Raw genomic sequence first — 72089 nt, forward strand, 5'->3', positions numbered from 1 at the left:
AGGTCTTCCTACTTCTTCCAGTTTGGCGGATATTTTTGTCAAGGAGATCTTCCGTCTACATGAGGTTCCACAAACCAACGTCTCTGATCGGGGATCACAATTTATATCCAGATTTGGGCATTCTTTCTCTCAAAAGATGGGCATTTCCTTACATTTCTCTTCCGGATATCACCCCAAAGCCAATGGCCAGACGGAGAGAACCAATCAAACCTTGGAGCAGTACCTGCGTTGTTTTGTCTCAGATACACAGGATAACTGGACAGATCTCCTCCCCTGGGCCGAATTTGCTCATAACTCACTACTGAGTCTCTTAGATCCGCAACTACTAGACAAAAGCTCCAGGCAGACCGCCACCGTCGCAGTATTCATGAGTTTAGTCCAAGAGACAGAGTGTGGCTATCTTCCAGGAACATATAGCTCAAAGTACCCACGCTCAAACTGGCACCCAGGTTTCTTGGCCCGTTTCCCATAGTGGAGAGGATCAATCCAGTGGCATATCGTCTACAACTTACTTCGTCGATGATGATTCCATCGGTGTTTCATGTGTCTTTACTTAAGCCTGTCTTCCTGAGCTCCTGTTTTCTGGATTCTTCTTCACCTCCAGCACCTCTTCTCGTACAGAGACAGCAGGAATAAGAGGTCCAGTCAATTGCGGACTCCAGAATTTCTAGAGGAGCCGTCCAGTACTTAGTGCACTGAAAGGGGTTTGGACTAGAAGAGCGGTCCTGGATCCCTCATCACCAACTCCATGTACCCGGACTCCATTAACGTTTCCATCTGAAGTATCCCCTCAAACCTTTTTGAAGTCACCCGGAGGTCGCTCCTGAAGGGGGGGGGGGTGTACTGTAAGGAACAAGTCACGCCGCCCTCGGTGCACTCCCGTCTTACCTTCTTCGTTCTCCGCACTCCCCGCCCCTGACGACACGTCCTCGGGACCCATGCTTCCTCCCCGCAGCGCTATGTGCAGGCGCGCACCCGGCTCTCGGCCGAAGACACTGGCGGAGGGTCCAGCCTCCGGTTTGCGCTCGCGCATCCACAGCGCGTGCGCAATGCACATGAGCTCCGCGTCAAGTGATAATCTTTTACATAGCCTACACCTGTCTCCTTCACCTCTGCCTATCCCTGCTCCCGCTGAGGACGTACCTCCGTTCCGCCTCTCCTCCTATTGGTTTCTTATATGCTCAGCTGTGCCTCTTGAATATCGGCTGAGCATAGTTATTGTTACTTTATTGTTCTCCTCATCTCGGCCTCCACAGTCTTGCCTTGCCTTGCTGAACCTTGTTTGTGTACCGACCCGGCTTGTTTCTTGGACGCCCCGCCTCCATACTCCTGACCCTGGCTGTTCCTGACCATCTGCATCTCTCCTACCATGACCTCGGCATTCGGACCACGACAACTCTCCATTCTCCAATCCTGACCACAGCTAATAGTACCTCCAACGATCTGGACCTCTCCTACCCTGACCCCGGCAAGTATAACGACGAACTGTACCTCTCCAACCCTGACCCGGCTACCTCAACCAAACTACACTCCAGATCCGCCCTTGTGGCTATGGGTGGCGTTTATACCCATTCCCACCTCAGCACCGGGGTCCCGCCTTGTTTGTGGTGAGCACAGCGTGCCACTCATCTCATTTTAGCTTAAGAAGATGATGAGACAACAGGTACCTATGGATTACAAATAAAGAAGATTGAAGAAAGAACATTAAAGAAAGAAGATTTTACCTGATGCTGAGGATGGCATCGCGGATGGAGAGTTTCCTGATACATCAGGAATCGGAGGGTAAATACATCTAAAGGTAAGAAAAACATTGAATGTATCAGGTTTTTTTAATTGTATTTTTTTTTTTAAATTGATTGCCCATTGACTACCAATGTATTTATCTGTGCCCCTTTAGGGTATAGATACAGTGACAGACAATGCATTTTTAGGCAAATGGTTGTTTTGAATTAATTTTTATGTTTTGTATTTCTGTTTATTGTTTTGAGTTAATTGTTATGTGTTTGTAGGGCTTTATTTTTCAATTTTTAGATTGTTTAGGCTTTTGATTTCTTTTATTGTTCTGGTGTTTAGGCTTTTGATTTATTTTATTCTTCTGGTGTTTAGGTGTTTGATTTATTTTATTCTTCTGATGTTTAGGTGTTTGATTCCTTTTATTCTTCTGGTGTTTGATTTCTTTTATTGTTCTGGTGTTTAGGTGCTTGGTTATTTTTTATTGTTGTGTCTTTTTGGTGCTGTTTTTTTTTTAGGTTGCCCATTGACTGCTATAGTGGCTTATAGTGCCAATATTATATGGGCATGATTTACCACTGTGCCAATCAATGGATAGAGGGTGGGGTTAGTTGTCCTGGGGTGGGTGTTTAAGCTTCTCCGGGTGAGTAGCGGGGAGGAGGTTAACCCCTCAATTACTTTAGCGGTTACTAACCACTAAGGTGATTAAGGGGTTAGGGGCCATTAGATTATATTTTTTATCGTTGTGTTCCTGCCAACGGAGGACAAGGACGCGGAGGAAGACGAGGACGGCCTTCATCCTGGCAGGGTAAGTAGAAATTGTATTTACTTTATGCTGGCTGGATAATGTTTTATTTTGAATGGGCAAATGAGCTATTATCCATATCTGGATAATAGTAATTTTGCCCATTAATGTACTGTATGTATTAGGGGGGTTGTTGGGGGTAGAGGAGGTGGGTAGTAGGGTTGTTGTGTTTTTTAATGTTTATTTGGGGTAGAGGGATTGGGTGGAGGGGGTAGTTGACCAAAGAGTGGGTGGTTAGCATGAAGAGTTCCACGTGGAGAGTAAGACGGAGCACAGCGAACGCCAAAAATGTCTGGGGCTAAGCAGAGCTGGTACTAAAATTAATCTTTATTATTGGTGAACAACATGGAGGAGTTGGATATGCCTCTAACGCGTTTCGCGCTATTATAGCGCTTTGTCAAAGAGTATCCTGAGTGGGTGGTTAGGCCTACTGGGTGGGTAGCGGGAGTGGTTAATAGTGGAGGGATTAATCACTCCTGCAACCTTCCCGGCAGGCCTAACCAGAGACGGCTCTCCCTGTGGAGCTCTGATTGCGATAAATTCGCATGGGGAGAACTTGGAAAAAATCTGAGATGACTTTGCTGTTTCGCCGAACGGTTTTGGCATTTTCCTACTACACGTTTAAGAGGGTTTCAGATTCTTTCTGAATACAGAGATAACACAAAGGAATAACCGTTCGACGGGAACATGCCAAACCTTGCGAGGTAGCACCAAACTCATCGAAGCTACTAGAATAGGCGTCTAAGTCTTTTTCTAGAGTTTATTTTACATATTGAGTGCTGGAAACCACAAACACATTAAATAATTATATTCACATTCATTCACAATAATGATCATTTCTGACATCTCCTGTTAAGCAAATGAGATGTGATGCAATTACCACCCCAATCCAGCGAAAGCATAAAGCATTCCTGTGGTCTAAATATTAATTGAGAAGGGGGGGGGGGGGAATGATCAAAATCTGCCAGTTGAAAAACTTTTTCAAGAATGTGCTGTGGTTTTTATGCATCTGATATGCAGTTGGGATATAACATTGTTGTGGTGATTTTATCAATTGTGAAGATTTTGATCCGCACTCTTGCTTCCTTGAGGACCTTGAAAATGGTCAGCTCTCCCCTGTTGCAGCTCTTGTGCGTGGAGGTATTCCCCTCCTCCACAGGTGTCCACCATGGGATGAATCCGTAGATAGACCAATTATAGAAAGAAGACAGCACAAGGCGCCCCTGCTGGCAGCAGATTACCGCAGAACTAGACACACACGGAGCCGGACAACAAGGAGAGCTACTCTTATTGGATTTTATTGGAGTGCAGATTTTTGACATGTAAGTTGATATTTCCATTTATCTGTTTTGTTTAATACATTTCTTTCACCTTTGGTGCACCTTGTGCGTTCTTCTTTCTGTGATTTTAGCAATCCTTTTATATTGTCTACTGTTCTTGACCAGTTAGGCTACGGCCCCAGTATTTACTCGTGCATGCACGCCTGGCGACTTGGCGTCGCGTGCACAGATAAAAGCTGCGGTCGGCGGTCTGTGGTGGAGCTATGGGAGGCGCTGCGGCGGGGCCATGATGGGGGGGGGTGCGACCATGACGGGGCATATCTACCCTTCCATTGGCTACCCGCCAACCACGTGATCGCGTCGCGGAATGGGAAAACAAAATTCTTATCTTCCCTGCCAATGTACGCGTCATCTCACTTTGCGCACCTATACACAGCCACTGGTGCCTGTCCCATAGCGGGCTGTACTGTGTGTGGTGTTTGGCGTGCACGCAGTAGCGCGCGCCACAGCGGCCACCGGGGACCAGGCCTTACTGTTTTTCAGAGACCTGGGCAAATTAGGACTATTTCAGATAATATAAGGCATACATTTAATATGCAATAAATTGAAAGCACTCAGACGTAATATACCATGCAAAACATTTAAATGCTTAATTCATAGTTTAAAATTAGCTTTTCAACTACAAAGTCCTAAACAGCACAGAATATACAGTATGCAATGATTGTTAGGGACAAGTTGTAGGTCATACAGTATCTACATAAAATAAAAATGCTGCATTTATTACAAAGTTAACTTGGATTCTGTTATAAGGCAGGGGTGCGCAAACTTTTTCCCCTGCACCCCCCTGCCAGCAGTCACTTCACCCCCTGCCCCCCCTCACCCCTACTGGCGCCGACTCCAGTGTCATGACATCCCGTTGCCATAGCAACGTGACATCACATGACCTTGCGGCGTCATTTGATGCCATGTTGCCATGGCGACACGTGTGGAGCCAAGGTAAGTAAAGGTTTACAGAGGCCCTGCAGCTCCCCTGGCACTTAATTTAAGTGCCTTCGGGAAGTGCGCAGGGCCTCTGTAAACCGCACGCACCCGCGCAGGCAGTCTGGCGCCCCCCCTGGGGGTCGCGCTCTCCAGTTTGCACACCGCTGTTATAAGGCATTTATTCACAATAGCAAATACCTATTTCACAGAAGTAGTTCTCTGAAACTGAAAACCACTGTGGGATTTGACAGTAAGCAATGAAGCACGTGAGTTGCTCAGTAAGTAAAGACACTAACTCTGAGTTACAACAGGGGACCTTGGTTCAATGCCACTTGCCAGCTCCTTGTGACCTTGGGTAAGTCACTTTATCTCCCTGTGCCTCAGGTACTAGAAACATAGTTTGTAAACTAATCTGGGCAGGGAGTGTGTCTGTAAAAATCCTGTATGCTGTGTACTGCGCACTATACTGTAATTGTAAAGCGCTTTGAGTCCCATTGGGAGAAAAGCGCTATATGAAATAATATTATTATTAATATATGTTGATGGTTATTTATCAATATTTTCCATGTGCAAAAGTGCAACACTATTCCAAAGAAATAATACACAATGTTTTCCCAAAAGGGCTTTCCTTTCCTCTATATATATATATATATATATATATATATATATATATATATATATATATACAATGAAGGTCTGCGCTCGTGTATGAATAGCCAGAAATATAGGATATCTATAAATAGACTGCTAGTAGATTATAAATATATAAACACAATATTAATGAATTGATATGATGATAAATAATACAATATAGCCTTAAATAATGAGATTAATTAATATACCAATAGTGCATAATAGATGTCTAATAAAAGCAACTAAAAAATACAATTTAAACAAAAAAATGTGTGGTGCTGTGAACTTTCCTTAATCTGCACAATGCAAATAGTCCTCTAGAGTCCAACAAATAAGTCCAATGATTGGGGAGTGACAGTAGCACTATTAGGACCAACAGGCAGCTTCTTTAAAAAGGGCACAACGACTTCCCTCTCCACCTGCATAGAAAGATATAAGAAAAAAAAGCGCCAAATCCTAGTGCATTACTGTGCAAAAATCGATATATTTAATTCCCAAAATCTCAATAAAAATGAACTCACAAACATAAAACATTTAAAAGCATTGTATGAGTAATACTCATGCTCCTAGGACCAGGAAACGCTGCTTTGCTGCTGTAGTCCCTCCGTGACTCCACTGGAACAGAATGCTGCCTCCGTTGTTCACTGCCTGCAGGAACTGACGTATCAGGCGCTCCACGATGGTCTCTCACCCGGTATACACCACCAGTTGATCTTTAGTTCCCACCGGGGACGGTAGATGCCGCGGACCAGCGGATGACGTCACGGAAATCGTCCAGGATACCGGACCGGTACAGATTGTCAGCAGTTCAATAGCAAGCGTTGGAAAGTCCACTGCACACCTTCCCTACGCGTTTCATCAGATTGACTGACTTCTTCAGGGGTGGACTCTGGGTGTGTGGTGTCTCATATTATATAACCCCCGAGTCCAATTAGCTTAATTAGTTGATAGGCAAAAAACAGTGTGTTGGCAATCTAAATTGTAAGTAGAACAAATTATGTACACATGTGAACAACCAATATTGCATCTACATTATTAAATACTTGCCTGCACACTGTGATATATATATAAAAAAAAATTTGAATGATAGTTATACTATAAAATTATTAAAACCAACTTGTAGTTGATGTCCTTGTCAATTTTTTCGTTATTGTGCGGTCTACAAGGGTATATCTAAAGATATCAAAAGGATATACTGTAATTGCCAACACATTAATATAAATGATATTAGCAACAGTTATACTTATCTATTGTAAAAACCAAATTTTAGTCAATGTCCTTATCTGTTTTAGTTACACTTACTATAAGGGTATATCTAAAGATATCCTAAATACTCCAATGAATCTATTGGTAAACAGAAGAGATAGGTATTATTTAACACAAAATAGGTGTGGCTTGAGGAGGGTGGATCAATTTATGAATAGGAAGAGTATAATGTTCTCTAGACAGTTGAATAACTTATATCTGAGTGTATTATCTCTATTTTTCTTTAATATTATTATGGATAAAGATTGAAACCATAATCCCTTATGGATGGTTCTACTCTTATTATTGTAGAACAATTTGAGAGATTTGTATATGTGACTATGAATATTAATTGGTATCCCATAAACTGGAGGTAAAAGTATCTTTTAGTATGGTTACAATTTGAACTATAAAATACGCTGGTTCTATTTTCAGACAATGCCCACCTCAGAGGGTATCCTCTGGGTGGGGGTAGATTCTCCCCCTCACCCCCTCAGTAGGGTGAGGGGCATTGGTCCACTCTAGCTCTGCTCACTCTCCAAACTTATAGGACCGTAGCCTCTCTCTTCTGGTCCCAGGGCAGAACTTCTCTCCTCCAATTCCCACATAACAAGCCCACGTCCTCACAGGAACTGGCTACTAAATAGAGTCAGCCCCACCCCTCATGATGTCAGCAGGACCTCCCCTCTGTCTCATGCCTGCAGCAGAGTCAGGGGCCTGCATCTATCACTCAAGGCAGGGCGTGAAGGGGGAAAACCCATGATTACTACTGGCGCCTGCCCTTAACAGGACTTACCACAGAAGGAGAAAGCCCGTTCTGTTTACAGGGGGCTACACTCTCCCTCTGGTGGAATCCAATGGTCCCCACTTGGACCTAACATTAGCAGTACCATCCTGCCGTGAACAAACATGGGAAACAAAACACATCATGGCAGTTGGTTAAGCATAACATATACCACATGAGGTAGTATCACGAAAACCCGGTTACTCCCAACAGGGAGAACCCTAATAGTAATGCTTCGGATCAGGTTTCCTTACTTTTCTTCCATTGTGGTCCGTAATGGTCACAAAGAAGGACTGTACCGACCCATGCTCTGGCCGATATATTACACTGTGCATGTATATGCACCGTCCTATACTCCAGATCCTGACCAACTCACTGATCCGGTCCTCATTATGGTAACCTGCCTTACCAAATTTTGTCCTCAAATATTCTTGTACGGCATTTCGGAGCCAACTGTCTCTTTGCTCCTCAATCTGCTGCATTATAGGCTCAGGCACATAGGGGTATTCGTACCCATGGGACTGCCTGTACCTAGCCACTATGGCTCTGTCTGCTCTGCTCAACTTTGTGAGTTTCTTATGGCGACCCGCCCTGCTTGGCAGTACCCAGAACTCTGGTTCTGTCGGGGCAATGTCATCGTACAAAATACTGGGCCCCTTGGGCAGAATTATCTTCTGCTCTATCTCCCGATACCTGTGGTCTATTTTGTCCGCCACCTCCTGAGGAGTATAGGCACCTGCCGCCCACCAATAATCAACTAAGTTGCTACGGATGAGTAAGAACCTGGTGCGGTCCATACCTTCATGGTACCCAGTGAATAAGGGTGCCCACCACTTGTCACGGTGCTCGTACTCTGATAAGTGGCTAGTGTTCTCTACCTCTGACTCTGCTTGGGATGAGACACCGGACGTCCCCGCTTCTGTAGAGTGCGAGCAATCTCTCCTCCCTTTGGCGTTGATATACACTGTAGGGTTCATCTTGTGAACCACCTCACTGACAGGCCCAGCCTCTGCTGGAGTGTGGGACCCTCGGGCCCTCCCTCTAGCTGTAGGAGAAAAAGGCACAGGGTTAGGCACACATATCACATTGGCATATGGTATTTCCCCATCAGACCCCTCATCGCTCAATTCCCAGTCCCACACATCTCTGGAATATTTGGGGTACTTGCTCAATTTATCCCCACTGGGTCCCGGTGACAACACTCGTGACGGGGCAGGGGCAGTGGCCGGGGCGATGGAGCTTGGGGTTGGGGCTGGGGCAATGTTCAAGTCAGTGTCCAGCAAGCGGGTAATACCGCGACCAGTGGGCGCTTTCTTGGTTGCTCTCTCCGCCATGCTTCGCGCTTCTCTGGATGGGCCTCGGCTCTTCAGGGTGGCCATTGCAGCTGCCATGGCTACTCTCCGTGGGGAGAACAGCGCTCCCGGGCCTCGTTTCCCGTCGGACCCTGAAGTGACATCGTCGCCGGTGCCCGCGGAATCTCCATCCGCTCCGTGGTCCCGCACCGGAAGTGCGTCGAAGCCGGAAGGGGCAGTGGTAGAGCATCCGGTTTGCGGACGGACAAGTAGGCCGCATGCCTCTCCTTCTCATCCTCTACAGGTGCCGTCTTCGCCTGGCGGAAGTAAGGGGGTGGTGGAGTCTCCTTACCGCTCCACTGCAGGCTGCTGTACTCAGGGTCCTCTCGGACGCCCTCTCCACCGCACTGGGAGTCACCACGGCCATGGGACTGCTACGGGCCTCCGGCCGCACCAGCGCTCGCCGTCGGAAGGTGTCTGGACTCGTCTGCTCCTCTTTATTACCGCGGGGATGGTTCGCCGGTAGGCGCATCGCCACCGATGGTACGCCAACCTCTTCCTCCGAGGATATTACTATCGGATCCTCCGCAAGGGAGTCACCGGGTTCTTGGGGGATACCGCCAGTGGGTATTGGTATGAAACGGGCTCGCTCCGGTACCTCCACTGCGGTCGCGCTCTTCTCCGCCGACGGTTCTCTCGGCTCTGTAGCTGGCTTGGCCTTGGTTCTTCCCGCATGGTTGAAACGGGGAACTAGGGCAGCCTTGTCTTTTGTCTCCGCCACCTCCGTTAGTGTTCCCAGAGAGGCACCCAGCGGGTCTCGATCAGTGGCCATGGCTCGTTAGGCCACAGGTAGTACGTGCCGCATTGAGGGCATTGTGCCTTAGTGCTTGGGACCGCTCCGGGTATCCCGCAGTGGACGCACAGACACCGGAGGTATTCGTGGCCCTCCACCTCCACTACCAGTAAGCCTCCTGGTAGCTGGTAGATCGTGGTGCTCAGTTCGGACATTTTTAGCTCAGGGGTGGAACAATTCAATGTTTCAGCTCCTTGCTCCTCGAATGTCAGGCAGAAGTGGAGCTCCTCGCTCTCGCTTCCTGTCCCTCCCTTTGCTGGGGAAGGCTCTCCTGATTGGCTCTCCTTGTGCCCCCTCCCTCTGGTGGAAACAAGAGGCGGGGCACTCCTTCTTTCAGTGTGACGTGGCCTGGTTTGTTGGCCAGTCACAGCACAGGTGGGTGGGCTTTCGGCTTTCGCGCCGCTCCGCTCCTCTGGCAGGGGATATGGGTTTGGCCCCAAACCCCTGCACATCTCCCGCCACATTTCTCGTACAGTCTCTTTGCACGATTCACGTGCGCGCTCCAGAATTGGCGGGAATCGCCATTTTAGTTCGGCTGCTAACTGCTGGGCCGTTGATGGCGCGTTTATCACCATTTTGGATTCTTCTTTGCTCCGCGGAGCACATGTAGTGACGGCCACCATCTTCGCCCACCACATGTAAATGTGCAATATTCTCAGTGTCTATGGTGTAACACGTTCCTAGACACTGACGGACCTCCACTTGCTCCTTAACACTCCCGGATGCTCTCTGCATGTTTTCTGACTGTGCCCACTGATATGATGTGGCATACCGCAGGCGAGGCAGAACTCCTTCTCTGTGCACTGTACTCGGTGACTGTTCCTGCAAGTTCTCTGTGGTGCGTTTTATGTGGGTGCTGGCTAGTGTACCGGGCATTTCACTAAGTACGGGCGTCCCTACTTTTGGCCACTCATAGTGCGGGCCCTGGGCCATGGTCCCTGGACCAGTTAACAGGCTAACCCCTCCAGTTGCCTCACACTATCTGCCTCAAGGGACTAGAACAGCTATAGCTAGGCACCCATCTTACGCCACCCTCTTAGGGCACCCAGGGCGTACTGTGCGGGAGTCTACGCTCCCCTGACTACCCCTGGTATGACATGCCCTACTTTCTCCAGCACTTGCACGGAGAGTGCACTTCACTCTTCCCGTTCTGCTTTGCTGAAAGCCTGTCCTATTTCTGATCTCAGCAGCTCGCCTCCAAATGTAACCCATATTCCCCCTCCCCCCCCCCAGACACAGATGGCATATCTAGGGTGTAGTGAGGGCTGGCTACATGTGCTTTGGTGGTGCGTACCTGCCAGTAACAGGAGGGCCTGAGCTTCCCGCGGTGATGTTGGGGACACAGGACCAGGCTTCTGGGGTAGTTGCCTCCATTTCCTTAGTGATGCAGCGCCTCCATCCTCTATAACTTCCCAGGGATGTGGGGTAGGACCCTTATAGAAGAATAACCCTGGTCCCAGGGTGAATGCTCCAGAATCACACAGTCTTATGTAAAATCAGCAGTGTCTTTATTGTCACTTATCTGGCACACAGCAACAGTAGTACACAACAGATCATATGCCAAGGCACTCCAAAGGTACACCAGACCTCCTCCTCCTCTCCTCTCCTCCAGACTGTACTCCTGCAGGATGGTCTGTGGGGGGGCCTCAATACCCCCAATGCCCACCTCAGAGGGTATCCTCTGGGTGGGGGTAGATTCTCCCCCTCACCCCCTCAGTAGGGTGAGGGGCATTGGTCCACTCTAGCTCTGCTCACTCTCCAAACTCATAGGACCGTAGCCTCTCTCTTCTGGTCCCAGGGCAGAACTTCTCTTCTCCAACTCCCACATAACAAGCCCACGTCCTCACAGGAACTGGCTACTAAATAGAGTCAGCCCTACCCCTCATGATGTCAGCAGGACCTCCCCTCTGTCTCATGCCTGCAGCAGAGTCAGGGGCCTGCATCTATCACTCAAGGCAGGGCGTGAAGGGGGAAAACCCATGATTACTGCTGACGCCTGCCCTTAACAGGACTTACCACAGTAGGAGAAAGATATATAGCCCGTTCTGTTTACAGGGGGCTACATATATATAAATCTGGTGCTGTTTCGCACCAGTTGTAGCTGCACGACTTTTGGCCTATATTCAGTGGGATATCAAGATTCTTCTCTGAGCTGTAGGAGGTTATAGTCCTATCCATTTGGATAGAGCTGATCTCTTCTCCAGTGTGGGAGTTAATGCAAAACCAAAAAGACTGTAGGTGCTGTTTTCTTTCATTTTCGACGCATCTGACTTTGATAAATAAATAGGTTCCCTGAATGTCTGGATAGAAGAGAAACACCGAGATACACATGACAGATTTGTATTACAAAAAAAAATTGAAGAATGGTAAATGGATTGAATCAGATGGGATTGAGAGGTTAGATCAATGTCTTCCTGTGTCTGATGTTACCCTTTTTCATCCATCCCTGATCAAGTCATCTATTCAACCAATCAAAAGCTCATCACCCAATCAACAACCTGGTATGAAACATATCTGGTTATATGTTTTTATTAAAGAAAAAAAGTGGGTGGGGAGGGGGTTCCTTACCTGTTTGGGTGTAAATCCTATAAATCATAAACCACTCACTTCAAAAAGCCCTGCACTCTTTGCCCTTAACTATTCCCTTAATGCCATTGTCTTCCATAGTAAAGCTTTTTAAAGGATTTCAGAAAGTGGTAGTTTTTTGTTTCAGAAAATGTTGCATTTATATGGCCACCTCTAGGGCACATAGCAAGGTGTTATATTGTGGGTGTAGAATACAACTTCCCATAATGTGAAAATGTGCCATTACGTAAATACAATGGAAAGCCTTTGTTTTAGCAATGTCTTATTTTTTATAGTAGAAAAACCCTCGGTGGCTTTCAAGAATTGTACATATTACTCATTAATGATTCCATTCAAAATTAGCAGATTTGTGTATGTATTTTTAAATGACCTTGAGCTACTATGGGTAATTTGTAGGAGATCTGCTTAGCTAAAATCTCAGGACACCTTAGGTTTTAGCCATCTGTTTGCTTAACAGGGTTTAATTCATGGAAGTCAATGTTCTCTTGTTTGCCCCATTAATAAATTCATTAGAAGGAAGTTAGTCTCCAAGGGAGAGCAAACTTTCCTCATTGAGCCTGTTACAATAGAATAATTTCACATTTGCTACAGAAAAATGATAAACAAACCAATCCTCTCCAGGTGTTTAAATCTTTGCTTGTTCTTTCTATACAAAACTCCCTGATTTTCCTTTAAACTAAGGAGTGTACACAGTACAACAGCTTCCAGTTTCATATAAATTGTGTACTGTAGGATAATTGCTGACAGAGCCTTGGTAGTCTTGTTTCACACCTTGTTAGCACTGCAATTAGGTTTCTTTACATTTACTGATTGCTGTTTTGCATCCTTGATTTAATTTTATCTTGTTACAGAGCTTAAGGTACAGCTGCCTTCCAGGTTTGTTATAAATTCTGGGACTAAGTTTACAGAAGATCATTCAACCACAAGAAACTTGAAGAGCTGCACCTTGAAGAGATGAGCAATAAGAAGATGTTGGGTTTGATGTTTCTGTTTATCATCATGGAAGGGTGCACCTCAAGACCTGCTGAAAGTATGGAGAAGAATTTTTTTTCGGTGGAAGACCCTGGGGAAGTGAGATCTGAGGCCCTCAAAAGACTTTTGGAAGTTTTTGGCATTGAAGATCCACCACATTCTCTACACCATGTCAAGCAACCACCTCAGTACATGGTGGACCTTTATAACACAGTGGCTGATGCAGATGGTGTCACAAAAGACCCAGATCTTCTGGAGGGAAACACAGTCAGAAGTTTCTTTGATAAAAGTAAGATATTTTAGCACTAGGCATTATAAAACAAACTGTCAGTTAGTTAAAATACGGATTTGCATTTTACTATGGCATCAAAACTTATTTATTAATTAGGCTCCAGTACTCTCTATTAGAAGTACATTCTCTGTTCTAGTAGGAAAGTGTTGCTATTAAAAGCATAGACAATAAATGATGTACTGAAAGTGTGGGTGCCATTTATGCTACAAAACCGGTGCACAAAATAGCATTTTTCGCAGTGAAATAATACAATTACTTTTAATGTGACTTTCTCTTAAACCTGGTACGATTACCACTAATAATAGTGCTACTGATACTAAGAAAATTATGCTCTTGAATAAATAATGCAATAAAACTTTAGGTATTTTTATGAAACTGTTTAAGTCTGTTTTACCTGCACTATAATGTCTTACCTAATATTCTTTATCAGTTCACAGTGACCAGATGCATTTCCTGTTCAACCTCTCAACTGTGACTAAGAATGAGAAGATCCTAACAGCAGAGTTGCACCTTTTTAAAATGAAACCAAGACCTTCAGAGCAAGCTTACTTCAAGAGGCATCACTTCTGCCAGGTAAGGCCATAGATACTGCAGGGGTTGGTTCTTTAGTACTATACAGCTACCAAATTGGGGCACCAGAAAAATAGAACCAGCTTTATCAAATAAAAACAAATACACTACTTTTAATGTGGAACTGATAATCAGATGCTGTTCTTAACCAGTTTTGCAACTGGCAGACTTTTCCAAAGTGGCATACACACACATAGAATGAAAAAAAATAAAATAAAATATATATATATATATATATATATATGTGTATATATATATTCTATGTGTGTGTGTGTATGTATATATATATATATACACATGTTTTCTATATGTGCAATTAAGATTGCATGTTTGTTTTGAAAGTACCCTTTAACTAGTGCAGAGTAATAGCAGTTTCCTGATAGAAGTTGTATTTTATTTCCACAGATAAGTGTCTATCAAGTATTAGATAAGAATAAAATGCAGTCAGCCCAGGGAAAGAAGCTGCTGTCATCTAGGCTTGTTCCAATTCATTCCTCAGGATGGGAGGTGTTTTCCATCACACAAGCCGTGAGTATTATAATATAAAATAATGTGTTATTACATGTTCCATGCAAGTTTGAGAAGTTGGAGTACACACATAATTAGCATTATACACATAATGGTGTATTGAAACGTATTTAGGTTGATACATGTTTTTTAATTATTATTAAAACTGGAATAAGAAATGGTTTGGCTTTAATAAGATATTTTTTTAATTCATCATATGTATATGTAATGTTAGATGTACAAGTTAATTTAGTTAGTTCAACTGTCTAGTTTCAATTTGCTCTATGAAAAGTTTAATGCAGACTTGTCTGTTCTTGATCTGGGTTTTATAAAACGTGCTTGATGTATTTTCTAGAAATAGACCAAGGACTGTTGATGATGATGATCACCAGCAGATAGAACACAAACGTCATATTTGTGTATTTAAAAGCAAAGGGTTATGGTAGCTGTATTGGAAGATAATAGGTTAATTGTGCATTGCTATACCTTGTAATGCACCAGCATAACAGTTTGTCATACACTAATTGTGCCATCATCAGATGTACTTGCTCAACCTGACAATTCCATTGATTAGATGTAAGTTTGAGACCTCACAGGTCTCTTCTTTATTATACAGAACATCAGTAGATGGAGACATGTGAATTCTTGAAAGTGCATGTTGGTTCAATATAATGTATGTAATAATATAGATATGTTTTTATTCATATAGTGCCCCCAATGTACGCAACAATTTAAAAAAGAGACAACAGAGTACAGCAAATTATAATACAAAAAGTGCAACAAACAAAATCAGGAAATGAAATCACTGCCCCATACAGCTTATAATCTAGGTATTAGAAACAATCTTACCAATACATCATTAACTCTAGGAAATAACCTGCACTGTTTGTCCATGTGTGTAATAAGGGGGCTTTTTTATATAACAGGTTCGTGCGTGGAATGATGAGAGCAGTAACCAAGGTCTCCTTGTGACTGTCCGAAATCTTGGAGGAACACAAGTTGACTCAAACATTATCCGCTTTGCGTCGGGCAGAGATCATCATGAAAGCAAACAGCCCATGCTTGTTCTTTTCACTGATGATGGGAGAAGGGGCATTGTTTCACTAAATGGTCTTCCAGGTAAGATACAATCACTGAAATTCTTTTTATTTATTTTTTGCTGTATTAAAAATGTAGGCCCATTTATATAGTTTAAAATAAACGTCTGGTACAAGTGTCCTTCAGAACAGATTTATCATTTTGATCACATAATTCCTTAGTCAAGGTGTAGTCCCACATCAGACCAAAATTGGAGGGATATAGTTAATGGGTGAAAACTAGATAATAAATAGCATGTTTTTTTAAATACAGATAAGTATTATTAAATCAGTTTTGGATATCTGCAAATTTTCCCTATTTTATTGTACATTGGGTAATTGGTAAGAGGGGGTTGAACGCCATTGTTGTTTGATCCCCCTGTTAGGGTTATCCCCCTGTTAGGGTTATCCATGCCACCTCTCTACCAGAGCATAGATTAATAAGAGAGTTTGGTAAAGAAGAGATAGGGGTAGTAAAACTACATTTTAGGATACAGTGTTTACAAGCATAATAATGATAAACTTCCAAAAATGATTTAAAAATAATAATTAAACATATCAAACCTGAATGCAACCATTAAATATGCTAGAACAAGTGTTAAATGTCTTTACACTGCTGTAAAACAAACATACATTGCTAAGTGGGATAAGGATATTGATGGTCATGAGTTTATTTCACAGCCCTCCATGTGCCTTCTTTGTGGTTTTATCAAGCTAATAATATCCTTAAATTCCACCCTTCAAATTTAGACATGCAAGCAATGCTTTTACCCAACGAACCTCATGTACCAGCTCCAAACAGAACAAGGATCACTAGATCGTCAGGGGAGGATGGACACGTGCCTTGTCAAAGACATCCACTGTATGTAGACTTCGAAGAAATTGGCTGGTCTGGATGGATTATCTCCCCAAGAGGATACAACGCCTATCACTGTAAGGGATCATGTCCATTCCCTCTGGGACAGAACATGAGACCGACCAACCATGCCACAGTACAGTCTATCATCAATGCTCTCAAACTGAGCAAAGGTGTTAATAGTCCATGCTGTGTCCCTGATAAACTCTTCTCCATAAACCTGCTCTACTTTGACGATGATGAAAACGTTGTCCTCAAACAGTACGATGATATGGTCGCTGGAAGCTGTGGATGCCATTAAAGACTTTATGGATGGAAGACTTGGCATGAGTTTAAATGTTAACACAGGCAGAAGTGCAACCATGAAATGGTCTTTGGTGGACATTGCTGGAAGATTGCATGTCCAATGGACCTCTTTCTAAGCACTAGTGTATCTTTTAAAGATCTCACAGTACTGTCGCAGTGGCCAGTGAAGTTTTTTTTTACTGTCCTGAATTGCATTTAAGTGCTGCTTACAACTGAAACCGCACAGTAATATGTACAGTAAAGGGGCAATCTTGTAGGACCAAACTCAACTATTAAGTGCTATATTAAATAGTTTTAAACTGGGTGGTTGATGAGTGTTTAAAAAAAAAAACAACTATTTTTAAAGTTTTTCCTGGAAGTGAGTATAGATATTGTACCTAGAGAGTCAGTGCAGGTCGACAGCCTTTTTCACTGCCATAATGTTTTTTCCTTATTCTACACTAATAATATCCTAATATAATAATTAAATCTGATCCTCACCACCTAATCAAGGGGTCAGAGCAAACAAAATTGGCAATCACACCAATGTGACTGAAAACAAAGGAACATTTTCTAAACTGATAAATACTTAAACATGCCAGATTTTTTTTGAAAGACATGAATCACCTGTTTGCAACCTATTAAACATATTACTGTCATTAGTTCAATTTGCACCTCTGTGGGACTGCACATTTAAGTGGCCAACAATTTGTATATATTTAAGGGTGGTATCTACCTGAAGACGTCCTTCTGGTTTTACCTGTGCATACACTCCATTATTTAACTGCTAGAATACCAACGTTTTAATAGTGCTTATTTATATTGTGCAAAATTGATGGATAGACAGAAAGTATCACAAATAGGGATGTTTATGCCTCCTGTACTGAACATCATTGTAATCCATTCAAATGTCTAATTGCCACTGTGTGGCCTACCGTATGTAATAACAACGGAAATAAGTTTACAAGATAACATTTAAACTATCCTGCCTTGTAAACTGAACACCCTTGCTGCCCAGCAATGCATTGCAAAGCAATATTGTTCTATTCTTCTCTTTTCTGGCTGTGGAGGGGTTAATCAAACCTAAGGAAAAAATTATAATTTTTTTCAATTTCTGTACAAAATAATGTAAGGTTTGTATGGCGCTAAAATTTGGCATATGTAACATTTTGAGATATTATTTTCCCTAAAGAAAATAGCAAAGTTTGGTTTACAAATCTACCATTTTAATGAGGCTCAGAGTAAAAAAAGTTCTTAAAAATCAAGTTGTTACAGTTTGTATCATATGTATATATTTAAATTGTTAATATATAATGTTCGATAATATAAATTGTCCTTGTACATTTGTAAATTTGTAAATGTAAGGTTTATGTGATTTTTTTAATGATGTACATTATTTGGAATATTAAAAGAATTAATTATATGGAAATTGTTTTTGTAATAAACAGATTTTAATAAATAAAAAGGGTGTGTGTGGCGAGCACGCGCATTTGAAGTGAAACTTTGTGTTTTGTCACTGAAATTGAATGAAAGACTTTTGAGAGTATAATTACAATCAAAAACGTCAAAATCAAAATACAATTTCAGTGACAAAACACAAAGTTTTACTTAAAACGCGCGTGCTCAGCAATGTGGTGAAGGTTGTGTCACTGAGGTGTGTGTGGTGAAGGTGTGTGTCACTGAGGTGTGTGTGTGTGTGTGGTGAAGGTATATGTCACTGAGTTCCCTGGGGGTGTCACTGAGGTGTGTGTGTGGTGAAGGTGTGTGTTACTGAGGTGTGTATGGGGAAGGTATAATGTCACTGTTTGTGTATGTGTGGTGAAGGTATATATCACTGAGTTCTCTGTGTGTGGCACTGAGGTGTGTGTGTGGTGAAGGTATGTGTCACTGAGGTGTGTGTGTGTGTGTGTGTGTGTGTGTGTGTGTGTGCGTGTGTGTGTGTTGAAGGTATATGTCACTGAGTTCCCTGGGGGTGTCACTGAGGTGTGTGTGTGGTGAAGGTGTGTGTTACTGAGGTGTGTATGGGGAAGGTATATGTCACTGTTTGTGTATGTGTGGTGAAGGTATATATCACTGAGTTCTCTGTGTATGGCACTGAGGTGTGTGTGTGGTGAAGGTATGTGTCACTGAGGTGTGTGTGTGTGTGTGTGTGTGTGTGTGTGTGTGTGTGTGTGTGTGTGTGTGTGTGTGTGTGTGTGTGTGTGTGTGTGTGTGTGTGTGTGTGTGTGTGTGTGTGTGGTGAAGGTATATGTCACTGAGTTCCCTGGGTGTGTCACTGAAGTGTGTGTGGTGAAGGTGTGTGTCACTGAGGTGTGTGTGTGGTGAAGGTATATGTCACTGAGTTCCCTGGGTGTGTCACTGAGGTGTGTGTGTGTGTGGTGAAGGTGTGTGTTACTGAGGTGTGTGTGGTGAAGGTATATGTCACTGAGGTGTGTGTATGTGTGGTGAAGGTATATCTCACTGAGTTCCCTGTGTGTGTCACTGAGGTGTGTGTGTGTGTGAGTGGTGAAGGTGTGTTTCACTGAGGTGTGTGTGTGGTGGAGGTATATGTCACTGAGGTGTGTGTGTGTGTGTGGGGTGAAGGTATATGTCACTGAGGTGTGTGTGTATGTGTGGTGAAGGTATATGTCACTGAGGTGTGTGTGTGGTGAAGGTGTGTGTCACTGAGGTGTGTGTATGTGTGGTGAAGGTATATATCACTGAGGTGTGTGTGTGGTGAAGGTGTGTGTCACTGAGGTGTGTGTGTATGTGTGGTGAAGGTATATATCACTGAGGTGTGTGTGTGTGGTGAAGGTGTGTGTCACTGAGGTGTGTGTGTATGTGTGGTGAAGGTATATATCACTGAGGTGTGTGTGTGGTGAAGGTGTGTGTCACTGAGGTGTGTGTGTATGTGTGGTGAAGGTATATGTCACTGAGGTCCCTGCATATAATGCAGTCCCCAGGGAACTCCACATTTATTTAAAGAAGCACTCGCCTCCCTCCTCACACACTTACTTTACACAAGTGGGAGTCCGTCGCACCCCGATGGCAGCTTCTGCGCATACGCGCGCCAATGGCCTCTTCTGCCAGCACTGACATCGCCAGCGGCCTCTTCTGCCAACACTGATGTCACTTCCATTACCAACTTCCGTCACCATGAAGGCGATTTGTGTAAGTGAAATTTTGGTAGGTGCCAGCAAAGAAGTTTCACTTCAATAATTGGGATGTTACTTAAATTATAAATACACCCTAATGCATATAGTTCTGGTGGCCTATACACATACATATTTGCTGTTGGTGAAATCTCTTTTCCTCTCATTTCAGTAGTTGACCTGTGTCAAATACACCATCCTTGTGATGAAAAGTTCCCTTTCAATTTGTATTCATTAGCCTTGTTAATATTTGTAAATAATAAGCATTTCCCTTCTTAGGTGACTCTAAGTGATCAATCGTAATTGACATAGTCTTTCCATCAGCAAATCATTTTTGGACATATTTATTTACTAAGCAGTCTTCTGCCATAAGACAACTTATGGTGCTGAAAGAAACCTTAAAGTTCATTCATATGAATGAGCTGGAAACTGTCTTATGGCTCAGTAAATACAGATATATCAAGATATACTGTCCCCAGCACCGCGGACGAGCAAGCAGAAGTCTTTGGTGCTAGGGACAGTGATTGCCACAATCGAACTGCGGGGGGTCCATGCGTCTCAATGAGGCCCTACACAGAGTTAATCCTTTGGAAGTTATACAATCTTGCTAGATCTGTATGGGCCTTTATCTCCCTGTGCTTCAGGCACCAAAATTAGATTGGATGGTCTTCATGGTAGGTAGTCATTGTGCCTGCAAAATTCTATGAAAAGTGCTGTATATATTGTCAGCTCTTTTTATAAGAAAATAATTGGTATTTTTGTCATAATTTGTAACTCTGCTCTATACTGTTTTTTTTATGGCAAGAATGTACATCTGAACCAAGCTCCATTTTCAGGGTGCGGTTATACTTAGCTTTTTCCCATCTAAACGCTGAATTAAGCATGAAAATATCCCACAAGCCTTTGCAGCTGCTGTTTAACATATACACATACATTTAAATCTCTATGCACAATTTGTCCCAGGCAAATATTTACATGGTATGAATGACTAATTTTCAGCCAGGTGAAAATAGGAAATGTTGCAGCTTTGAGAAGGAAGTGCAAATACACTTAGCATATAAACTATTTGCTTGAAATTGACTTTTTTCCCCTCTTATCTTGAAATCCCTCATCATAAAAAAGTTCAGTCCCATGTAGGACCAAATTGAACAAGTGCCACGGATATGTTTAGATCTAATGTCTGAAATGATCCCATGCCCCAATGCCAGCCTTATCATGTCTTAGTTAAATATTAATATGGAAGTTGTGTGCATAAATGTGATTGCCTTATCATTGGTGTCAGGGCCGCAATCAGGGCGGAGAGCCGGGACAACTTCCCCCCTCTCCTTCTCCTCTACTGTATGTTACTTCCCAAAATTTGAGGGAGTGATTTACTGAGGGAATGGGGATTATGAACCTTCCCTGTACTGGTTTGGTGTACCAGATAACTAAATTAATGTCATATGGGTGTAGGAGCAACGCCTCCAATTCCCCCCACCTTGTAAGTGTGGGGTTGGTGTGCCACACCATCAGTTGTCCCAGCAGAGTTGCTCTATAATATGAGTATATGCATGGAAGACCTAGACCCCCCGCCTCCTTAGGCATTCTGAGGGTGTTTCTACTGACCTTGGGTTTTTTACCCCCCAGATAAATGTAGTGATGTGAGATTGTAGATCTTTCATTGTTCTCTGTGGGACTGGGATAGGGAAGGTTTGAAACAGATATAGGGGTCCATGTACTATGCGTTCATAAAAAAAAATTCTGGGTCATTTAAAGCGCCATTTTTGTGAGTGTTGCTATCACGGTATTCAGAAAGCCTCGATTACTTGTGATAGCAAAATTCACAAAACGGGCGAGTAACCAGCGGTGTGAAGATCGGCTCTCTGAAAAAGGTCTTCCCCGGCAATTTCTTTCAGCTGCAGAGAGCTGCTCAGAGAGAGCCGCTTCTCCCTGCGCATATCTCGTCCGAAATTTATGTTTTTATAATATACATTTTATTACTGGTGTAGATGAGCAGGGGATCTCCGGAAAAGAACTGTGTTGATTTCAGGTCCTGGACCCCCTGCTTCCCGAGATACAGGCCCCGTTATGGGGTGCCGGCATCTCCTATGCATTTAAATGTCCCGCGTCACATGACCGTGGTAATAAAATGCATAGGAGATACCGGGACCCAATAATGGGCCTATATCTCGGGAAGCAGGGGGGCCCAGAACCTCAAATCAATAAGGTTCTGCTCCGGAGACCCCCTGCTACAATACACTAGCAATAAAACCCAAATAAAAAATTAAACAAATTTGTTACCGTAGCGGCTATCTGCTATGTAATGAATCTGATTTAATGTCATTTTTATTAATAGTGTGCGTGGTTAGGGGGTCTCCTGAGCTGATGCGCTATGATTTCAGCCTCAGCGACCCCCTGTTTCCCAAGTTACAGGCCCATCACTATAAAGGATGATGTCACATCCTTTTGAACTAATGTAACCTATCACATGGTATAGCAACCAATGGGATTGTCTTCAATCCCATTGGTTCTAATACCATATGATACAGCCATGTGGTTTGAAGGCTGTGACGTACCTCCCTTGGAGATGATGTCACATCCTTCACCCAAAAAAAAGGAGACGGGCACATGAAACAGTGTTTAATCAGACTGGAGCTGTACTATCTGTCCAGAAAATGTGACATCACAGGCAATATATAAAGCCTTGGCGGCTCATTTTACTTCAAGAAGCCGACGAGACAACATCGGTTGGGATCTAACATGTGGTTTTTGGATTGATGAAGATAGAAGATTACAGAAAATAAAGAAATAATGACTGATAAAGAAAGAAGATAGTGATTGAAGATTAAAGAAAGAAGAATTTTGTTACCTGTACCGTTCTTCAAGGTGGATGGCGTTGGATTGACTTTGATGACCTCGATGTATGAAAGCTTGCAGATTTGCAGGGATTCGGAGGGCCAACGCTTCTAAAGGTAAGTAAAATATTGAATGTATATAATTGTATTTTTACAGGTTTTTTAATTGTATTTTTGTATTTTCATATTTTTCATTGCCCATGACTAATAATGTATTAATATGTGCCCGTTTAGGTTACAGATCAATACAGTGATAGCCAATGCATTTTTTGGCAAAAGCTTTTTTTCTATTGATTGTTTTATTTTAGTTTTCGGTTTATTGTTTGGCTTACATTGCTGTAATTTGGATGGCTTGTTTTTATTTCATTTTCCAATGGTTTAGTGTTTTTATTTATTTATTTTGTTGGCTACTGGTTTTAATTGATGTTTTGGCTAGTGGTTTAATTAATTAATTGATTTGTTGGTTAGTGCTTTAAATTATTTAATTGATTGGTTGTCTAGTGCTTGTATTTATTTAATTGGTTGGCTAATGGCCTTATTTCTTGAATTGTGGTGTTTAGGTGCTTGTGTATATGTTTTATTATTGTGTATTTTGGGCATTCATGCATTTTTATTAGGGTGCCATTGAGTGCTATAGTGGCTTATCATGCCCATATTATATGGGTATGATGTACTGCTATGCCAATCAATGGATGCAGGGTAGGTATAATGGGCCCAGGGTGGGTGGTTAGACCTCCAGGGTGAATAGCGAGGGAGGGTGGGTTAACCCCTTAATTACTATAGTGGTTATTAACCGCTAAGGTGATTAAGGGGTTAGGGGCCATTAGCTTGTAGTATTTGTTCATGTATTCTTTCTGGCAATGGAGGACATGGCGCTGCAGTATGCTGATGAGGACGCCCTTCATGATGGCAGAGGTAAGGAGAAAGGTTTATTTACTTTATGCTGGCTGGCTAATGTTTGATTTAATAATGGCCAAATGAGCTATGACCATATCTTGATCATAGTTATTTTGCCCATTACAGTACTGTATGGGTTGGGGGGAGGGGGGTGTATTTATTTAATTGTATTGAAAGAAAAATTTGGGACACAGGATTGGTACCGCAGGCCTGCGGTGACCCGCAGGGACAACCCAAGGGCCCACAGACACCCGCGGGGACCACTTAAGCAACCTCGGACAACCGGGGGACCACCCGAGGTACCCCAGATACCCGCGAGGACCACCCGAGGGCCCACAGACACCTGCTGCCTCTGGTATCAATCGTGTGGGGGTAGAGGAGGTGGGTATTAGTGTTTATTGTGGGTAGCAGGGGTGGGTGAAGGTTTTTTTGGCCCTTGGTGGGTAGTGGGAGGGGTTAACCCCTTCATTGCTTAGCGGTTAGCCGCTAAGGTAATGAAGTTGACTGTTAAATTCATTTTTATTGCATGGGATTCATCCCGGGTCTCCGGTGCTGATATTAATGGGTATCAGCTCCGGGGACCTCCGTCATCAATCCGATGCAGAAAAAAAAGCATTTTTTTCCTAAGTCCCGTCTCGCCGCTTCTCAGCAGATTCTCACCACCTTCACGCCAGGATTTTGTGAGAAACCCGACATTCTAGAGCCGCGATTAGCCTTGATAGCTTAATCACGACTATTAGAATTGCACTAGTTTCAGAACCTGACGATAAGTGGCTTATCACCACTCACTCTGCAATTTGTTTTTGAGCGCTGACATTTTTGGCGATTCATTATTTTATCGCCTTCTTATCAACGCTTACAGAATTGTAGTAGGCATTTTGGCCGATAAGTGCTCGATAAGTGGCTTATGAACGCTTAGTGCATTATCCTTGGTTAAAAATCCATTTTCACTGAGTGAATTCTTCCGATCTCCTGGCAATGGCTAAGCTAGCCATGTGTAGCCCTGGCTGGTTCTGGCTACTCCTCTGCTCTCCCTAACACGTAAGTCCTGGTAGATGCAGGCAGTGTTAGGCCCATCTTGGGTTTACCCCTCCCCATGCAGCTTCCTAGTGGCAGGAGTGGAGATGGGACTTGGTCTGTGTGTTGCCCAATCGTGGGTGCAGACCTTGTGCCCGCCCCTTCTGCACTAAAAAAGACGCAGCTCAAAAGTTAGTCAGTCCTGAGTACTCTAGTCATAGAGTGAGTACTCTATGTGTCTCGCCCTGCAGGGTGGGACTATGAGATCAGTCCCAATAGGGGACTGTGACAAGGCCACAAGCAAGATGTGTCACATGGACCATCCAGAGGTCTGAGACTAAGAAAGAAGTATTCGCTGTATGATTAATCTGTATGCAGTGGATGCTCAATAAAGAGACTTCTGTTCAATATACTCTGGCCTGGGTTGCAGTCAATCAAGGGGAGTATGGAAGGATTCTACCACAGGGACTTCCTCCAGCACTCCTGGAGCCTGTGGTGGATGGAGGTGCTAGCACTGAGGAGACAGAACTGAAGCATCTACATCAAAAGCCTGTCCTGTTGTCCCGACACCATCGTGGAACCTCAGCCCTCCTGTGAACCAGCAGGTAAAGCACACCACCATACACTGGTAGCAGGGCAAATCTCTAATAGGGTAGGGGAAGCAGTGCTACATTTGGAGGCATTGCTGAGATGCAGTAACAGGGCAGGCTTTCAGCACAACAGCAGGATGAAGCAAGGAAGGGACTGCTCTCTGAGGCTACTCGAGGGAGGGGGGTTGCCAAAAACCCTTGTCAAAACAAACGTGCAACCGTTGGGGGAAGGGACTCTGAGGCGACACCAGGGACCACTGTGCACCCATACACAATCTGCTGAAGCTGGGGGGGGGGACAGGTCTTTGAGGCGACGCCATGGAGCTTGTTGCACACCCCATACTACATAATGATGAGGTGGGGGCAGTTCCCTAAGGCGCCTCCAGGGAAACTGCTGCCTTAACTGTTGCTGCTTAAGGGAGGTGGGGGCCCTTCACTGAGTTGGCGTTGAGAAGATGGCTGCCCACCCAACTCTCTACTCCATTCCTGGGTAATACGAATTGTATGTGTTGTCATGTCATGCCTGTACTTTCACTTAAAGTGGTGGTTCCTGTCCTAGGAACTGCACCGCATGGCCTGTGTAACCTAAAATGGCGGTTCGCACCAAAACCGGGACCGCATAGGATTGCTTGCAAAGTTGCAAGCTCTTTCTCTGCAAAAGAAGTTGCAAGAGCTCGGCGCCAAAACCCAAAGCCGTGCCCAATTCACTGTAACTGGCTCACCGTGGAGCTCAAGTCACGCCCTGTTCCTTTGTGCCCCTACTCTAAATTCCACTGGGGGAGGAGCAGGATGCAGGTTGCCCCACCTCAGTTCCACGGAGCTAAGCTACTGAGAAGAGCTGTAGCTATACCTCTGCTGTATCCTGCCTTCCAATCTGCTAAAAAGAACCATGTCCACGCTCAAGATGTCTTCCTACCACCTACCAGGAGGCTACCTGGTGGTTGAGTTATATGGACGGTGTTTCCTGTGATGCCTATGGCCGCAATGTAGGCTCCCTGGGATTGAAGCCAGCCCCACTGCCATGTGTCCGCAGTGCAGGGCCTACAACATGTGACTTGCAAGCCCAGTGCCAGTCGACACTATCCTGCCAGAAGACCGGGCCATCACACCCATGCGTGCGGCCTCTCCTGACTTCAATAACGTGGACACAACCGTGGGCCCGTGCACCCTAATCAACGCTCTGGGGCCCCCGAGTGGCCCGGTGCCAGGGCCTGTGTTAACTGCATTGCCCGAGTCGGTTCCAGGACCGGAACCATCGCCTATGGAGCAACGGGGTGCGGGGACTGCCCAGGGAGAGTCGGGTGCGCCTCCACTGGTGGAGCAGGAGCTGGACCGCTCTGTGCCAATAGCCACCAGTGAATGCAGGCCCCAATGCCGTTCCCCTGAGGAGGTGTTCTTGCCCTCATCTGAGGATGATGCAAGCAGCTGGGAGTCTGTGGTACGGCGTCCGACTGAATCCAGATCCAGCACTCCTGTAGAAGAAATACGGGAGAGCAGAAATACGGAAGAACGGGAGAGCAGATTGGCGGCAGAGTCCAGATCTCCAGAGGTCCTCCAGGCAAGCGCTGGTGCATCCAGAGCCCCGGTGGTGTCCCACGACTGAGGCGGATCCCTTCGCGAAGGAGGACGTGTCCGCAGCGGCTGCGGAGGAACCTGCGACAGATCCGAATCATCATCACCACCCCCTTACCTTTTCCAGGCTCCTGTTGAGGCCTTCGCCGAGGAGGCAATGGGCAGTGCTCTCTTTGGAGTGGAGGGTGTCTGCACACATCCGGCATTGGTGGATGTAGATCAACTTCTGGCGCGGGACCAGCTTTGCCTCCTGGATCTCGCAGGAGAGGCCCCAGAAGATGACGTCATCAGTAGAGCGACTGGTGGGCACCGGGAGGAAACCATCACTGTGAGTACTGGTTTGTCCCCAGCAGCTTAGCAAAGGTACTTGGCCCAAGTTGGGGGAAGGGGCCGCCGGCTTTCTATCAACACTGACACCACTAATAGACTGGAGGGAGGGAATAGGCCCCAAACCAGGGACGTTGCTCAGGACATTGTGCGGTCTAACCCTTTGGGTCCCTCTGCCAGTACTCCCACCACGGACATTGCTATTGCTGGTGCCACTCCAGTAAAGACACCAGTGGGCCGTGGTAGGCCCAAAACCACGGGACGTGTGCAGGACATTGTCAGGCCCATATCACCGGTCTCTACCATCCGTGTCCCTACTAAGTCCTTGTAACAGGGGACTTATCCCTGTTCACAAATGTGCCTCTAATCCAGCAATGTGGTGGTTAACTGCTGGTAGGCAATTAACTAACACCACCTGGCTGATTACAGGTGTTAGAAAAAGCCTGCCTCTGAGACAGGAAGAGAGATTCCTTAGTCCACAACTGGGCTGAACCAAGGAAGGACAGATGTCTTGAGCGGCAAGCTGACAACAAGACAAAGGGGACAAGATTCTTAACTTGAAGCCTGACATTGCCTTAGCACACAAGGGTGCAGATCCAAGAGAGCAGAGAAGCTTCTCCTACAGCAACCCAGCTAACAGATAAGACTTTTCTTATAAGACTATTATCTATGTCTATCTATATACATGAATGTCTCTATGATTTGGGCTGGTGAATCGCTTGGCTAACCACGCAGTTAAAGAGAACTGGATCACAAGTGTTTATATACTCCAGAGTGGAGCGGATTTTGTTTGCTGATTTACATGTTTGCTGTGTTTAAAGCAACAGGCGCAATAAAGCCTTATTTTAATTTCACCTTAAAACAGTCTCCATTGCATACCTCTGAACACGTCTCTTACAGTCCTCTTCCATTCAGAACACTGACTTCAGGCCTATACCCTCAGCCCGTGCTGCTGGAGCCCTTTCTGCCACTGCTGACCCAAAAGATGCCTCTCCAAGAAGTGGAGGCTGTAGTACATCATCGGCCTTTTCTACTGACTTGAGAGACTGGGACTTTTCAGAGTCTGTCAGATGCAGATTCAGAGGGGAAATACCTGCTTCTATCAGGATATCTATTGTGGGCTCTCAATGTTCATTAACATCTTTTAGAGGGTCCTTATTGTCCCAGGAGCCTGAAACTTCTGGAGTGTCCTCCCGGATGGACACTAGGTACAGTAGCCCTAAACAAGCAGACACACCAGGGAAGACCCTTAAGTGGTGGGACCCCATGTTTCAGGGTTACGCTACGAATATGGATAGGACTAGGTTCCTATTAGTCGATGGGCCCACAGTAGACCGTTGGTGGGAAGAGGAGGAATTCTCCCCAGAGGAAACGGCCGAAGCCCTACACAAAAGAGTGGAGGAAATTCGGTTGGGTGTAGTAAAGCCCATGGGCCCAGCTATTCTCTACCGAGATGTGACCCCTAAAGAGCTCAAGATTTGGGTCTTGCCAGGCAAAGCTGGTAGCAAAATGTTGATTAAGTTAAGTCGGGCTGATAAAGCCATTGTTCATCGCTACCGTCAATCTCATGGGCATGAGTACCCTTATATACCAGAGCCAATTATGCAAGAGATAGAGGCTAATCGGTCCACTTGGCTATGGCAAGTGGCGCTGGACTATCTTAAATCCTAAACCAGCCACCACGCATTTTGTACTGAGTCTAAGATCTGTACAATTATGAGCGAATGGAGCGTGGACCGTAGTATCTTTAAAGATCGCATAGAGCTTTGGCATGAAGATGGACACACTTCGTCTAGGCCACAGATTTTGATGGGCGGGTACATAAAAGCCTGACCGTAAGTTTCATAAATAGAATCTATCAAACTCTTCCCGTTGGAAGTGGTTCATGTGTTTTCATCGCTGTAATCAGTGTATGAACTAATACTAGCAGTGTTAATGTACTGCATTGGTAGTTGTTTAATATGATATGTAACCACTGTTACATATTAGGTGATGGGTTGAGGACTTAGGAGAATCCAAGAACCCTTTCATTTGGGAGGACGTATGCGAAGAGACATCCTCTATATCTATATACACTAATATAAAAGAAAACGCATATAAAGTTTTATACTGATGGCATTTGACCCCAGACAGGTTATACAAAATGTATGGAAGCGTCTCCCCAAACTGTTTTTGGGGATGTGGTCAGAGAGGAATGATGGCACATATTTGGTGGAACTGTCCATTAATAGCTGGTCTTTGGACAGAGATTGCTGGCCTAATAAATAGAGTCCTAAATATAACATTAAAACGGAGTGCATGGTCAGCCCTGCTAAATGATCCCCCATTAAATATACTATACTATGAGTGCAAGCTCATTTTGCATATTCTGTCAGAAACCAGATGTCCCATAGCTGCCTCCTGGAAGGACCCTATGCCAAATTTAGCCAAAATATTCAACAAAGTCTGGCTAACACTTTGCTACGAAAAAATGACAGCATATTTAACAGACTCTATGCACAAATTCAGAAATATTTGGGGATCATGGCTAGACAGAATGCAAGAACCAGGGTTTGTAGGGCAGGATCTGGAACTCTGGACTAGACTATGCTTGATTGTGGATGGCAATCCCGGGAGAAGAAGACAAGAAAAATACCTTTTGGCAATAAGTTAACAGTTTAATTGATTCCCCTAATCAAATCTATCCATGTTAAAACAAAGATGTGGCTGCTTTAATTTTTTGGAAATTAATTACAAAGTTACATTTCTTAGGGGCCTTTAAATGGGGATGTGTTTGTCAATTAAGTTATTTTTTTCCCCCTTATCCCACCATTTCCATATCAGAGAAATGCTAAAGTTAAGGAAAGGGGAGACAGAGGGATGTGCAAGAACTTGTTTAACAAACAGTGAACAACAGGGAGTAGCTATAGAATATTAACCTCCCCTCCCCCCACCCCCGCCCCAAGTCACAGCACAGGTTTATTACACTGTAAAGTTAAAAATAGGTATCAGATTTCAATTAAAACAGACATAACCCCATACAAATGTCACTTTGGTCCTGGGAGGCACTGCCCTCTAGGGCACAGAATATGTGCATCAAACCATTTATTCTAGCTCTTGTTCATTTAGATAACTTGAAATGTAATTGTGTTATCATTGTTAGCGCTTATGCTAATCTATCCCATTGTTTACACTTCAAAAGAATATCCTGTCACTCAGACAAAGGAGGCTTTACAAAGCTTTCCACCCAGTGATAAGCCTTACACTGCTCCGGTTAAAGAGCAATTATTACAATAATTTACAGTATGATTGATTGATCCTTAAATTGTGCATATGGGCAAAGTGCATATATGACTATAATATAGTTAATAAGTTACAAGTGGCCGATGTCTAGAAATATAATCAGAAAAGAATAAGTATTTTTAAAGTGTTTTCTGGGAATGTTTGTAAGCAGGGTAACCTGAAGTTTAGCTGAGCTTTACTGCCTTTATCTTCATGTTACCACTGCCACATCGCTGTCCTGATTGTTTCTAAAGGGGTCATGCATAAATCTGATTATTTTTGTCATTACTATGGTGCAAAAAATATCAAAAATAAAAATGATATGGGGTTGGAGAGGTCAGAATTGTGGTAGTCCATATAGCTGTGGTCGGGGTTGGAGATGTCAGCAGAGTCAAGGGTAAGCCGTGGTCTTTATCCACAGGAGTTTCCAAGAACAAGCCGGATCAGTACACGTAGGGTTAAGCTGCAGAGAGAAAGCACAAGACAGGGAGTAAGGCACAACAGGCGTGGAAGCAAATGGCTACAACTAGTTATGCTCAGCAATGCCTCTGAGCATGAGCAGGGTGTATATGTGTAACGGAACCAATAGAACAGGAGGCAGAGCAGAGGCGCGGCCCCAGTGGGAGCCGTGATAGGCTGCAGGAGACAAGTGGCGTAATGGCCTGACACTTCGGTGGGTGGGTGGGAGACTGCCTGACACTTTGGTTGGGAGACTGCCTGACACTTGGGTGGGTGGTAAACTTCCTGACACTTGACTGCCTGACACTTGGGTGGGTGGGTGGGTGGGTGGGGGGGTTGACTGCCTGACACTTGGGTGGGTGGGTGTTTGGGTGGGAGACTGCCTGACACGTGGGTGGGTGACTGACTGACACGTGGGTGACTGACTGACACGTGGGTGGGTGAGTGGGTTGGTGTCTGTATACATTCTGTCACTGATACACACAGACACTGGGATGGGGCAGTCACACACACACTGGGGGGGAGGGCAGTTACACACACACACAGAATGGGAGGGGGGCAGACACACACACACACAGACTGGCAGGGGGACAGTCACACACACACACTGGGAGGGGGGCACGCACACACACTGGGAGAGGGGCATCACACAGTGGGAGGGGGCAGACAGACACACACACAGACACACAGACTGGGAGGGGGCAGTCATACATACACACAGACTGGGAGGGGGCAGTGACACATACACACAGACTGGGAGGGGGCAGTGACACATACACACAGATTGGGAGGGGGGCAGTCACACACACATACTGGGAGGGGGGCAGTCACACACACACTGGGAGGGGGGGCAGTCACACACACACACTGGGAGGGGGGCAGTCACACACACACACTGGGAGGGGGGGCAGTCACACACTGGGAGGGGGGGGGGCAGTCACACACACCATCCGTCCCCGATACTAAGCCCTGCCCCGGCATATCCTGACCTCCAACCAATCCCCTGCTTCTACTCTAAGCCCCGCCCCCCGGCATCCTGCTATTGGGGGGGGGAATATACTCACGGCCTCCTCATGCTGCCCTCGCACACCGCCGCCGACTCGCGCACGGGACCAGTCACCAGGGGCAAAACCCGGGATGAATGGTCACCCTATCCGTGGCACATTAGAAGAGCTGCGCGTGCCCTCTGTAAGCAGAGCAGGGGTGCTTGCACGCGCTGGTCCAGAGTGGAGGTCTGAGAGACGACAGGTAAAGTTTGAACACATCATAGAGGACGTGTTCCCCCGATTCCTAACATATGGTCAGCGTTCTACCATAGTCATCTCCCCCAGCTATCTGGCACCATTTTGCTAGTCAGTTGACAATATTTGCTATCGTTCCAATTATTGTCCTTGTCTCATCCTTGCTTCGGACCTATGGACATATCAATGCAACCATAGTCAATGGTCCTGACTTTTTTAGGGAAGTTCAACTCCACCACCAAATACCCTCCTAGAAAAAGGTAGCTCGCACCACTGATGCCCCCCACGAAAAGCCAATCTAATGACTGCAACAGCAAATTACTAAAATGTTTGAAAATATTGGCCACTTATAAACCACTATCTAGGAGAACATTGCATCTGTTCCGTTCAATACAGGATTTAGCGGACTCTAGCAGAGGGACCAAAAGACCATCAGGCAGATGGGATCATTCCGGTCTCTTGGCAGGGAAAGTCTTTGTGGAGCCTATCTCAATATGGGACCTATTATGCTCCTTCACTGAGTCCCTTTGTCATTTCCCTGATTATATTTAGAGCAAATTAATTTCTTCATCACGTGTTGCAGATTTTCTTGTTCTCTACAGTATCTGGCATAACGCCCTTCCTTCCCACATCTATAGCAGGTCAGGTTCAGTTTCCATCAGGGCAGGTATCCTGTTGCGTTCATCCTCCTCGAGGGCGGCTACCAAATGGAGACCTACAAGAGCATCTTCTTTTGGCACGTCTTCCATTTTCATGGGGCCATGAGCTCATTTATCCCCTGGTAAGGCTCTCCCCCTTTGTCGTGTCCAGTCCGTACTTCACTCCCGCTTTCGGGCATCCCAGCTCGAGACGGTGTTCCTTCAACCAGTCATACCACTGTGGCACTGTCTCCCAATCTCCATCAGCTGCAGAGCTGGTTAACTCCTGATATCCACCTGGGGGAAGAGTGTATACATAAATGTATACTACGGGGTATTAAACTTACATCTGATACAGAATTTTATACTGCTGGAGGATGATGTCACCAGATGGTGTTGTGGGGACGGTATGGCGCCAAAACAAAGGATTTTTTTAGATTATTTAAACGGACATTGAGGGGATTGGAGATTGTCGGTTATATTTTTTTGTATAACTTGAAAAAGGCCTCTGCGAAGGCCTAAACGTCGGTTATGATGAAGAATTATCTAAGGAGTGTTGCCTGCTATTACCAATGAACTCTGCATATGTCTCTGGACATATGTACAGGTGGACGTCCCTTGTACTACAGAGCACCTCCAACACTTGAGTATATTTGTTTGAATCCTTAAAGCGTTTCACTTTCTGCATTGCATAACTTATCATCTGTGCCTCATGAAACACCTTCACAACTCATGCTACTGACACGCCCTAAATCGCAAGCTAAGGGAGACGGGCCAAGGTTGGAGCAAAATGTTTTGCTTCATAGGGACATGTCCCGGTTTTGATACATTCCTTGCTATCCCCTTACAAAAGCATCATGTATTGTATTGTATTGTATGTCTTTATATATATATAGCGCCATTAATGTACATAGCGCTTCACAGTAGTAATACATGTTGTAATCATATAAATAACAAATAATATAAATAACAGGTCATGGGAATAAGTGCTTCAGACATAAGAGTAACATTAAGGCAGAGGAGTCCCTACTCCGTGGAGCTTACAATCTAATATGTAGGTAGGGGAACGTATAGCGACAGTAGGAGGGAGTTCTAGTAAGTGCGTCTGCAGGGGGCCAAGCTTTATGTATCTTATGTCCAGGATTATCCACAGTGCTATTCATATGCTTCTTTAAGCAAATGTGTCTTAAGGTGGATAGAGAGGGTGCTAGTCGGGTATTGAGGGGAAGGGCATTCCAGAGGTGCGGGGCAGTATATTATATCACGTATAAGAGCATACCCATACAAACAAGCTTACAGTTAGCATGTACAGTATATAACAATATGTACTGGTCATTGTGTATGTGTGCGAGTGTGCATGTGAAAATCATTGTATATCATTGTATACAGTATATCAGTGTGCCTATGTCCAATCTGTGTACAGTATGTATGAATGTTTCTGTCAGTTTACCATAGTGAATTTGTACAGTGGTGAACGAGAATCAGTCAGAGGCATTCGTGGTTAGCAGATACAAAATGATAGGGCACAATTAAACTCTAACTAATTCCTTTACAATGCTGTGCTGACCTTGTGGCAGCGAAATGGGTGATGAGATAATATTTGCCTGTATTATTCCCCATATGTTGTATATATTTCATGATACTTATCATTGTGGTTATTGCATTTGAGGTTTATAACATAAATTTGTAAAACAGTTCAACACTTCTTTTACTGTAAAATAACATTAAAAAAATGTATGTGGCTAAATTACTAACACAGTGGTTTCCAACCTTTTTTTGATTAAGGAACCCTATAATTATTTTCTGAAATGTTACAGAATCCCAATCCCTCACTAATAGCATATCTGAGATCAGATACATTATAAATTCGTCTGTATTTGGTCCGATTTTCAAATGACATGAAACTTGCACGGAACCCTTTAGGGATGCCCGTGGAACCCTGGCTGAAAAACACTGGACAAACAGTTTACATGGAAAATGCTCTTGTATCCACAGTGGTAGTATCCTGCCACCTGCTGATCAAAGGTAAATTAGCACAGCACTATTAATAACACCTGATGCCACAAGACACCTTAATAAAAGAAGATGAGTTATAGAGAAGCACATCACTTAGTAATATGACTACAGTATCACTACACTTTGATTCAATAAACATGAAATGGAGAATTGTGAGGTTTAAAAAAATCAATACGCTATAATTTTATCTATGAAGAATTCTCAGAAGTTCTATTCAAATGTATCACAACCTACAAAGAACCTTTCCTTATTTACACATCTAGACTTCCACTTTTTCTTTAAAATATTTTTTCTAAAAATTGGCTCTTTCCGTTCTGTTCTTACTATAAAAATAAAAAAAAAATTATGCGTCTCATATTTCTAATTTTTTTTTACCTTTTTTTAAAAGCGCATTTTTGTCAGCATTTTGCATTTAAAAGATAGTGTAAACATAATGAATCAAGTGCATGAGCATCACAAAATTAAATCTTAGAATAAATTGACAGATATTTTTATACATGTAGCCAGGTCCCCCCTCGCGTGTAGCCAGGTCCCCCCCTCGCGCACTCACCCCCTCCTTCCCAGTTGCGAGCGCGCGTGTGGATCGGGCTGGAGCGCGAGCATAGAGATCCCTGGTAGCTAGGGACGCGAGCGGCGAGCAGGCCGGTTGCCGGGGACGCGATCAGGCCGTCGCTAAGGCCGCGATCGTGTTGCCACCGGCCCGGCGGCTCGGGGAGCAGGGCGCCGCCATGTTAGGGCTGTTGCGCATGCGCAGTGTTAGAGCACAGCGCGGGAGGCCCCAGATAGCTCCCGCATGCGCGAGATGAGTCTGCCAGCCCCCAGGGTGCTTAGGGGCAGAGACACCTGACGTCAGGGAGCCAATAGGGCTGAGGGATTTGCCTGGGAGAATAGATACTTTTCGCGGGGTTTTGCAGCCACGCAGTCAGTCAGGATCCGGACTAGCTAGGGGTAAGAGGTGGATGCAGGGGTCAGTGACCCTCTGCATTAGGCCAGCAGCCCCCAGGCCCCCAGTTAGGTCCTGAGCCACTTAATAGCTTGTGGAGTATAGGGACAGGCCCTAGATAGGGACACTGCCCCATTTATTGGTAGCTTAGTCAGGGACACAGTGCTAAAGCCGTGCGGCCCTGCGAGGTGGGTTCTGGGCTCAGAACACCATCAAACACCCTGGGACTAAGGTGATATTATCCGCGCTGGAATTCACCCAACGCGGTGTGGAGGACAACGTCGGATCGGGCGGATCTCCAGTGATATCGCGGTACCCGTGGCTGGAGCCCGGGCAGGTAACCTGCAACTCACGTGCACCAACCAGGCCTATCACCAGACATAGTGGCTGCGCAGTCACACATACACATGCACAGTGGTATTTGACTTTGGGGGTGCGAGACATTTGGGTTGGGGTTACTGGACACGGGGTGGGATCACTCTATGGGAGGTTAGCGTCCGCCGTGACGCCAGAGGTGGTAGCGTCCGCCGTGACGCCTAGTGTGATTAGCGTTCGCTGTGACGCCAGAGGTGGTAGTGTCCGCCGTGACGCCTAGTGTGATTAGCGTCCGCCGTGACGCCAGAGGTGGTAGCGTCTGCCGTGATGCCCAGAGTGGTTAGCGTCCGCCGTGGCGCATGAAGGTTGTGTTGATGTACGTAGATATAGTTGGTTATGCAGTAAAGCCAGTCCTGTTTTACATTCGTTCGCTTTGTGTGGTTGTTTCCTGTGAGGGCCTCCTCCCACTCCGTTGGGATCCCTCCCAGGTGGAGGCGTTGCACCTAGAGATGTATAAGATGTACGTACCCCAGGTTCCCCGTGGCGGAAGCTCAGCCCTCCTGTGAGCCAACAGGTAATGCACCACACCTGAGTAACCTTGCATGTTCCTACACCTCCACAGTATTATCTGCGAGTGGGTGGGGGAAAACCCGTTACATTTGGAGGCGCTGCTGAGATCAAGTCCTGGGGTGCCCTGTTCCGTTTTTTTTTTCTAAATTACCCGATTCATTTTCATCATGTCCGTGCCATCACCGCAGGATGTCCATGCCTGGGCCTTAGCGCACCAAGTATCCCCAAGGCGCGCGGTTGCAGTGACCAGGGTAGCACTTGATACAGACTTATCTACAGTGCCCACGCAAGTAAGAAGTTGCCCGGGGTTGGCCACCGCCCGGGTGATAGACTATAAACTGGATGTTGCTGGCCGGGGGATCACCTGTCTCCTGTTCACCATGAGTGACATATGCTTAGAAACGGCCCCCCATGTATTAAACCTACCCGAGCCCTCCGCAGAGGACTGCCGCATGATCTACGCTGACTCTCAACTCCTGAAGAAGCGTCCACTAGTACTGGATTACACCCGAGCCAACGAGTGACCAGTACGCCTCACCGGGTGGACCCCCCTAGGGTCTCTTTCACCCCAAGCGGATTAGGAGGTACCGCCAGCTGGGCAAGGAGCCCGCTCATCCCACCCAACCCTGATCAACGGCCTGGCGGGACCCCAACCATGCCTAGCGTAGGAACTGGGAGCAGTAGTCAGGCCCTTAGTGGGAATCTTTCCGTGAACACGATAGCCTCCCAACTTGTAGAAGCTGTAACCATTTCGACCCAAGCACAGAACTACCGGAAACTCAAGGCCTTCTCTGGGATTCTGCCGACGCCCACGGGAGAAGAGGGGATCGAGGCATGGAGGGACCATACGCTTCAAATCATAGAGGAGTGGTCGTGTTCTGAAGCCAGCAAGAGACAAAGACTGGTCGAGTGCCTCCGAGGCCCCGCCGCTCGGCTAGTGTGGACGCACCGGAGCGTGGAAGGAGAAGTTACTGCCCAGGAACTAGTGGAAATGCTAATTAAATCCTTTGCCAGAAAAGACGACGAAGATGAGCTACTGGCTCAATTCAAAGCCCTCCGACAACGTGAAGGACAAGAATTATCTGCCTTCGTTTGTGACCTACAGCTGTCCCTGGGCACCCTCCTGGACAAGCATATCATTTCCGCGGCCGAAGCGGATCGCTACCGGTTCAAACAGCTACTCAAGGGGTCGTTGCCTGACCACAACATAGCTATAATGATGCGGGCCGCCCCGGTCGCGGCAGTATCCCCTAAATACGGGGAACTAATGGATTACATAAGAGACCATGAAGTGCAGCGCCATTTCCATGAATCAAAGAAACCCAAAACTACCCCCATGAATGACCCTGTGGTCCCCCCGGCTCCAAAGAGTAAGAAACCTTCCACACAAGAGGAGGAAGCGACCCCCAAGTCGTCTGTTCGGGAAAATCGTAGTTCTGAGCGGTCCTCATCCACGTATAAGGGTCGTCCGGACCGCCGTGAGGTATCTTGCTACAACTGCGGGAAGAAGGGCCACATCTCGTACTATTGTCCGGAGAAGGAGGACCAACCGGAAGAAAAACCTCCCGACAGAAGAAGCACAGCCCGATCAATGGTATGCCGAGCCCAGACCGTCGAGCCGGAGGTGAACACCCCTCAGGGAACCACGGATTCCCCTGCTGACGCTGGCCCCAGTGAGGACGCCTCACCCGGTGAAGCTTGCAGTCAAGTGGGCCCTGCGGCCATCGTGCCCGTGGTAATAGAAGGGATATACGCCTCGGCTCTATTGGACACCGGGTCACAAGTGACCATAATATATCGCAAGTTCTATGACCAGCACCTTCAACACTGCCCTCTGAGGCCAGCCAAACATATGAAGGTTAGGGGATTGAGTAATGAAGACTACCCCATCGATGGGATTGCAAGGGTCCAGCTGGACATACTCCAACTGAACACTGGCAAGAAGCACCCTATGCAGGTAGCGGCCATGGTATGCCCGGAGCCCCACGACCATTGCAAATACCCCATCATCTTGGGAACCAATGCGGACATAGTGCAAGCTATAATCCGAGCTTACTTGAAAGAGACCAACGAGCTGCCGCTGGCCGATTCGCTCCTAGACCCCGTCTTACGAGAGGAGTGCCATCGGGTATATGCCTTGGAGCATCATGGGGACCTCTACAATCGGCAACGCGGACTGACGACCATTTCACCAAGGGGAGTGAAACGCCTGGCCGTCTGGTGCTGTTATCCGGATCGGGAAGAGACCGATTATCTGTTCTCTCTGGAAAGTGACCCTGAGGAAGAGATCCAGAGAGGATATAGGGTAATACCAGAAGTAAGAGAGTGGACGACCCAAATTCCTCTCCGAACCCATGTGTATATTCACAACATCTCTCCATTTCCAATGGACATCGATGTAGGACAAAGTCTGGCCAGTATATATCCCGTCAGCCCGGTAGAAACAGCGCCCCAGGTGAACGCCGCTGCCATAGGTGAACAGTTAGTCGACCTGGACTTCAACTTCGGAGACTCGACTCGGCCAACTGAGTGGAAGGGTCTACTGACGGCCAAGCTGAGGGAAAGAAGAACAGTATTTTCTACCCGTGAGATGGATGTGGGCCGCAGCCGCAGCGCCCAACACACTATTAGGCTGAGTGATGCCACTCCGTTCCGTGAACGTTCTCGTCGTATCGCCCCCAGGGATGTGGACGACGTAAGGGATGTCCTGGAGGAGATGAAGACCGCTGGAATACTGACGGAGTCGCGGAGTCCTTATGCATCACCCATAGTGGTAGTAAGGAAGAAGAATGGATCTGTAAGATTGTGCATCGATTATCGAACGCTGAATAATCGTACAGTACCTGACCAATACAATCTCCCTCGTATTGAAGAGATCCTGAATGCTCTGAACTGGAGCCGATGGTTTAGTGTGCTCGATTTGCGATCTGGGTACTACCAGGTGCCCATGAGTGAAGAGGATCAGGAAAAGACTGCCTTCGTCTGTCCCCTGGGCTTCTACCAGTTTACGCGTATGCCCCAAGGTATATGTGGAGCCCCTGCTACCTTCCAGCGGCTGATGGAAAGGACAATAGGGGACATGAACCCTCGGGAGTGTCTGGTTTACCTGGATGACATCATTGTCTTCGGGAAGACCTTAGAAGAACACGAGGAGAGGCTGCTGAAGGTGATAGATCGTCTTGGCCAAGAAAGATTGAAGCTATCACTCGACAAGTGTAGGTTTTGTCACACCTCGGTGACCTACGTGGGACACATCGTGTCTGCCCAGGGGATTGCTACTGATCCAGCCAAGGTAGAAGCTGTGGTGAACTGGCCGCGTCCCGATAATGTCACGGAACTGCGGTCCTTCCTCGGTTTCTGCGGGTATTACCGTCGGTTCGTGGAAGGGTACTCTAGTCGAGCTAAACCCCTGAACAATTTGCTGAAGATATACCCTGAAGATACTGGGAGAAAGGCCACGTCGGCCCGTCAACCGTTTGGCGATAAGTGGACGCCTGAGTGTGAACGGGCCTTCCTGAACTTGAAGAAAAGTCTGACTGAAGCACCAGTGCTTGCATATGCTGACCCAGAACAACCGTATGTCCTGCATGTGGATGCCAGTCTCAATGGACTGGGTGCTGTCCTGCATCAGAAGCACCCCGAAGGTCTTCGGCCTGTAGCCTACGTCAGCCGCAGTCTGACACCCAGTGAGCAGAAATATCCAGTACACAAGTTAGAGTTCCTGGCTCTTAAATGGGCGATCACGGAGAAACTTCATGATTACCTCTATGGTGTTACGTTTGAGGTAAGGACCGATAACAATCCCCTCACGTACATCAATACTTCCGCCAAATTGGATGCAGCTGGACATCGATGGCTGGCGACACTATGCAACTACCGATTCTCCATGAAGTACAAGCCAGGGCCTCTGAACATTGGGGCCGATGCTCTATCACGACGACCAGGATTGAGTGCTACCCCTGATGATGATGAATGGGAAGAGATCCCTGGACCTGGGATGCGAGCAATGTGTAGTATAGCGGCCGTCATCAATGATCAGGTCGCATTCTCTGAACTAAGAGTTGCCGATTCGTTAGGGTGCCAGTCGCAGGCGATCCCTGCTGCCTACTGCGACCCCGCAGGGATGAACATAACCCAGGACAAAGTCATAAGATGGAAAGACTTAGTGGACTATCAATTAAGAGACCCAGTAATCAGCATCATCCGACAAGCCGTTCAGCGAAAAAACCCCGCTCTGTTGAAGAGTGCTCCCCGAGATCTGGTCGCGTTACTCATGCGTGAGGTGGACAAGTTCGAGATAGATAATTGTTTGCTCTATAGGGTAGTCCAATATCATAACCACCCTGATAGGTGACAACTAGTTCTACCCCAAAACTTGAGATATATGGTGTTGAAGTCTCTACACGACGAACACGGGCATCTCGGTGTAGAGAAGACTTTTGGACTAGTCCGAGACCGGTTTTTCTGGCCCAAGATGCGGGAAGCGGTGGAACAACACTGCCGCCGTTGTTCCCGGTGCGTTCAACGCAAGACGTTGCCTACCCGAGCAGCTCCCATGGCCCATCTTAAGAGTTCTGGTCCAATGGACCTGGTGTGTATGGACTTCCTGTGTATCGAACCGGATAGTCGAGGAATCGGTAATGTGCTGGTCATCACGGACCATTACACCCGCTATGCACAGGCCTTCCCCACAAAAGACCAGAAGGCTATCACGGTCGCGAAAGTTCTATGGGAAATGTTCTTCGTTCATTACGGTCTTCCAAATCGACTTCACTCCGACCAAGGGCGAGATTTTGAGAGTACTCTGATCCGAGAATTACTTAAAATGCTGAACATCGCCAAATCCCGGACGACTCCGTACCACCCCGAAGGAGATGCTTTGCCTGAACGATTCAACAGGACCCTGTTGGACATGCTTGGAACTCTGAAGGGAATGCAGAAAGCAGAATGGAGTCGTCACGTAGAAACATTGGTACACGCGTACAACTGTACTCGCCATGAGTCCACTGGGTTCTCCCCGTACTTCCTCATGTTTGGGCGGGAGGCAAGACTCCCAGTAGATGTGCGTCTTCGAGTATCAACGGATGGGATACCCAATACCACTCATTTCAAGTACGTGCAAAGGCTAAAGGACAGTCTGCAACAAGCTTACCAACAGGCTGAGAAGTCTACAGCCAAACTGAATGCTGGTAACAAGAGACGATATGACAATAAAGTCAAGTATCGAGAGTTACGTCCTGGGGATGCAGTGTTACTTCATAATTTGGGAATCCCCGGAAAACATAAACTGGCGGACCGGTGGAGAGATGGCGTATATGAGGTAGAGTCACAGATGCCCGGCCTCCCGGTCTATCGCATCAGAGACACCGATGGCAGGGTAAAGGTTTGGCATCGTAATCACCTTCTCCCCATTCCCCAAGTGGGAGACGAAGAGGAGGAACTACAGGCCACACCGCTCAACGGTGAGTTCGATCTGTCAGAGGTGGGTCAAGAGACTGTAACTAACGAGACTCACCCTGAAACTCCGGAAGACCCTATGGAAGGAACCTCTCAAAGGGACCATCCTGCAGAAGGGGCATCTCCCGAAGGAGCTACGGGTAAAGGGCCCCGTAGGCCAATGCCTACTAAGGTGGCACCAACAGGCCAGCCTTTGGATCCACAGAGCCCAAGCTTTGTGCCTAACAGAGACTGTACAGAGACAATTCTCCCCTCAAGGGAAGAGGCCGAGCCTCAGGACTATGTGTACTACTCCCCTGAGGGAGTCGCAGAAGAGCAACTCCGTCGGAGCCAACGAATCCGGTACCCTCCAACTCGGGTCACCTACGATCAAATGGGGGCACCCCATTATGAGACTCAGCAGTGTTCTCGCAGTAAGATACAGTCTGTGATTGTGATGCTCAACGAATTATGCAATCTCGTTTAGAGTTACCTGTGCTAAGTTATATAGTTACTGCATTTTTATTATATAATTTGTGTACATTGTTGGGAAGTTATGTGGTCCAAGCGAGGACGTTGGAGTTTTCACCAGGGGGAGGATGTAGCCAGGTCCCCCCTCGCGTGTAGCCAGGTCCCCCCTCGCACACTCACCCCCTCCTTCCCAGTTGCGAGCGCGCGTGTGGATCGGGCTGGAGCGCGAGCATAGAGATCCCTGGTAGCTAGGGACGCGAGCGGCGAGCAGGCCGGTTGCCGGGGACGCGATCGGGCCGTCGCTAAGGCCGCGATCGCGTTGCCACCGGCCCGGCGGCTCGGGGAGCAGGGCGCCACCATGTTAGGGCTGTTGCGCATGCGCAGTGTTAGAGCACAGCGCGGGAGGCCCCAGATAGCTCGCGCATGCGCGAGATGAGTCTGCCAGCCCCCAGGGTGCTTAGGGGCAGAGACACCTGACGCCAGGGAGCCAATAGGGCTGAGGGATTTGCCTGGGAGAATAGATACTTTTCGCGGGGTTTTGCAGCCACGCAGTCAGTCAGGATCCGGATCAGCTAGGGGTAAGAGGTGGATGCAGGGGTCAGTGACCCTCTGCATTAGGCCAGCAGCCCCCAGGCCCCCAGTTAGGTCCTGAGCCACTTAATAGCTTGTGGAGTATAGGGACAGGCCCTAGATAGGGACACTGCCCCATTTATTGGTAGCTTAGTCAGGGACACAGTGCTAAAGCCGTGCGGCCCTGCGAGGTGGGTTCTGGGCTCAGAACACCATCAAAGACCCTGGGACTAAGGTGATATTATCCGCGCTGGAATTCACCCAACGCGGTGTGGAGGACAACGTCGGATCGGGCGGATCTCCAGTGATATCGCGGTACCCGTGGCTGGAGCCCGGGCAGGTAACCTGCAACTCACGTGCACCAACCAGGCCTATCACCAGACATAGTGGCTGCGCAGTCACACATACACATGCACAGTGGTATTTGACTTTGGGGGTGCGAGACATTTGGGTGGGGGTTACTGGACACGGGGTGGGATCACTCTATGGGAGGTTAGCGTCCGCCGTGACGCCAGAGGTGGTAGCGTCCGCCGTGACGCCTAATGTGATTAGCGTTCGCTGTGACGCCAGAGGTGATAGCGTCCGCCGTGACGCCTAGTGTGATTAGCGTCCGCCGTGACGCCCAGAGTGGTTAGCGTCCGCCGTGGCGCATGAAGGTTGTGTTGATGTACGTAAATATAGTTGGTTATGCAGTAAAGCCAGTCCTGTTTTACATTCGTTCGCTTTGTGTGGTTGTTTCCTGTGAGGGCCTCCTCCCACTCCGTTGGGATCCCTCCCAGGTGGAGGCGTTGCACCTAGAGATGTATAAGATGTATGTACCCCAGGCTCCCCGTGGCGGAAGCTCAGCCCTCCTGTGAGCCAACAGGTAATGCACCACACCTGAGTAACCTTGCATGTTCCTACACCTCCACAGTATTATCTGCGAGTGGGTGGGGGAAAACCCGTTACATACATATTTCCGATAGGTCCTTTTTGATTTGCCATGTTATTATTGCCAGTAGAAAAGCTGCAGTGTGTTGGGATTCATTTCTAATCACCCCAGATTTAATTAAACATATAGGGTTATTTATTTGAATGGGCCAGATAGTGCTTAATAAATGTAATCCACAGACCCTCTATAGACCCTCAATAGACAGTTACATGTTTAAAGGGTTAAAAATATGGGGGATTGCCACCCCTTCTTTAATTTTTTTTACTTATGTGTATTTTAAAATATGATAGGGGGGTTGAGTTCCTTTAGTCCTTCATTTTGAGTGATGTCACTATGTGTTGAACAGAACATAACCTCCCTTTCCACAATAAAAAAAACATCCCTTCTAATAATAATTTGTTCTTGTATAGCGCTGCTAGTTTTACGTAGAGCTTTACAGAGACATTTTGCAGCTAGAGGTCCCCGCCCTGTGGAGCTTACAAACTATGTTTTGGTGCCTGAGGCACAGGGAGATAAAGTGACCCGCCCAAGGTCACAAGGAGCCGACACCAGGAATAGAACCAGGTTCCCCTGCTTCACACTTGGCGCCAGTGTCTTTACTCACTGAGCCATTCCTAATGGTTTGTTTTTGTATAGCGCTGCTAGTTTTCTAGAATCTCCGGGGGTCCCCGATCTCCGGGGGGGCAAACTGGTCACTGGGGGTCCCAGGAGGTCTACAGGGGTCTCCAGAGGGTCCCCGCTGGCCTCCAGTACCAATCCTATGCAATAGAAATAAAATTGCAGCCAGTTTCATTACCTTAGTGGCTAACCCCTAACGTAATGAAAGGGTTAAATAGCAGGCTCTGCTTTGTTGTTGGTTCAGGGGGTGGGTGAAGCTTGTAGTTGCCCTAGGGTTGGTGTTTAGGTCTTTCGGGAGGGTGTCAGTAGAGATAAATCCCTTCATTACCTTAGCGGTTACAACTGCTAAGGTAATGAAGAGGTTAACAACTAGCGCTACCCTACCACCAGGCCTAAACACCCACCCCCTGTACCAACAACCGGAATGGGTAAAAGTTCTATTAACCAAAGACGGCTAATAGCACTTTTCCCCATTTAAAAAAACATTACAGTACAATACATAAATACAACCTGCCCTCCCCCTTCCCCCGCCCCCCCCCCCCCTCAACCCCAACACATACAGTACAGAAATGGGCAAAATTACTATTATCCAGACATGGATAATAGTGATTTGCCTATTAAAAATAAACCCGGCCAGCATAAAGTAAATTAAAGTTGCCCTTACACCTGCCAGGCTGAAGGCCGCCCTCATCACCGTCCTTGTCCTCAGTGGGCAGCAACATTACAAAAGAAAACAAACTAATGGCCACTAACCCTTTAATCACCTTAGCAATTAGTAACCGCTATACTCACCCGGGATGCCTAACCACCCTCCCCAGGGCAACTACCCCCAACCTCCACCCCGCTACTCATTGATTGACACAGTGGTAAACCATGGCCATGAGAAAGTCCTTTACGGACGAAACGCGTAGGTGCGTTCCTCCCATTGTATTTTTATCTACTGACCAATAAAATAATATTTTTATAACTTATCCCCATTTGGAGTTACCCTCATTTTTTGGCGCTACACTAGCTGGAAGCTGCTGGGAATCGCTGCTGTGCTCCTCTTCATCTCTTGCTGCTTATACTGAGTAAGAGCCAGACAGGCTTGCTGCCAAACCACCGCACCACAGATCACATCTACACCCTACACAGCCTGATCAATAAGCACGTCCACAACAAGGGCAAAATCTTTGCTTGCTTTGGGCACTTTAAAAAAGCTTTCGACTCTTTTGCTCAGGTCTATTGCTGAAAATACTAGAGAGCGGAATAGAGGGGAGAACATCCAAAACTATCAAAAGTTTGTACTCCGAAAACAAATGCTGTGTGAAAATAAATAAAAAAAGCACAGACTTCTTCCGTCAAGGCCGTGGGCCAGACAGGGCTGCAGCCTGAATCCCACATTTTTAAACAAACGTGTTTTATTCACTAAATCAGTTCTGTATTATGAGAAAATACTTGTAGAATTTTTTTTTAAAAAACAACGTTGAATTACATTTTTAATGTATTATAATGTAAAACAGAGAATAATGTTATAATGTTATGTTGTAATAAAATAATATTATAATGTAACAAGCATTTTTTTGTTTCTATAGCAACCATTTACAAACTCACATCCCCTTCTTCTTCTGAAACAGGCTCTGGCACACCCCTTTTTGAGCCCTTCCCTCTCTCTAGCAGTGCACCAATTGTATCTAGTGACTGCCTGGTCACTTGATCATCCCACACAACTTTGCATCTTTGGTCCTCTTCTGCTGCACTGACGCCCATTTAGTGAAGCCCCAAGCTGAATCGTCGCCAATCAATCACAGGAAAATGGATTGATCGGCAATTTAGCTAATTACTTATCATTGTGTGCATTGTATTGATGCACATATTAAAGGGGAAACAATTAAAATGAAATGAAAAAAATTATTATGTGACTATGTGGAAATATTATATCCAGCTGGAGACCTACCACAGCCTATAGACAGAATACATCCTCACAACCTACTGAAGGTAAATGACCCAAAGCAGACAGAACACACTCCATTCTTCTCCTCACTTTTAAAGCTTTACAGTCTTCTGCCCCTACTTACATCTCAGCCCTAATTTCTCGTTATGCACCATCCAGACTCTTGCGTTCTTCTCAAGGATGTCTTCTTTCTACCCCCTTTGTATCTAAAGCCCTCTCCCGCCTTAAACCTTTTTCACTGACTGCCCCACACCTCTGGAATGCCCTTCTCCTCAGTACCCGACTAGCACCCTCTCTATCCACCTTTAAGACCCACCTTAAGACACACTTGCTTAAAGAAGCATATGAATACTGTAGCACTGTGGATATTCTGAACACATGATACATAAAGCTTTGCCCCCTGCAGACGCACTTACCAGAACTCCCTCCTACTGTCTCTGTATGTTCTACCTACCAATTAGACTGTAAGCTCCTCGGGGCAGGGACTCCTCTTCCGAAATGTTACTTTTATGTCTAAAGCACTTATTCCCATGATCTGTTATTTATATTATCTGTTATTTATTTGATTACCACATGTATTACTACTGTGAAGCGCTATGTACATTAATGGCGCTATATAAATAAAGACATACAATACAATACAGAATGAGTGCCCACAGCCTGGAAATAGAAACAGGCAAACACAGACAGAACTGGAAGCCCCAGGAGATGAGACTGTGCCAGTGATGTGAGCTAGGAGAAGTAGACAATTAAACATATTTCCTGCTGCGTTGCACAAAATACTCTGAAGTGAGGAATGCCAACTTGGAGAAACTCACAGCTCTATTCAGAACTTTAATAATATAGAAGAGAACTGGATGCACACTATATCAGCACCTATCACAGGTTGAGAGATGCCCACTAACCCCCACATCCCTGTGTGTAACTGTTACTCATGTACTGTGTAAACATTATACCCTACCGCCTGTTATTCATGCTTTAGCAATACTGAAACGTTTTTCTGTCATGCCAATAAAGCTTATTTGATTTGAGAGAGGTGGGGGAGAGAGAAGTGGTGGAGGTGGGTGAAAAGATAGGTGGAGGAAGAGAGGTGGGTGGAAAGATAGGTGGAGGAAGAGAGGTGGGGTTGGGGGAGAGAGAAAGTATTGGGGAGAAGGTGTGGGGGAGACAGGTAGGGGGGAGACAGGTAGGGGGGAGACAGGTAGGGGGGGAGAGGTTGAGATGTGAGAGAGGAGGGAGGGGGGCTGCAAGGCTGATGACACTGGGGATGGTTTCAGTGGAAACTGTAGTCCTGGGCAAGCTGTCAGCGACCTTTGGTTATGGGTTCTAGTGCTGTTGATTCCTACACTATCCAGCTATTTGGTGCCTTAGTCTAAACAACTCTATATAGTTGGCATGGAAATCCTTTTAGGAAGTGTGGGATGGGACTCATTTAAATATACTTTGCATATCCATTAGCATATCTGCCAGCCAGGTACCTCAGGCGTGCTCCTTTTTCACCAGAGGCATGTCTCCCTAATTTATTTGGAGGGACGTTTATGGGATATACATGGCGACACATTAGATTTGAAAGTTTAGTGCTTGTCGAGTGCTCTCCCCGTGGTTGTATTATTAACACTGTGTGGATTGTACTCACTGATGGCTTTCAATGAATCTGTTTTGATTCTTTAGTACCAAATTCGCAGATACATTTTGTCAAAACAATTTGCGAAATTCCAGGAAACGAATTTGAACTGTTCTGCTCATCCCTACTGGTTAGATTAGAAGCTAAAGCAATTGGACTTGGATTTCTAAAGGTGTCAATCACCAGCTATAAACCAACTAAACATCATTTGTGCATAAGGAGCTGTATTCTTATTAGGTCAAAACCTATATAATTGAAGTGTATAAAAAAAAAAAGTATAAGTATGTTTAGATGACTGTTTAAAGTGCACACATAAAATGTCTGTGAACATTGTACCCTGAAGTTTAAAGACAGATTTCCTGCCTCTTTTTTCTACCTTCTATATCTTTCCTGGTTGGTCATCTGACAGTAATGATGTGTATGTAAATCTGATTAATGTATTAACTGGGGTGAAGTAAAAATCACCATTTTACCATGTAATAAAACACACCATCCTATGTTAATTTTGGGACTACACCCTTAGGAAGTGCTAAGGTATAGCACTGTTTAGTAAATATAACTTTTAATAAATGGTCAACGACTCACTTTGGTAGTACTGGAAGCTACACCTTTAAAAGTCTCTACCTGCTAACGAAAAGATGAAGTCATGCCTCAGATCATGTGAGTTTTAAGGGCGGTGACTATTACAACATGCAAAGGAGGAAGACACAGCTGTGGCTTTCAGATCTGCAGACATGGGACGCTGTGCAGGCAGAACATCGAAAATATGCATGGGATTTTTAGTCCTTCTGTTCTGGGTAAGAAGTTGAATTTATAATATAGTTCTGTTGGTAGAATAAATGCATTGAGTTCAACGCGTTAACAAAAATACATATTTTTTAGCTTATTGTATTTTGTTTACACTGCTGATTGTTCTTCTGTAGCTCTGATTTAAAAATCTGGTGGTTTTATATAGCTAAAGCTATATGTTGCTATTCTCATTGCAAGGTAATGTTTCTGTTTGATATCTTTCTCAGTAAAGCTGTTGGTCAGACTTGTATATATTGTGGGTTTGTATACAAAAGGCGAACAGTTTGTTATTGTTTTTGTCTGATTTATTATAAGGTTTATAGAAATACTTCTGCACTATGACCCTGAAGTATTGTTTAGTGTGTAATTACTATATAAATGTGTATTCATATATAATCAGTGGTGTAGGCTGTTTACCCAGCGAAGAACAATACTTGTTCAGCCTTATTTAACCGTCAGCCAGAGAATTCAGGCACCTGTTCAGCCTGTCACCACAATCCTAATATGCCATCTTTACCAGCACTGTCAGTCATAATAATCTGACAGGGAGAAGGTTGTAGAGCCAGCTGCAGAGTAAATAAACACTCACAAACTGTAGGTGTATATAAAATAGTTGTCTTTTTTAAGTCAAAGGTGCTTCCTTCCATTAAGAAACGCACAGGAGACACATTTTTTATTTTTGGGTTTGGCAGAGAGACGATCTGAAGATAAGTTTTTCCGAGTCTATGCGCCCTCATGTCTTCTGAAGGGTTTACATTTATTGATGCAAACAATGATTTTGATGTTTTGGTCCAATCCTTTTGATCAAGATGCAATGTTGCTTGTTTGTTTTGGTGCGTTTAAATACATCCTTTTATTCCAAGTACCTGTGAATGCCTATGAAAAACCCTGTTTCCCCACCACCCAATCTCACATAGGGTCTCCTAGGGGAAATGCTACATGGCTTTGTGTGGTGTGGTGCATACCTGCTGGTAACCGGGGGCTCTGGGTCTCCCGCATGATGGAAAAGGAGAATAACAGGACAGGCTTCAGTCTTAGGCCAGGAAGGTATTGGTAAAAACACAGGATCTTTTATTTGATCTTCCAGGATTTGGCAGCCACAGATCACAGCAGTTCCTAAGGTATCCACCCTCAGGATGTCCCTGGATCCTACTCCCAGCCAAAGGGCAGTGAGAGTGGTCCTTGCTCTTCCCCTATCCCCTTGTGGGATAGGAGGTATGGTTCCCCATCTCTCCCCGGAGGGAGGGCCTTAAGCCTGCCAGAGCCCTGACAGCTTAGTACGGGTGAACCTGTCTCTCTCAAAGGTAGAGACCAACTGACTAAATCAGGAAGCACAGGCATTAAGTACAGCTCCAGTAAGCACCACCCCTGTGCGTCTAATTGGACACAAGGCCTGATGACACTACCTTCACTGATGCACTGCATGTGTGGGGAAAACCCATGATTACTCCTGGCAAACCTACCCTTACTAGGCTTTGCTGCCATAAGGACAGAATAATAGCCCCAAAACTACCCAGGGCTTCACCTATTTCAACTTAATTTTGAATATGTATTTAATCAGGCCCGAAATGATGGTGTTCCATTAGTGCCACTGCACTGAGCCCCACGGTTCCCCACAACAATTAAACTGATTGCAGGAGGAGAGCGCAGGGCTTCTGTAACGGCTACCTTCTCCTGATACCATCTCTTCCTGCAGGGTCCCTTCTCATGGCGCTGTGACGTCAAAGGGTGTCGCTGTGACACCATGCGCCGTCACATTGCTATGCCAACTGGACGCTCTATGGTGCAGCGTTGCCATGTGACTTCCCGTTGCCATGTGACTTCCCATTGCCATGGCAATGTGATTTGATGTCACGGCACCATGAGGAGGAGAAGGAGAATGTAAGAGGACTTTCAATAATTGTGTGTGTGTCTATATCTCATAATAGTTTTTTTTGTTGTTTTTTTTAATGTATAAAATGAGATGCAGAAATGCAGTTGGAAAATTCAATTTAAAGCCATACATTTTCAATATGTTTTAGTGACAAACACACACGGAGATTCTCTCCATATTCATATTATTTTTTTCTCTCCTCCCCCTCGCTAAAAGTGCCCGGTCACAGCCCACAGCTCTTGCGTGTGGAGCGGAGGCAAACCCTGGAAGTTGCAATTGACTTCCAGGTTGGACTGCTGGGGTTCCACCGCTGCTCTCTTCTGCCGTTGTCCTGCACAGCAAAAGCCTCCCCCCCCCCCGCCATCCTTTTGGTCATTGCTGGACCTGCATGCACCCCTGAATTGTCTCGTTGCCCCCTGAAATACGGGTCAATTATGCTTCCCAACAAACCTTTCAGGGAAAACAGGACAATTAATTGAAAAAAGATATCTGTATATCTATCTATCTATCTATCTATCTCGCCCTCTCCACAACAGATCTCACAGCACAACCTAGTGGATTGTGAAGACTGTACATTTACATAAGCACTAGTACAGTAGGGTCCTGCTCTAATGGTCTTGCATTCTAAATGGAAAGGTGTGTGTGTGTGTTTTTATTTTATATAAACTTATTCCTTTTGCTTCTTTTTTAGGGTGCCGCTGTGGTAATGCTGTTAGGTGCTTCTTTTCTAATCTTAACATACAAGAGCTACCAGTCTTTCTTCCGTGATTTCTACATCCTCATACCCTGCGGTGTAGCTGTAACTGGAGCCGCTTTCCTTGTGGTTAATGGTTCATGTGGAATATGCATCATAAACAAGGATTCTCGCTGCCAGCAAGGAACGGTGAGTGGTCATTCTTATTTCCAATGATTGCTGTACTGCTCACTTTAAAGGCGCAACCCTACTTGGCTTACATTTTGTGAACGGCTTACCAGTGTAATTGTGTAAAGTGTGAGTTTTTTTTACTAAATATGTATTTGCTAATACTTCTAGGTGTCTCATTTCTGTTTTTAATGGAAAATAAAGATTTAACGGGTAAGTACCATTGGCAAGATAAACAGGGAAAGGAGGAGGTGTGTTTGTGTATTTTCTATGTTGCTATGATTATGCTCCTTGATCTAAAATAAACCATACCTTCTTTTTTTTTTTTTTTAATGGTATAGCACATCATGCATAGATAGCAAAAAAAGATTGGGTTACCAACTGTCCAAAATTTGTGCAGACTGTCTCAACTCAAGTTAATCTGGACAGCAAAGTGTCTCTAATTTGGAAACAGCCCGACACTCTTTGTATGCTTTTGACTTCATTTGGAGGTTGGTTGATGAGATACAGAGACAGATGCATGCATGTCGCACAGTTGGCAGTATGAACTGCTCTCAGAAAAATGACAGCAGGGTATGCGTATTTGTCACTGTTTTTATACAGCAGAGCAGGCACACCAATTAGAATGTGTAAGTGTCCCACCTTTCATTGCTTGAAAGTTGGTACTCGAGTGAACGGATTAGAATGTGAAGAAATTGAAAAAATCAGCAAACTTTTTGTGGCTCTGCTTATTATTTTATTTTTTTTCTCCAGTTTATGTATTTTATTGTGGTCTTGCTCTGCTTGGAAGCCTCTGGTGCGATATTGGCGTATCTCTCTATAAACAGGGTAAGTACACTGAAAATATTATATTAGTATGACCTTTTAAAGTATTGTTTGCTCCTGCCTACCCCCCCCCCCCCGCTTTTTTTTTTGTGTGTGTTTTTTTTTTTCCCCCTACATCTTAACTAAGGGTTATACCAATGTAAGAGTGCAGCGTACTACACCAGATGACCCCCTAGTATAGAAGAAATGTAAGTGCGATTTTGACATTTTCCAAAACAGCTGCCAGTGAGTCAATTAAAAAGGGATATCATTGGTTGCATTTACATTGCAGCTTTCTGTTGGTGGCCATTTGTTTTCCCATTACGAGATAAAGCTCAGGAAGCAGTAGCTTTTAGATTCCTTGGTCCTCCTGAGAATAATTGCCCCAGTTTGATTAGAGCTACCCCAACTAAGAATATACTTGCTTTTCCCCAAATTATTTGGAGGATATCTCTGACTGGAATTCCTTCTTTTTCTTTTTCTTTTTTTTTTGTCTGGGAAAAATTTGATGGCCATCACGCCAGACCGTCGGTACCCAAAACCGCGGGTCAACGGTATAAGGAGTCTATCCAGACTCCACCCACTGGGAACGTGCCTTGGTCTTACTGACTGCGAGGTATCCCCGCTCGGACAGAAAGGTGCCTAAAAACATCCACTACCAGCCCTAGCCTTACTTTGCTAAGATGGTAGCATCATTCCCCAGAACCACTAGAGGGCCCACCACGAGCCACATTCCTATATCTGGGATACCTCCCACCCAATCAGAGGAACACTGACCCAGATTACACCCTGGGAATCCTAACCTGACTTTACTAGGAGGGTAGTTACCACCCAGAACCACTAGGGGCCCCACCCCAAGAGCCACGATCTTATGCCTGGGGTACTGCCTGTCTACTACAGGGGTCGCTGACCCAGACTACACACAGGGAACCCTAGCCTGACTTTGCTAGGAGAGTAGTTACCACCCGGGACCACTAGAGCCCACCCCAAGAGTCACGCTCTTACACCGGGGATACCGCCCACACAATCCTGGAGTAACTGACTCAATTTACACAACCTTACTCTGATACCTGTGTGGGTTCTGGGGACAAGGGGATCCCTGCGAATGCAGATGGTCCCAGGGTTGCCAGAACACACAACAGTTAAACAATCCCTATAAAAAACAATAGAGAGAGTACTCAAATTTTTAAGATCAAAAGGGGATATGCGGGGTGCACAAGGGAGCAGGGGGGACCCTATTTCCTCCAAAATATAAATGGGAAAGAGAGGGGGGGGGTGAGTTCGCAGCACTCGCTGACGAATAGAAATGAGGATCAAAAATGGAGGTTATGCCAAAATAATATAATAGATGAAGCAAAAAGTGTACACTTTGGGTCCTGATACGTACACAAACAGACTACTACTAAGGCACTAGAGTAAAAGAAAATCAAGCGCAAATACTGTTTAATAATGTAAATAGTGAATACATGTGGGATACCAAAAATAAATGTATTACATATGGAGGTAGTACAGCTCCACAAAAGGACTCAAACCGGTGTCCAAAACGGGTACACTGAAGCAAGGGATCAGAAGCGCAAATACTCCCCAAATGTGGAAAAATAAGAGACACACAATAGTGCAATAATGTATAAATAAATAAACACTGGGTTGGTAATGGGAGGTAGAAAAAAAGAGAGAGAACAGCAGCGCACTGCCAGGGAGCCAAGTGGTTAAAAATAAATGAATTTATTGATCAAATGAACATCACCCACGGGGTAGTGCCACCCTCCTACGTGTTTCGGACATGTAGTCCTTTAACAAGGAGTAACACTTTGGAGCACCCACTTTACTATATCTACATGGTAATAGGAGGTATCTCACTCACAATTGAGAAGCAAAATAGATGTGGTTATTCAGTGTCACCAACTCAGAGAGGATTTCTTCCAATGTGTGCTAGTGGATATTCCTCAGGAACAGGATAAGGAGATGAGGTAATTCCCATATGCGAACAGAATAGAGAGGACACAGTATAGATTCTTTTATAGGTATGAGAAAGAAGGAGAAAACGGAGCACTAAATCCACTGCTTTCTTGCAAAAAATTACAGAGGTGCGTTCCCACGATAAAAAATAAAGTTTAATGGATCAAAAAACAAACAGTACACCTACGCTTTTCAGGCTAAAAGCCCTTTATCAAGGTGAATAAAAATAGCTTACCGGAGTGTGTTTAAGTACCTGATCCTCGCGCTGCTGTAACCTATCCCCCGTCACTTCCTGGTATGAAAGATGACGTGTGACGTCAGCGAGTTGGAGCCGGTACAATAAGAAAAACTTTATTCAATACTAACAGACTGACACTCCGGAACTACCTAAGAAAAGTATATAATAAACGTTAAAAACAAATATATAACATAGAAATGGAAAATTCATTAAATTGTGGGCATAGATGTACCCTACAATAATGAATAAAGCATGTTCTATACCTGTGAGACAACCACAGATCATGCTCGGTGAAAAACTGCTTTGGTAACCGTATATAAGATAATAAGATGTATATAAACATATATCAAGAAATGTACATATTAAATAATACCCAATATTAACATATATATATAAATCAAAAACATCATAATGAGTTGATTAAGTATACTATTGATGAATTAATTCTCTTGATAGATAATTAATAAAATATATATATTCCAAATATGAGCAGATATATCCGTCTGTTCAAAACCATATCAATGCATATATTGATCACAAATATTTTATTTAAAAAAATAAGACAATGGTTTTCAACAGAGTGAAGATATAACAATCCCAACAACAATATGTCAAAAAGCCATATTAATAAAAATTAGCTCAGAACGTATGAAAAAAACGTGAAAAAATAATAAATAAAAATATCACTGAGTATAATTGCTATATAATATCCATGTTCTTCTAATGCATCACGTTAGAATCATATGAAAAGAAGTTCAGAACTCCCAAGATGGCATAAAAATATCACCCCCCCCCCCCATCTAGTGTGGAAAAGTGAGATCAAAAAGTATATATGTATTTAAAGCAAGAGAGGCCCTAGGTCCCAGTCTGAATTGAGGCCATTAGGGATACGAGTCTGCAAGGTAAAAATCCAGAAGAGCTCTTTCCTGTCCAAAATACCGTTTCTATTTCCACCTATGGTTGGACAAGGTATATGTTCTCTGCCAATGTATGAAAAATTGTTTACCCGTATTACAATTTGTAAAATGTAGGGAAACGGGGTGATTAACATCTTTTTTAATTCTTAAACGTAAGTGCTCAAGTATGCGAACTTTCAAGGCTCTGATGGTTCGGTCTACTGTATGTATTGTTTTCCACATCCACATTTAAGTAAATAAATTACAAAAGTGGTATTGCAATTTATAAAAGATGTTATTTTATAACTATTCCCTGTACTTGTGGAGGTGAATTCAGATGATGTTTGCAAGATTTGCACTTTAGACACCCCTTAGGTAAGTTGTTAACCAATCTTTTTTGTGTAGCAAATATACTTGAGCAGCGTTTCCTAAATGGTGGGTCGCGACCCGGCACCGGGCCACGGAAGCATAATTGCCGGGTCGCAGAGAGGCTGGCCACGCGGTGTCCCTCCCCCCTCTCCCTCTCTCCTTGCGGCGGCCTGAGGTGAGGTGCGGGACGCTGCTGAAGTGGTGCAGGCTGCCAACACCATGCTCCGCCGCCCACAGGACACGCCACCCACCAGTGACATGCTCCACCGCCCACAGGACACAGGACACAATGCCCTGGTGTAGGTAGGAAGTGGTAGCGGGGGAGCACCCGCCGGGGGGGGGGGTGTTATACCTGTGCCGCCTGTCCTGGTGCTCTCTTCCCCCGGGCCCCTTGGTGCGTGAGATGGGCGCAGGTACGGTAGATGGGTGCAGGAGATGGCGCGGGGGCAGGCAGTGGTGGCTCGGATCGCGGCCTTTCCTCTCTGCCCCCCCCCCCCCCCAGTCACTCAGATCCGTTGCTGACTCTGTAATCCACTTTGTGTGTGTGTGTGTGTGTATCTGTGTATAGGGGAGAGTGTGTGTGTGTATGTATCAGTTGCTGTGTGTGTATCAGTGGCTGTGTGTGTGTGTGTATAGGGGAGAGTGTGGCTGTGTGTGTGTGTGTATCAGTGGCTGTGTGTGTGTAGGAATCAGTGGCTGTGTATGTGTGTGTATAGGGGAGTGTGTGTGTGTGTGTGTATCAGTGTCGGTGTGTGTGTCTGTGCAGGCCAGCAGTGGCTGTGTCTGTTCAGGTCTAACAGTGTGGGTGTCTGTGCGTGGTCAGTGTCTGTGTTGGTCTGTCTGTGTGAGTGTATGTAGGTCAGTGACTGTGTGCGTCTGTGCAGGTCAGAGAGAGAATGGGGGGGGGGGAGGGAGAGAGAATAGAGAGGATTGGGAGAATATATGAAATCTGTATGGACATTCATAACTGTTTTATTTTACCTACTGTATAGGCGATAAAATTTTTAGTGGGTCACGAAGGAGAAGTTCAAAAATAACCGGGTCACGGGAAAAAAAGTTTGGGAAACGCTGTACTTGAGGATACATAATTCACAATCGTTTTTGCCTTTTTCAACACAAATTTAGGACCTTCATTAAAGACATGTCACAGAATAGGATCGGCAGCTAATACACCCCAGTGTTTCCTCACAATATTTTTTATTTGATTTGCTTGTTTATTATATTGTGTGATAAACAGTGGTGATTGTGAAATGGAGTCCCTTCTTCTTTTGTAATAACCTTGATCTGTCCAAATCCTTAACCTCCTCAAAGGTTTTATTTAAATCTAGGCGTGAGTAGCCTCTGGCTTCAAAACGGTCCAAGAGATCCCTTGACTGAGTTAAGAAATCCTCATAATTGGTACATATCCTTTTTAGTCTAATCAATTGACCTTTTGGTATTCCCTTAAGTAGGGACTTGGGATGGCAGCTGTCAGCACGTAAAAAGTGTTACGTGAGTTACTTTTACGGTAAACACACCTCCACATCCCCCCTGATCCACGCATGCCCTGTGCAACGTTATTCCTATGCCTATCTCAGTTCAACACTCAGACTGATGCTAGGGCGCCTGATGCTGGCTGCTGACTACCATCTCACTGTGGAAGGAACGTTGGGGGTCTGTATCCTTTGCACACTGTGCTTTACTCGGACCTCCCTCCTACTTTTGGAAACCACACGTTTCCAGTACCTCATGACTTTACTTTGCATTTTGGCATTTTTAGGGTCCTCTCACCATACCTATATGGCACTAGATATGTTATTTGCCATCTTCACCTTAGCCAATTAGGTTTTTGCTGTTTACATATTTATTTTTTTCCCCATGTCACTATTTATTTTTACCTGCTATTTCATGTGTTTACTTTGTAGCATTTAGTGTATACAGCAATTACTCATATGTGGAATGTGTTTAGGTGTGTCATTTGTTTTAACTTTGCATTGCTAATTAAATCCATTTTTCTATTTTTCACTACATACGTTTTGAGTGCTCCATTTTTGACTTTTCTCTTTTTGTGGTTATTTCTTGATGTATATAAACATATATCTTATTGTCTTATATACGATTACCAAAGCAGTTTTTCACCGAGCATGATCTTTGGTTGTCTCACAGGTATAGAACATGCTTTATTCATTATTGTAGGGTACATCTATGCCCACAATTTAATGAATTTTCCATTTATATGTTATATGTTTGTTTTTAACGTTTATTATATACTTTTCTTAGGTAGTTCCGGAGTGTCAGTCTGTTAGTATTGCATAAAGTTTTTCTTATTGTACCGGCTTTAACGCGCTGATGTCACGCGTCATCTTTCATACCAGGAAGTGACGGGGGATAGGTTACAGCGGCGCGAGGATCAGGTACTTAAACACGAGCTGTTTTTATTCACCTTGATAAAGGGCTTTTAGCCTGAAACGCGTAGGTGTACTGTTTGGTTTTTTGATCCATTAAACTTTATTTTTTATCGTGGGAACGCACCTCTGTAATTTTTTGCAAGAAAGCAGTGGATTTAGTGCTCAGTTTTCTCCTTCTTTCTCATACCTGTTCCTCATCAACGGAGGCACACTTTACCCCTGGATCAGTGGACACTACGGCTCTTCATTACAAGAGAATTATTGCTACATGTGAGTCTACACCACTTTTCTGTTCCTCTATTGGCTATAAGGATATTTATTGTTCAGTTACCCCATTTTATTCTGATGTTCTACTTATGCTGGACACTGGCAGGTGTGTACTATCCTTACCTCAGGGCCTGTTGGATTACTTTTTCCAGCTATACATCTTGTGCTTTTGGGAGTAATTTATCCTAGCCTTTTCATTCTCATTGGAGGGGTACTCCACCTAAGACTTTGCTTTTCATTGTTATATATTGCTGCTTTTTGTTTTTAGAGCACCATACAACCATTTTTCTATTCTAGATTCTTTTATAAACAGAAATTCTAAAGTAATACACTTAAGTGCTAGAGGTGCAGACCACCCTGGGTCAGAAAGTGGATAGGATCTTGTCACTTGCTCCTGGAATTAGCAGAGGTTGTGGCCATCCACAAAGAATGCTACTCTGGTGCAGGCAGAGACCAGGCATATGTCGGTTCAGGATTCTCAGAATAGTCTTCCACACAGCTCAGTAGGCTCCGAAGGGGCTGCATACTCGCCCTATGCATTTCACTCATAGGAGCTTCATTTAACCCCTGATGAAGCTCCTGTGATTACTTTGGACACTTGTCTAATACACATTTACTTAGCGAATACTCTGCTTGACCTGCATAGTGTTGGACTCTCTGAATTATTGCCCTAGGTAAAAAAAAATTTTTTTAAGTATTTAGATTTGATCTGATTTTCAGTTTTATTCTACTTTAGGGTGTACTAGCTATAATCACCTACCTGTCCATTCCCCGTGGCCCTAGAAAGTATGGGTCATTAGTATTTTATCTATCGTTTCTTAATTAGGGTTAGGTACCTAGTGATCTGCTTTCTAAGAAATTCCATCGTGTTAACTAATTATTATACATCAGGACAACAGTGCCCGTTCATCTCTACGAAGACATTGTGGGCAGCTATCGGTGGCTCCAACTTCCCCTTCCCTTCTATATTTGTAGTATCTACCTCTGCAGCATTGTTATTGGGAGTACCCTCTACCCTTCCATCACTGCAGTAGTTAATTACCATTTTTTTAGTGGTTTATTTATCTTTCTTAGGGTAAGGATTGATTGTAACAAACCTCCACTTACTTTAGTACACAGTGTCACAGGGATGTCTCTCTATTCAAAGACCTCTTTTGATATGGCACACTGTTACAATCTGGCTCAGTATTATGTGTGCGTCCCTTTTTTATTTTATATTGGTATATAAATGGGGAAAGGGAAAGACGTCCGCATCCTCCTCTGGTGAAATGTGTGAATGGAAATACACTGCGGTGCAATGTAGGGCAAGTGGAATTTGGTAAAGGAAAGAAAAGAAACCCTACTGCATAGGTCTAAGGACCTATTAAAGTATTTTTATGTTATCCAGTGTGTGTGTGTGTGTGTGTGTGTGTGTGTGTGTGTGTGTGTGTGTACCTTGACTTCTGTACCAATACTATATTACATATCCTATGTGGTAGAGTGCATGTTATTAGGGGCCCCTTTTTTCTCCTCACCCACTCCTTTTTCTTTAATGGTAGGACTTGGAGTTTCTGTAACTATAATTTTTACTTATCTATCAAATTTACGTGGAGCAAACATCCACACATATCAATGATAGTGATGTAAGCTGAATAACACATCGGGAGTATACAGTACTTTGCCACATAACGCGTATGCTACATTAGTTAACGTAAGAAAAAAAGGGGGAGAAATGTACTAGGTAAGGGTAGACAAGGAGGGGGGGAAACAGGATTAAGGGGGGCAATGTTTCGGGACTCTTAGCCCCTTCTTCTGGCTCATTCCCTTGGATCAGTCCAATCTAGGTACTTCCCTTACCCCTGTAAAAACAGGTGCTCCCAAGCAATACGAACTAAAAATCAGTAGATATAAATTAAAGGACTGTCTGTGGATGGGTACCCCACAGTGGGGTACAACATACAACACTGCTACAGACACCTCAATAGAAAACTACTACTTGCACAGAAACGGCTGTCCCAAATAATGCAGCAAAATCCTATAAATACTGTACATATAATTTGAGAATATTTCTAACGATGCTACAAGCACTAATCCAATAGAGAGCCAATAATATCACAAAAACAGGCTGTCACAGATAATGTAGCAAAATCTTATAGGCAATATAGATAGGCAATCTCAGAATATCTCTCAAGAGAGCGAAAGATCAAACCAACTGATTAATCAAACTGCAAGACGCCTGAATCAAGCAGCCGGTGTACGGATTTAAATGCCTCATCGGAGGGCCGGTACACCTATATCTTATGGGGATTGGTCTCCAAAGTTCGCCACTCACACATGTGCGGACCTGGCTACATTTATATAGTTATGACCATGTCCACAGACTTTTGCAGGTACTAGTCCCTACCACAGAGTGCTTACAATCTAGTTTTTGGTGCCCGATGCACAGAATAAGTAACTAGCACAAGGTGCGTTGACATCGATTCCAACTAGGTGTATCTGCTTCAGAGGCAGTGGCATTACCATTGAGCTACTCAAGTGGAATTAAGGCTTCCAACCATCTGAATGTTTTTATATATTTGAAATCGAAGAGTTGGCAAACAGCACCACTATATATTTAAATATGATACAGAAGGGGGAGGGGGGTTCCAACTTTTTCAGGGTAAAATACTCTTGTCCCTTTCCCATGTTGACTAGAAGTGTGGTCTACGATCCACTTCTTCTTCCTTCTTCTCTCCTCCCTCTCCCCCCCCCCTAATCTACAACTGTAAGTACAGTACCACGCTTATAGTTAATGTGGGAATGGGATAGGAATTGCTAGTAATATCAAAGTACCTCCTAAGGTTCAGATACATGGTGGGCATGCCACAACAAGTTACTTGGACGATGCTCCTGCATGGATACTAGATATTCTCTACAGATGAGCATTTTTTCTTTCTATTTTTCAATACCTTGTCTGTATACAAACATCTGTACTTCTGCTGTTCAACATTATGTCCATTTTGCAGGAGACCTTTTTTACACCATTACAGTTGCAATCACTTCACTTCTTTTTATACAGTATACACCTGTATGTTTCATTGTTTGTTTGTTTTTCCTTTTTGTGACGCATGATTTCAAGTAAAAAAAAAAAAGAAAAAAGGATCTTAGAATTATATTCTCATTGTTTATTGATACAGTGAGGGCGGATCTGTATATTTGGAAAGACTATCCCATTTTCTGTAAATTATTTTATTAAAGATTAGGAAACTATATATCTGAAACCATTTTGGCAAGTACATTTTGCTCATATTTATACTGTATTTCTTTGCAATGACTATGATATGGGCTTTCTCTACATATCTCTTAAAATCCTTCAGATGGACTATGAACTGAACCCAATGGAAAATGCATTCAAGCAGTATAATGGCAGTGACTCGAGCATTTCTGTCAACAAAATTCAAGAAGAGGTAACGTGTGTGTTAATAGGAAACATTCAGTATATTTTATTTTTTAAAGCAGAAATTATCCCTTGCATTACTGACCTTAATCATTGACCTCTCCTCTTCATTTAGCTCAAGTGTTGCGGCTTAAATAATTACACTGACTGGGAAACCACTTCATGGTACAAACACTTTGGTAATTTTAGTGTGCCAAAGTCCTGCTGTAACGTGACATTTACATCATGCTCTGAAAACCGTACTGACTCAAATGAGCTTTATCAAGAGGTAAATGTATATATTTTTTTTCTTTACATAGATTTAAAAAGTGATACTTACAACTTGTATAAAGATAGAGACATCAGCACAATCCTTGCTTTAGTAAAGGTGCGATTTGTGTGTTATGGGCCACAAGCCCCTATTCTCACTTGCATACTGTATTAAGTTGTGATTAGGCAGACAGCACTAGACTTTCTTCAAGTATTTTTATATTAAGTCTTTGAGTAAAGCACGGAAGTATATGTGCTTGATATTTACAGCTGTAGCATACTGCATGGGTCATTCATTTAACTGCAATAGTGCCTATCGTGGCGATATTGCACAAACTGGGTCTTCAATATCCAGGGGGAGTGAAGAAAAACACCATAAAGAAAATCACAGTGTAGTTGTCTTTTATAAATAGTGTATATCACAGATGCCTGGGCTCCCATAGAGTACCTATTCACAGTGCAATAGAATAAATTGGGCAAATCCAAAACTGTCGCTCCTTTCTTTGTATGGTGAACAGAAGATCTCAGAGGAAGAGAAAATTGAACACCATAGCGCAGATCAATAACAAAGAATCTTAACCTATAAAAAGGTTTTTAGAATCATACTCGCATGGTATACATTCTTTTAAAAGCATTAAAATCTAGGAGACCAAGGCCAGTCGGTGCCAAGGACATATCAGTCTCACTGCCTCCATATTTGGGCATGTATCTGACAACACGCCCGCTTTCTCCAACCTCTCGTGCCTCGCCGGGATGACCAGAACGTCAATTCAATCTTTTCGTGATGTTGCTTTTCGTTTTCGTCTCCCTATCGGAAAGAGTAGCTTATCTAGACTCTCTGGTCTACTCACTCTGCGTTTCGCTGTTTGCAGCTTCATCAGGAGTTTGTACCCACCCCCCCCCTCACAATGTGTAAATTATATAGTATGTACAATCAGAACAGGAACATGAACAGGAATTTATGAAAAACTTTGATTTATACCAAAAAAAAAATGGTAAACCCCATGAGAATGAAACTTGGAGGGGTAATGGATGCACCCTTTTTGTAGTAATAAAACTACATAGGATTTATACACCAGGAATATGGGAATACATATCAGAGAACAGTAATACATTGCTGCAAATTTGTATCTTTTGCTCTAGTAAACTTGAATGTAACGATGTAACGATTATATCCACAAAACATTGTTAGCCACACAAGGAATATACCAGAGATAGAGAGAGAGAGAGAGAGAGAGAGAGAGAGAGAGAGAGAGAGAGATATCTATCGCTCTCATCTCTCTTCTCTCATCTCCCAATCGGCGACAAGAGAACAGGGATTACAAATACGCGTGTACAATGGAGTTCAAATAGACTCATTAATTTTTTTTACATATATTGTTTTCCTGGGTATAAGTGAACTTTTTCACAACAAATGTATTTTCCATCATTACTTTATTCCAGATTTTGATCGATGTGCAAAATCAGAGATCTAATGTAGTTCATAATTTGTCAGTTATCCTAATAATTTTGAAAATAAACCTATTTTGTATTAAAGTTCACTTATGAATCCCCATAGACTAATGGGTATGTAACGCTTGTTCGTGTCCTGGTCTGACCCACCCAATCTTACATTGGCCCCTGTGGTCTATCCAGCCCCGTTACATGTCTGTGTATGGCGGTGCACCTGTAGGCAACAGGACTCCTGAGTCTCCCGCATGATGGTATTCGGGGATGTCAAGCCAGACAGGTATCTGAGGTAGTGGGTGCGAGTCCTACTTACATCACGTGCAGCGCCTCCACCTCATCAGGATCTATGCGTATGCAGGTAGATGGTCCTGATGAGGAACTCCTTCTTGGTGGTGAGGGCCCCCGGAGAGTAATTGCAGAGTCACACCATGGGGTTCTCGTTGAACAAGCCATTTTTATTGTGCGTGGTGATAAGGGCCAGCTGCTCCTTACAGTCATGATCTCAGCCGCACATTGTTCCGTGATCCCCTTTAAAAGGTACGCCCTCCCAATGGAGTGGGATTCCCTCTCCCCGTAGGGAGATCACCCCTGTGCCGGTCCCTGGACACAGTTGGCCTTCTTTGGCTGGATATAGAATGGTGCCACTAGTTACTGCACTAGTGGGCACCTTGAACTTGCTGCTTCACCTTGTAACATCAACCCGCAGCAACCAACTAACTTTAGGCAGTGCAGTGCCTTATATACCTCAGGAAGCAGGCACATCTCTGATGTCAGTAACTAGGGACTCAGAGCATGTAGCCACTCCCATCCATACATAGGGCACCTCACCAGGGTGTGAGGGCAAACCTCCATGATTACTGCTGGCATTCCTGTACTTACCAGGTTTTACTGCCAGCAGGAGAGATGATTGTACCTGTAGCCATGCATAACAATGTCTACAAAGGATGGCAGCGCAGGACAGAAACTCTGAAGTTCTATCTCTACATTCAAGCTATTTGGAGTTTTTTTAATTTGTGGATCCAAAAGGTCTCCCATCTACTTAACTCCAAATTTCTGTTCCCTCCTCTCCAATGCTGAAGGACCTTTTTTATTGCTGTAAATTTTAACCCCTTTGTGCTTGCTTAATGGTGTGTATTGAAATGTTTTGACACATTACAGATGAAACTGTCGGTTTTGGCCCAGATTCTGAGGAATTCCATGAACGTGTCAGGGAAAATCCTCAGCATAGTCCATAGACACTGTAATGGCCCAGCGGATTAACATATGGGGTGTCCCTGCATTTGAATGGGACTCACACTGTGTGAATCCTACAGGGCTGCGAGTCCCATTCAAATGCAGGGACCCCTGCTGTGTTAATCCGATGGGCCATTAAAGCATCTAATTTTATTTATAACAACATTTATATAGTGGGGGAACTGATCAATTCAGCGCCTAATATATAATCGCTAAAAAGTGATACAAATATAAATATATACAACCATACAATGATGTTGGGTACCAGGATACTTGGTAAATCCAATGGTGGTGATGTGGTTAAATAACCGTGTACATGAAAAACAAATAAGAAAAAACATACATGGTGCAACACTGTAATAAATGCCTATGCTGGTATAGAATAATTATTGTAACCAAGGACACATATAGAAATAGACAATGACTAGACTAACAACAAAATCATAGCCTCACAAATAAAGCAGGTGGTATATAACTGAATAAAAAACATTTATCTTAATATATAAAATTGAAATTTGTGGGGTTGTTGCTAGATGTGGTGAATCTGATTGGTCTGTATCCCTGCCCCGCACCGCCCACCTCTCATTGGCCTGCGTGGCTCTATGACGTCACCCAACTGCCACTCTCTCCTCCTCACCCGCAGCTCACCTTCCCCCTCGGCCTCACCCAACTGCCATACACACGCACAACCACCCGGCCACTGTCCTCTTCCCCCAGCGGCCCAGACCGCCGGCTCCCCCCCCCCCCCCCCCCCCCATCACCGCTCCAGCTCACCTCACCTCCCCGCCAGCTCGCAACCCCCCCCCCCACCCGCAGCTCACCTCCCCTGATTGTGTGTGTCTCTGGCTGGCTGATTGCGTGTCTCTGATTGGCTGCCTCCCCCCTGGAACCGCACACACTGACTGACAGCCGCCGCCGGACTACATCCCCCAGCTTCCCCTGCGACGGGTGACACGCCGGACTCGTCCCGCCTGGATGCTCCTCCCTTTCCCTCTGGTCCCCTTCCACACGGCGCTCCCTTGCTTGCCAGTGTGGTGAGGGAGATGGGCACGGGGGGGTGGTTGACACTGTGTGTGTGTGTGTGTGACACTGTGTGTGTTTCACACTGTGTGTGTGTGTATCTCACTGTGTATGTGACACTGTGCTGCGCAGGGGGGGGCAGAGCTGCGCATGGGGCGGACCAGAGCTGTGCAGGGGAGAGGGGCGTGAGACCGGAGTTGCGCAGGTTGGGGGGGGAGGGAGACCGGAGCTGCGCAGGGGTGGGGGAGCGGAGAGAGGGGAAGCGGAGAAAGACTGGGGGAGCAGAGAAAGAGACAGGGGGAGTGGAATGAGGAGGGAGCGGGAAATTTTAATCCCGGGCAACGCCGGGTCTCTTAGCTAGTTAAAAAATATATATCAAAGACAATTGGTGCAAAAAAGGCTGCAAAGAATGCAATGCCCACTTACTAGATAGAAGTGGGTAATAGACAATGGATAGTGTTTGAGAGCATCCCCTCTCGTTCGTGGCACATCTACTAGTGGGCAGCTGTTGTCATCTGTGGTTCCCGATTCCTCAGCGAGTGTCTCGTCTGGTGTGGATCCCAGATCAGTAGTCGCCTCTCGCAGAGCTACGAACGGTAGCTGAGTCCACAATCGCCTCTCACGGACCGGGACAAATTACAGCAGACGCCGAAATCTCTCTGTCCTCTCTGTCCTCTGTGTGTGTTTTACTGCTGGTTCTCAGTCTCACGGGAACAGGTAGTGACGCAACAGAAAAAGCTGGTTCCAGTTTGGAAACACTACAATGCTTCCTAGCTTGATAGCGTGAAGGTAGATATTAAAGTAGCATTAACTCTATGCGTTGTTCATCTGGAAGATGAAGAAAGCGTGACTTTTGAAACGCATAGGGTTAATGCTACTTTAATCTCTCATCCAGCTCTCGTTGGGATTTTAGCGCTTTTTTTTTTTAATTTGGGCACCACGTTTGACATAAAGCAATCTTGTGGTATTGAGCCTGTGAAAATGGAGTCCTTGAATATTAAATGTGATGGTCTGGCTATTATTGAGCCGAGTGCCTTGAGAACTCTTGGAAGTATGCCATTTGGGTCAGGTGCCTTATTTACTTTAATTTTATCTAGCTGCCTATGCATTTCTTCCTCAAGTAACCAATTCTTCTTCTCTGGTAAATAAAAGGCAAAGAATATTTTTAATACCTTTTGCCTTTTCCGTATCTCCAATCTGCCTGCCCATCACACACTGACGTCCTATATTTTCTTTTCTAATCTTTTTGTTGTTTAAGGTTCTTAACGTTTTAGTAGTGTTCTTACTTTCAATTGCAATATTTTATTTTTTTGTTAATTTGATTGCCCGTTTGCAACTTTTGTTACATTCCTTATAATTCTGATACGATGCCTCCGTCCCTTCTGACTTTAAGAATCTAAATGCCCACTTATTCTTTTCCATTTCCTCCCCTACCTGTTTATTTAGCCACATTGGTTCAGACATGTTTCTTATATATTTATTTCCCAAGGGTATACACTGATGTGTGCTTTTCTAACAAATTTTTGAAGACTGTCCATTTATATTTCACATTTTCCCTGCAAAAACGTAATCCCTATGTATTTTTTTTGTAGATTCCTCCGTTTATTTATTAAAATCGGCTTTTTTAAAGACTTTGTTAAACCCTTATGGTTTTTGATCACTTATTCAAATTAGACCATGTTATGATCACTGTTTCCTAAATGTTCCCAGATTTGAATATTGGTTATTACTTCAACAGTGTTTGATATTACCAAATCCAGTAATGCCCCTCTCCTGATTTGGTTCCTCAATTTAAGTCATTTAATTGTCTGTTAGAATCCCAAAAAACCTGTTTCCTTTCGTTGTAATGCTAATCTCTTTGCCCCAGTCTGTCTGGATAATTAAAACACCCATTATCGAAATGCCCCCAATGTGTGAGCGCGCACACACTGTCACACTGCCCCTTGTCAGATTCCTCTTCAACTTGACTGATGGACATGACATAGTTGTGGGAGAGGAGCCTTTTAAGAAAAGGAAAGGCAGCCATTTTAGATTAGATCTGTGCGCACCTGAGCACAACAGGTTCGTTTGAGATCTGCAGAGAATGCACGTGGTGACCGGAGCTGAGAGCTACAGTTCCAGGGTAGAAAATATATCACCCTACTGGAGGGGACCTTCAACAATTATTAAGACACACTGGTACTGAAGCGCTTTTTTTGAAGAACATGTCTGCAACAGGTTCAGTACAACATGAGCTCCCAAAGTGTGCCGGCACCATCATAAGCCAACAGCACTGCGCCAACAATCCTATTTGGGGATTGTGTTTGTTTTACCGTGTGTAGTGATCCTCTGCTGAGTTTAATAACTCTATAGTAAACTACTGTATGTGAATTACCCATACTGTTTGTATTATTCCTACCATCTGACCATATGTCACGTCTGGCCCAGTAAGTAATGAGGGACTCAGGCCCCAGCCTCCGAAAGTTGTAAGTCTGAGAGCTAAAAGTAGGGGTGTTGGACAAACATGACCTAGCTTTGCCTTCTCCATTTGCAAAAGTATTTTCTTCAATCTCTCAGATATTTGGGGGTTTGTAGCATATCCCTACAAACTTTTTTTTTCTTTGAACTTTTACCTCCACTGCTAAAATTTCTATCCACAAGGTCTCTACATTTTCATCATTCCCTTTTTAAACATCTCCCTTTTTCTAATAGGTTTTAGATCCAGTTTAACATAAGCATACTCAACCTCCTCTATTTGCTCGATCCTAGCAAAAAAGGTAATAACCATCTAAACGAATTGCCCAGTCATGAGTTTCATCCCACCATGTTTCAGTAATGAATATGATCTCGTACTGCTCCCTTGTAGCTATTAATTTAAGCTCACCCATTTTATCTGTCGGGCTTCTTAGCAAGCATGCATTTAAGGTTTTTCTCAGTGTATTCTTATCTGCTCCTACCTTTCTACTCCAATTGTGTTTAGGCTTCAGAAGTTTTCTAGTATTATCTGTATTCAATACGGGTGTCTCCCTGCTTGCCAAACTCACACTTGACCCCAGTCTAACACCATGACCCCTTGCTATTTCCACATGAGATGTCACCTAAACCATTTAATGATGATTACAACAATGTGTGTGTTTATTATAATATATATGTTACACACACACCAACAAAAATCTTTTTTTTTATAGCACCAGCATCCACCCTAAAGTCATTTACATTCATGCCATCCTCTGTTTCTAGTATCCTCTGAACAGATGTGGTGGTAAACATCAGTCCTCTTTGCAGGTGGGGTGGGGGGAACCGAACCGTATTCCCGTTGTCCTCACCTAAAATAATATATTATCACCACTTAAGGAGCTCATTAAGGACCAGCAACTATATCTCACTGAGGATGAGACACCCAAAAAAATATATATATTTTTAAGTTTCCATACTCTCTCCATAGGTGAAATAAAGGAAGTGAATCCCTAATGTGTGCTCCAATAACACACAGCATAGCCGTAAATCTTGTCTATAATCATATTTGTCCCAAATGAAGGTATATTAGTAGTATGGAACAGTTCTTAAAGCGAACTCTCCAGTCAAATACAGTAGCACAGTGTTACTAGCTGTGAACGGGCGGCATCAAGATGTGGAATTTAATAGGAAATGAGGCTTAATTTCTGGCTTTTAATGGTATTAACCAAAGGTGCAAAAGAATGTAGCCCCTTTACCCCCACCCTAAGTGAGATCTGGTCTGCTACTAGTGTGTTTTCGTGTGATGCGGTGCATACCTGTGAGGTAACAGGAGGACTGAATACTTCCGCGATGATGTGGGGATTATCAGGACAGGTTTACATGGTACCTTATTTGTTGGCAGCGCCTCCAGTCGGCAAGGATCCTGTGGTAGTAGGATGGTCCATGCTGACACTTTTCAATATCCCAAGACAGTGAATCACACTTGCATATGGTTCCATGGTATTTATTGCATTGGTCGGTTGTTACAGCAGTGCATTCCTTTCTTGCTTCCCCTTGAAGGTTACTTTTAAGGCTTGAGGCCCATCTAAGTTTCCTTCTGGTGTTCCTCCTGTATCCCCTTATGGGACAAAGGGTAGCTGTTGTTCACTCCACAGGGGGTGGAAAGAGACACACCCACTTTTGGGAGAGTACCAATTTATATACCCTGGGGCTGGGCTGGTAACCCTGCCCCATAACCGCGCAGGTCTGATACTGACAGGTGTCACATCTGCACATGTGACCCAGCCAGTACCTCCCCCAGGCTAACACACTCTAGTTGTTGATAAGCCCACCCTTGGATACACTTACTGCATCTAATACTGCAATAGCACACAAGGCCTTCCAGTGCCTCACCCTAGCAGGACTTACACTGGTAGGGCCCAAGGAAAGCGGTAGTGGCTGGAGGTTAGGCTACAATAAGTAGGTGTTTTTCAGTTCCTCATAGCTGTGGGGATTCCCCAGTTCCTGAGATTTCATTTTGAAATTCCCTCGTAACAATTGATATCCGGTAGAATCTATATAGCCACTGTGATGAGTCTTACTCTGTGGTGGCCAACAGAATGCTGCGATATTGGGAGATGATAGTGGAGCTTCTGATTTGGATGAACCCCCAGCCACCATCTTTGTTCCTTGCAAGTATTGGTAAATTTGTAATGGATGCCGAGGTGGGGATATACAAACACCGAACTGTAGCCTCCAGGCCGTATCCGGATGAGGGACTCGTAGTCGTGGGTAGCTGGTTTGGGGTAGGAGAAGGCAGGATAGTCGTAGTCAAGCCAAGGTTGAGGGGTCGAGTGGTATGGGTCGTAGAGGTCACTATCCGGGTCAAGGGTTGGAGATAGCAGCGAGGCCGGCAGAGTGCATGTGACCAGCACACGTCACAACGGTTTATGCTCCTCCTTCCTGCTAGAAGGGCTGAGCCTAAATACTAGGTTAAGCACAGCAGGCAGGAATCAGGCAACCTGTCAAGTGACTACATTTTTTCTTTGCACTGAATTTCTGGGCTACAGTATATTTGGAGTGTTGTCACATATTTACAACAGCATAACTACAACTCCTAGAATAGTTATGGGATTGATGCTTTAATAGTTACTAATCTGTAGAGCCCATTTGCTGGAATAGGTCTGAACCAGGGTATTTCCTTAGTGTAGGACTAAATAGCCCTAGAACTATAGATTCATATGTTATAGAAAGTATTTATTTATTAATTGGAACGTTTTAAAGATGGCTACCTCAGGTCACAGTTGCTGATTTAACTCGTCAGCAACCATTTTAAGCTGCAGTGTTGAACCATTTTACTGTTCTGTTGTTTCCTTTTGGCATAATTGCTGGTTCTGTTAACTTTTAGCAGACCAACATGAGTTATGTATAAAATAAATTATAATGTATAGAGCTTTCAAAACTTCCAGGACTCTTAAGTTTACAGACAAGACCTGTGAGATTTTGAAATCTCTATCAACTATATATTTGTGAAAGCACTGTATGTATGTCTGCATGGCCTGTGTCCCTAGGGGAAATCTCATTGGTCCCTTGGGCGGCCCGCCCCCGCACCTCTCATTGGCCTGAGGCGGAGTGATGGGCCAAAACACAGGCCACACACACACACAAGGCAAAACACACACACACACCCCCACCACACCTCTCTCCTCTCCCCCCCCATCACATTCACCTCCTCCTCACGCGGCTCTCCCCTCAACGGTGCTCTCCCTCACCCCCCCCACACAGAGCACGCGGCTCTCCCCTCACCCGGCGCTCTCCCTCACCCCCTCCCCCCCCCCCCACACAGAGCACGCGGCTCTCTCCTCACCCGGCGCTGTCCCTCACCCCCCCCCCCCACACAGAGCACGTGGCTCTCCCCTCACCCGGCGCTCTCCCCCCCCCACACAGAGCACGCGGCTCTCCCCTCACACAGGCCGCTCCTCCGGCTGTCTCCACCTCTCCTACGGCTGTCTCCGCCTCTCCCCGCGAGAGGCCCAGCACCTCCTCACCGGAGCGTCTCAGCCTCTCCGCGGAGGAGCCGGAGCAGGGCGGCCTGTATCCGGGGGAAGAGGAGTGCGGCCATGTGCAAGGTGAGTACACGCAGGGGAATGGCTTATTTAACGCGTCCCTGCCCTCCCTGCCCCCCTGCCCTCCCTGCCCCCCTGCCCTTTGCCCCCCCCCTG

General features: G+C 45.0%; 2 protein-coding genes across 2 annotated transcripts in view; both read left to right on the forward strand.

The window, feature by feature from the left end:
- Positions 1–3632: 3632 nt before the first annotated feature.
- On the forward strand, positions 3633–17101 carry LOC142500927 (bone morphogenetic protein 2-like). Its single transcript, XM_075610201.1, has 6 exons — positions 3633–3858; positions 13042–13451; positions 13885–14027; positions 14430–14552; positions 15458–15650; positions 16358–17101. The coding sequence occupies exons 2-6, from the start codon at positions 13145–13147 to the stop codon at positions 16762–16764; spliced, it is 1173 nt and encodes a 390-aa protein (XP_075466316.1). The 5' UTR covers positions 3633–3858; positions 13042–13144; the 3' UTR covers positions 16765–17101.
- A 31732-nt stretch (positions 17102–48833) lies between these two features.
- The window catches only part of LOC142501614 (tetraspanin-3-like), a 25901-nt gene continuing 2645 nt past the window's right edge, over positions 48834–72089 (forward strand). The window contains exons 1-5 of the mRNA XM_075611709.1: positions 48834–48939; positions 51496–51687; positions 52420–52494; positions 61922–62011; positions 62117–62269. Of these exons, the coding sequence (XP_075467824.1) occupies positions 48877–48939; positions 51496–51687; positions 52420–52494; positions 61922–62011; positions 62117–62269 (573 nt within the window). The 5' untranslated portion in view covers positions 48834–48876. The remainder of the gene's footprint in view (positions 48940–51495; positions 51688–52419; positions 52495–61921; positions 62012–62116; positions 62270–72089) is intronic.

The sequence above is a fragment of the Ascaphus truei genome, chromosome 8 (genome assembly GCF_040206685.1).
Source record: "Ascaphus truei isolate aAscTru1 chromosome 8, aAscTru1.hap1, whole genome shotgun sequence".
NCBI lineage: Eukaryota > Metazoa > Chordata > Amphibia > Anura > Ascaphidae > Ascaphus > Ascaphus truei.

Excerpts from the sequence above, each read along its gene's own strand:
- LOC142500927 (XM_075610201.1), top strand. The coding sequence starts at position 13,145 with ATGAGCAATAAGAAGATGTTGGGTTTGATGTTTCTGTTTATCATCATG. Across the intron at positions 13,452-13,884 it reads CAGAAGTTTCTTTGATAAAA|TTCACAGTGACCAGATGCAT; the intron begins GTAAGATATTTT and ends ATTCTTTATCAG. Across the intron at positions 15,651-16,357 it reads TTCACTAAATGGTCTTCCAG|ACATGCAAGCAATGCTTTTA; the intron begins GTAAGATACAAT and ends CTTCAAATTTAG.